We start from the raw sequence: 72,089 nt of genomic DNA, 5'->3' as shown, positions 1-72,089 counted from the left end.
GCGCTACTTAAACTAGCCCAAAAAGCAAACGGGCTGGAATCTAATTTAATTGGTTCGATCAAAAATAGCGAGTCAATTAAAGACTGGTTGTAATAGTTTCAGTTTCGCGGAGTTTCTTGATGACTTTCTAACGTTACAAAAATCGTTGTTCGTTCGTGTTTCTAAGTTTAACTTAGGTTTACAAAATTTAAGAACAAAGGAAAATTAAAGAAAAGTAATGCGACGCAAAAAGAGAAGGTGAAAGAAGTTTGAAGATAGAGGGAAAACCGTTTTGCCTTGGGTGTCACTGGTTTAAATACCTCTGGGGCAGTGGTCAGTGCAGGGCGGAGAAATGACTTCAGCCAGTGGTGAAGAGTTCCACCTCTTTTAGATCAGGAATCAAACTATTTGATTTGGATCGCTCCTAAATCTGGGATAACTAAGCTCTTCTCTTTTCATCAAGCTCAAAGTTCCATCACACCATAACACAAAAAACATGTAATGATCACTTTGACACTCAAATAAGCAGAGAAGTCAGAATGGTTAAACAGCAATATTAAATGCATAGAATATTAAGGTCTATATGTGGTCCCTTACAAATGCTGTAACAAATTAAATGTTATTCATGATGCCTGGTCTTGTCTTATGCAACACCCAGTAAACACTAAAACATACACGAATAATAAATGCAAGCAAAATCAAATTATAAATGACCTAATCTGGACATTACTAATTAAACAATTGTAACACTTAAAAATGTGATACAATAATGAGGATACCGAATTGTAGCTGGTGGAAATAGTCCATGTGTATGTTTCACAGATTAAAAGAAGTAAAGAAGGTGAGTCTCTCTATTTCAACTTTGTGCCTACACACAAAGGAGAGCATGGTGATGAGTTGAAGTCCCTTTGTACTTTAAGAATTTCCTGGCAAATCTGTAGATCAGGCATTTAACATCACACAGAAACCAATCTAATATAAAATGAAAACATTTTGTCCACAGAATACAATGACATCAGTTTCATGGAAGTTGAAAGTTCTGGTGCATCTGAACCAGAACCTGTGTCCAAATGAAGTCTCTCGTTCTCTTTGATGAGCACATTCCACATTTTATGGCTGGTGGTCCCAGTTCTGGGAGAGGCAGCTTCTTGGTGATAAATGTGGCAGCCTCTCCTTCTGGCATGATAAGCAGAGGTAGAATCCTGAGGGATTTACAGGTAGATCAACAAAGTGGACTCATGGTTCTTTGATATGGACCTTTGAGATGTTGGCGTCAATTGGTGCCTGTGGTGATAGAAGCCAGTCTCCTGTTGTGGAGAAAGATTCAGGGTCCCTTATCTCTGGGGACTGAAAGGGACGTAGGGGCTCTTCAAAGGAGGGAGTTAAGTTCACATGTAGGTCAGGTTACCTCAGTCCAGACGTGGATTGCTACATATTCCCCCACTTAGCTCACGCTGGTCGAATGAAGATGGAGATCATCGTGAGGTACTTCCAGGCATCCACGGATGGCAGACAGGAACCTGTGGAACATTCTAATCCCATGAGTAGACTGGTGCTTCTCTACTTTTTTTTTGTATCCCCTTATAAAATCGAAGGGGAAAACCTGTCCTATGACTATGGGATGTCAAAGGAACTATCGTGAAAGAGTGGGACTCAGTACTAATAACATTCTAACCAATGGTGGTTACATAGCAACATTTCAGTTAACTAGTAGTAAAGAAACTTCTAATTAAAAAGGAAAAATATCTGGCGAAAGAGGGCCAACAAATAAGCCTAGTAAAGAAAAAAATAATAACATTAGGTCTAGTAAAACAAACAAATCTGCCATTACATGCTATAATCAATTAGTCAGGTTCCTACTGACTAAGGTGGGTTCCTTTGTTACCTATATGTATGTGTGTATACAGGTGGGAGGAGAGAAGTTTAAGAAAGAAAAGGAGGAGAAGGGAAAGAAACTTTCTTTTAGGTCTCTAGAGTTCTAACTCTATAAGCTCGGAGGGTTCTGGTTCTGTGTCATCGTCACCTTCCTGGGTTCTTTTCTTCTTCACCATATTACTTAAGCGAGTGGTGCATTGAGCAACGTCTTCTTTGAGCTTTCGGGTGTGACGAAGGTAGAGATAGGCTATTCCTAACGTCAGCAGGTAACCTAAGCTTACAGCAACAACTAGAACAGTATCGGCAGTAGACCAGGCGTGGGTCAGGGGCCTAATTGGAGTTGCTTCCTGGGAGGCAATCTCTTTCAGTACATTGTCAATGGGAACTACATCAATGGTCTGAGCGCCTTCGTATTCAATTCTAGTAAGAGTACTTTCATCCAGCTCCAGCACGTGTTTACTGAGGAAGTCAGAAATTTCAACATTGTTCATATTGTTCAGATCAAAGATGGTAGCATGTCATATCATTATCATCCTTTAATCAACTTTGATGGATTGTCTGCGTGTCCCCCACTTAGTGAATAGTTCACAAAATCAAACAACAAAACAACACAATGACCGCTAATGAATTATTTTGGGTCCTTTAGTGGGCTCGTCCCCCACTCGGGAACTTTTGGTGGGAAGTTTTCTGGTTATAATCTGTTAGATCGTTCTTCCTATGTGGCCTGTATGCCACTTGTTGAAGAGTGTTGCGTGTAGTTTTGATTCATCTGTGTTTTGCGCGTGAAGGGTCATGGGCCTACGTCATCCTTACCCCCCTGTGGCTATGAGGCACCACGACCAAAAGAGAGTGAGGGCGTCGGAGCCATTCGATAGTAGGCACATGATAAAGCATAATGACTTGCAAATGCCGTAAAATTGTTCCAACCAGTTCTAGATCGAGTGTACAGCCAGGCCCAGAATGGCGCCTTGTTTGGTCAATGGATCAGCCCGATTAGTGGGGTCTGGGGGCGCCACAATGGTAAGGGTGCAGCATTGGACCTCTGTGGGCTGGTTGTGCGGGAGGGGCACAGGGTCACGGACTTGTGCCCAGATTCTGGAATGCTTGAGGTCTATTACAAAAGAGAGTGAGGGCGTCAGAGCCATTCGATAGTAGGCACATGATAAAGCATAATGACTTGCAAATGCCGTAAAATTGTTCCAACCAGTTCTAGATCGAGTGTACTCCAAGCGGTTGAGTAGGTCTTGGCCTATCAATAGAGGAACTGTTTCCAGGGATGACACATATACTATGTGAACAAACTTCATTGGACCAATAGACACATGGATCAAAGCCATGGCTGTAAGGATGGTCCTTGTAGGGGCATAAGGTTGAATCTTCAGGGAGCATGGATGCAGTGTAAGCTGTTTGCCTGTCTGCTGCATCACTGAAGTCAGTTTGTTGAGCAGTGCAGTAGATATTAAAGTGATGTCGGAAGCTGTGTCAAGAAGAGCCTCCTGTTTGAAGGTGTTTTCCAGAGTGACTGCTAAGTGAGGTTTTCGTGCAACCCCCTTTTTAGTGAGGTTCCCAAGAAATTGTAAGGAGGGCGGGTCACCTGGAATGAGTGAATCATCATCCTTGGGTGACTCATTAGAGTCCAGCTGAACTACCAAGACTGCACTGGGAGACTCTGGTGTCTCAGCCACACATGTGGGGTTTAGGCTGGGCTTGGCCAAAACATCGGCTGTTTTATTCTTTTTCTCTCTGAGGTCTTGGGCAACTTGTTCAAGTGTCTCCAAGTCCTTTTCGTTGAGGCCCAAGGCATTAAACTGTGGCTCACGTGGGGTATTTCTGTTCTCCACATAACCATTTCTATTCTCCTTCTTAAAGGATTTGCGCCAAGAAGGACCATGAGATGTGTAATCTCGACGGTAACCGTTCTGTGCGTGTGGTCGTTCACCTATGTCCCCCCTTTGCATTCGGAAGTCACTTCTGTGCTGAGGGTTAGGTTGATCTTTAAAGGAAGCAGAGGAAGGATGTTCCCTTTCATACCTCATAGAATTTGGCCTTTTGTCAGACCAAGATGACTTGGAATGACTATGCCATGGGTTAGTTTTCTGAAACCTGTATGGTTCATGACTATCTTGAGGTCAATAGGATCTCCAGGGAGTTCTTTCGGTGTCCTTTGAGCCACCATCATAGGCTCCTTCTAATCTCAGAGGCAAATGTTTGGTGTCAATGTTGAACACAGTACTCGGCTCAGGATTCTTTGGATGAATCTCTTTGTGTTTTGCAAACCCCAACGATGGCAGTTCACGTAGGTGTTGGCTGGTGGAGTTGCGTGGATTTGCTGAAATGCCAAGATGACTGCTAGTAGCAGGATGGAGGTTTTTGATAAAAAGTGTTTTGAAGTTTAAATCTTCCTCCATTCCTGGTTCATTTCTAGAGCCAAAGTAGGCTCGAAGAAGGCGTCGGTATTACGCCTGAGGATCTTCCTGTCGGGCTTGCTTAATAGCAATAGCTGCATTGAGTCCAGATTGGGAGACAGTATCACTGTATTCCCGCTCTAGAGCATCGCATAGCAGGTCATAATCATCTCTGATTATGCTGGGTTGTCGTTCAATGAAATTGCTAACATCACGACTCGAGGTTAATTTGATAAGATATAACTTATCATGAGTTGTAGACTGTGGATACCTTTGCAGGTAAAAGCTGATGTCCTTTAAGTAGCTGGTGGTATCATGAGAACCACCAGGACTAGGATCAAAGCGCGTGATGTTACGTGCTATTTTATCCAAATCTCTCATAGAAGGTCTTTGTGATGCGTTTTGACTTAGAGGGGAAGAAGGCAATGCGTTTGCAACCACTGGTGATGAGCTTCTGCGCGAATATTGTGCTCTCAGTGGTTCGGGTGGTAGATATGAATGGAGCACGGCAAGTGGCGGCTCCTCCTCCTTGGGAGAGATTGCTTCCCTTCTTGTTTGCTGGTAAAAGGCATCATGGGAAGTGTGTGTCTTCCCTATTTCAAAAGAATAATCAAGATCTCTTTTAACCTTGGCTAATTCTTTCTCATGTTTTTCTTGGAGGCGTTTAATTTTGCATGTTTTGTTTTCAGCAACAATCAATTGACGCCGCAAGTGTTGGTTCACTTGTTGTTCCTTCTTTAGATGTCTCTCAAGAATTTTGTTTTTGGATTTTAGGTCATCATTCTCCTCCGTAGTTTGGGAGAGCAAAGTTTGTGTTTTGTTTTGATCTACTCGTGCTTCTTCAAGCTGTTGTTGAGCAGTAGTGAGCTCTGGCTCACATTGCAGGAGGGATTGTTTTAATTCATGATTTTCATTTTCTAAATCCTCCTTTTCTGTTTGAAAATCATCGGCTAATTCACTGGATTTGGCTACTGATTCTGCTTGATCCCGTTTTGACATTTCCGGGAGGTGTTCAAGAAGGTTATTTTTTTCATGTAGTTGGGTGTTTTGTTGTTTGCGGGTATCTAATTTTTTATTGGCTCTCTCTAGTAGTTGGTGTGTTTGTTTTAATTGGATGGACATTATTATGGCCATTCGTCCCAGCATTTTCATCTTATCCTTTTCCTTCAAGGACTGGGTTAGGGCGTCAGCAGTGAAGTCTGTTAACAGATTGTCAAGTTCCTTCATCGTGGATCCCTGGATTTCTGTCATGTATCCAGGAATAAAAGCTTGGGTCAGCTCATTTAATGCTTCTTCAGTCGCGACCCGGATATCTATGCTAGGGTCAGTGGACATGCTGGTATTCGGGTTTTTCAACTCACTGGTTGGCTCCATATTACCAGTGTTTTGGTTACTGAGGTTGGTCAGCGGTTCCCTAGAATTGAGTGGTTCTCAATTAATCACAAAAAGTTTACTTCTTCCTTATTGTATCTTTATACAGGTGAGGAGGCACCTAATCAATTATTTAAATTCAAACGCTTCTTTAACTAGAGTAGATCAAATAAATTAAATTTAAATTAAAGTTGTTGTTTTTTTCTAAAAGAAAAGTTCTAGACCCAATATGGCAATCAAAGATAACAGGTAAAAATCAATCAAATAGAATACGCTAAAAGAATAAAAAATTGCAAAGGTAATTTAGCCCACTCAAAAAAAAATTCAATAATAGTTTGCAATATCAAAGTATTTGCAGTCTATATTCAAAGATCAGCAGTTACCTATGCATTAATTTTAACTTTAAAAAAAAAATAATTAAAGTCATACAATGGATGATTCAATCCAAAGTGAGTAAATAGGATTAATTGTGACTAGTCATAAGCAAAACAACGTTTGTTAACAATTAAGGCTATTTAAATCCAACTATGAGATGCACTGGGCCTGCTCTGCTGGAATGCCTGCTTTCTGACTCAGTTAACCAAATCGGCCACTGGGTGGAGGCAGAGAGTATCACTCGGATTTTAATTCCGTTTAAGGACGACAGGCGCTCTCGATTGGGAGGCGCTGTAAGACGGTGACGTCAGCACCGACAACTTTTGGGCACGCCCCTTGAAAGGCGCTCGCTGCAGGTAACGTTTTAGGTCAGTTGCGCTCTGGCTGCAGGTCAGAGCACTTAATTCATACACTTAAATTAGCACGGCGGCTACACGCTTTGGGCTCCAAGGCCTAGCGACAGTTCAACGTTTGAACTCAACAGTATCAAGTCTTAACAACTTCGGATCATTTATTTCCCACTTGGCATTGCACAGTGGGCAACTTCAATGTTTTCACTATTTAACCGGTTTTCTTCAATAACAATAAGGAGTCCGTATGACTCACCAAGATAATGCGCAATAAACGTCACTCTTCCCCTGTCAAACGGTTTATTTGAACAGTTTATAGGGAGCTGGGTAGCTAATCCAGCTGCTCTAAAGGGAAGGTCTGGATCAGAGGTGAATTAACTGGAACACGCAGAGAATCGACTTAATCCAGGGCGCAGCCCGTAGTTCTGGAACACGCAGCAACCAAGGAACTCGCCAACAAGGCCTTTAATTTCACACAAGCGTACGGCGACGCTCATTTATAACAATGTTTGCAAACACGCTTCAATCAAAAAAATATTCTTCTTCTACGTATTTCTGACTTCGTCAGCAACGCTTAGTTATCTGCGCGCCCCTCTCGGCTGGAGGACTTGCGTGGCGCGGACTTAAACAACAACACTCCACAGCGCACGGCCGTGTCCACTCGTTTTATTGTAAACCAACTAAGCTTCAGATCAAGCTTTTTCGAAAGTCAAACAAGAATTGCACCAACAACTGATTCTATTCAACCGAACTATGGTTCGCAACGTTCTCAGACAAGCAAAGGTATGAAATAGCGCCTCACACGGGGCACCAATAATATGTAGCGGATTCAAATTATTAATAGTTTGATATTAATGCAAAACATTATTATACCTCGAAGTTGGGGATCCAGGTTTGTTTTAAAGCTGAAACCACGCTTGTATTAATCTAGTCAAAGCCAGATATCAATTCAATGAGTTACCACTCATGAACAACAATAACCACTTTCTTGTGATAAAACCAAATCAGTCTCTTATGCCGTGAATTCTTGTCGCGGTTCAGTGACCTCTGTTTAAATCTGAAGAACAATGCACACAAAACCAGATTCCTTTTAACGTTTTATTAATCTAACACTACTGGATATATGAATAACATAATATGGAAATATTCAAATAAACAGAATAGAAAATGAGAGAACGATCAGAATGAGATGATGAGCAGTGAATGAATCAATGAGTGAAGACCTAAAGAATGGTCAAGACCTGAGTGTGTGATGGCTTTGATCAAGAGAAAAGAGTATTTGTCTCTAACTAATTCAAATCTAAGGATAACTAATCAATTTGGAATGTTCAATTTTAGCGCTTTGAGAAACAACAGAATTCTCAGAGGATTAGAGATGTTCGTCTTGCCTTAGTTTGGAGCTGTAGCCGCTGTGCAGCGTCTCCCGTTACCGGTTGGTTGAGCAGGCGTGCCCTCTCTGGTCCAGGTGCCACGGCCTCTGGGCCAGGAATCGTCGCCTGCGATTGATGAGGACGGCTCGGGTTCAGCAGAGTAACAGTCAGCCAGGCTGGACTTTCAAGGTGTTGCAAAGCGTCAGCGCTACTTAAACTAGCCCAAAAAGCAAACGGGCTGGAATCTAATTTAATTGGTTCGATCAAAAATAGCGAGTCAATTAAGGACTGGTTGTAATAGTTTCAGTTTCGCAGAGTTTCTTGATGACTTTCTAACGTTACAAAAATCGTTGTTCGTTCGTGTTTCTAAGTTTAACTTAGGTTTACAAAATTTAAGAACAAAGGAAAATTAAAGAAAAGTAATGCGACGCAAAAAGAGAAGGTGAAAGAAGTTTGAAGATAGAGGGAAATCCGTTTTGCCTTGGGTGTCACTGGTTTAAATACCTCTGGGGCAGTGGTCACTGCAGGGCGGAGAAATGACTTCAGCCAGTGGTGAAGAGTTCCACCTCTTTTAGATCAGGAATCAAACTATTTGATTTGGATCGCTCCTAAATCTGGGATAACTAAGCTCTTCTCTTTTCATCAAGCTCAAAGTTCCATCACACCATAACACAATAAACATGTAATGATCACTTTGACACTCAAATAAGCAGAGAAGTCAGAATGGTTAAACAGCAAAATAAATGCATAGAATATTAAGGTCTTATATGTGGTCCCTTACAAATGCTGTAACAAATTACATGTTATTCATGATGCCTGGTCTTGTCTTATGCAACACCCAGTAAACACTAAAACATACACGAATAATAAATGCAAGCAAAATCAAATTATAAATGACCTAATCTGGACATTACTAATTAAACAATTGTAACACTTAAAAATGTGATACAATAATGAGGATACCGAATTGTAGCTGGTGGAAATAGTCCATGTGTATGTTGCACAGATTAAAAGAAGTAAAGAAGGTGAGTCTCTCTATTTCAACTTTGTGCCTACACACAAAGGAGAGCATGGTGATGAGTTGAAGTCCCTTTGTACTTTAAGAGTTTCCTGGCAAATCTGTAGATCAGGCATTGAACATCACACAGAAACCAATCTAATATAAAATGAAAACATTTTGTCCACAGAATACAATGACATCAGTTTCATGGAAGTTGAAAGTTCTGGTGCATCTGAACCAGAACCTGTGTCCAAATGAAGTCTCTCGTTCTCTTTGATGAGCACATTCCACATGTTATGGCTGGTGGTCCCAGTTCTGGGAGAGGCAGCTTCTTGGTGATAAATGTGACAGCCTCTCCTTCTGGCATGATAAGCAGAGGTAGAATCCTGAGGGATTTACAGGTAGATCAACAAAGTGGACTCATGGTATTTTGATATGGACCTTTGAGATGTTGGCGTCAATTGGTGCCTGTGGTGATAGAAGCCAGTCTCCTGTTGTGGAGAAAGATTCAGGGTCCCTTATCTCTGTGGACTGAAAGGGACGTAGGGGCTCTTCAAAGGAGGGAGTTAAGTTCACATGTAGGTCAGGTTACCTCAGTCCAGACGTGGATTGCAACACATTACAACTCATAATGGTCATGCTGTGGTTTAAACTAGTGTTCCTATGACCCAAAAAACTCCAAAACTATGTGTTAGTGTTTCTGCATTGGTTTCTTACATTATGGCTTATAATGGTCATGTTCTGATGCCAAGCTACTGTAAGACAGCTCAATACACCCTAAAAGCACAGTTGCAAGTGCTGTGCTTTAAACTTTCGTTCTTATGGCCTCAAAAGGTTCAATACAATGTTTTAGTGTTTCTGCATGGGTTTCTAACATTACAGCTTATAATGGTCATGCAGTGGTTTAACCTAGTCTTCTGATGGCCCAGTGAGCTCCAAAACGATGTTTTAGTGTTTCTGCATTGGTTTCTTACATTACGGCTAATAATGGTCATGTTCTGATGCCAAGCTACTGTAAGACAGCTCATACCCCCTGAAAGAACAGTTGCAAGTGCCGTGGTTTGAACTAGTGTTCTTATGACCTAAAAAGCTCCAAAACTATGTTTTAGTGTTTCTGCATTGGTTTCTTACATTACGGCTTAAAATAGTCATGTTCTGATACCAAGCTACTTTAAGGCAGTTAAATACTCCCTTAAAGCACAGTTGCAAGTGTTGGGGCTCAAACTAGTTTTCTTATAGCCCGAATCGCTCCAAAACGATGTTTTAATGTTTTTGCTTTGGTGTCTTACATTACGGCTAATAATAGTCATGTTCTGATGCCAAGCTACTGTAAGGCAGCTCAATACATCCTAAAAGCACAGTTGCATGTGCCGTGGTTTAAACTAGTCTTCTTATGGCCTGAAAAGCTCCAAAACGATGTTTTAGTGTTTCTGCATTGGTTTCTTACCAATCGGCCTATAATGGTCATGTTCTGATGCCAAGCTACTGTAAGACAGCTCAATACTCCCTTAAAGCACAGTTGCAAGTGCCGTAGTTTAAACTTTTGTTCATATAGCCTGAAAAGGTCTAAAACAATGTTTTAGTGTTTCTGAATTGGTTTCTAACATTACAGCTTATAACAGCCATGTTCTGATGCCAAGCTACTGCAAGAAAGCTCAATACACCCTAAAAGCACAGTTGCAAGTGCCGTGGTTTAAACTAGTCTTCTTATGGCCTCAAAAGCTCCAAAACAATGTTTTAGTGTTTCTGCATTGGTTTCTTACATTACGGCTAATAATGGTCATGTTTTGATGCCAAGCTACTGTAAGACAGCTCAATACTCCCTTAAAGCACTCCATCCTATCTGACTCCCCACCAGACCCAAGGCTGTTAAAGCCAATGCATCTTGTCTTGGAAGCTCGGTGTTCCTTCCTTTGGATGACAAGACATGACGATGCAGAAATGAGAAAGGAAACATTCTCACTCACAGCGAGATAAGGTGGCGCAAACAATTCCATTGCTGTAGAGAGACATTCCACCAGAGCCAGAGAAAGGGGCTAAAAGGCAGAAGCAACTTGAGGATCGTGGGCTCTTTGCATCACACCTTCGTGGTGTGTGCACTGATCTCCCCAGCTGGTTTTTGGTTTGTTGATGTGCACGATCAACATCCAGGCTTTTTATTTGCTTTCCCCATTATTTTTATTTTCTTTATTATTTCAATAAATCGCACAAAAGGACAACTCTCTCATCTGCTTCTTTATGGAAAATTTCCATCACAGAAATTGGCGTCTACGAACAGGATCCGCTGCAGGTCGTCTGGACGGTGTGACCAAAACGGGTTTGAAATTGGTTTCAGCTATTCGGGGTTTACTTGGCTCTGATCATTTGGTTTAGGGAAAGTAAAGCGAATAACAATTAATTCTAAAGCATCCCCTACTAGACTAAAACATAAAAGTAAACATAATTAGGACTAGAGATGATAATATTTCCAAAACGACTATTTGGCTGAAAACATCTAAAATATAATATTAGTAAAACAAATTATAATTTTAAAATTTAATATTTGGGTAAAACTAATTAGGTCAAAGTCTGCCGTGGTGGCCGAGACGGTGGTTGCTAAGGGTTGGCTCGTGGAACTGAGCTTGTTTTTGTCTGTACTGAGGATACAGACCAGTGTGCAGATCTGACCGCAGTCCAAAGGGTGTGGACAAGAAATAAAAGACGGCTTCTGAAATACGGAGCGCGGTTGCAGGGGGAAGTGGTTTTGACATACGAGGGACCCGGGTCTTAGAGGGGCCTGACGGTGAGGGACCACTTCCGAGAACCCTGTCGCTGATCTGAGCGGTTCCCTTTCTACGGAGACGTCCGTGGAAGAGAAATTTCGAAAAAAGGTTCCGGCCGGAACATAAAAAAGTCTAAGGCAGGAAACCTTGAGGATCGTGGGCTCTTTGCATCACACCTTTGTGGTGTGTGCACTGATCTCCCCAGCTGGTTTTTGGTTTGTTGATGTGCACGATCAACATCCATGCTTTTTATTTGCTTTCCCCATTATTTTTATTTTCTTTATTATTTCAATAAATCGCACAAAAGGACAACTCTCTCATCTGCTTCTTTATGGAAAATTTCCACCACAGAAATTGGCGTTGTCGGCAGGATCCGCGGCAGGTCGTCTGGACGGTGTGACCAGGGACGATAGTCCTGAGGACTAGGGTCGCTCAGCCTCCAAACCTCTACAGACATTCAGAGCTGGGAGGACTGCTCACCCTCACCTGTCTGGATCGCCTCTGACGAGATCCACGAAATCAGATTCAAATTCATTCATTCATCTTAACTTGGCTCGGCCCGGTGAGAGAGATTTTTTTGATTTGAAAAAACAGAAAGATTGGAACTTTTATCTTTAATTTAGCGGAAACATTTCAGTTGGTTGAAAAAAAAAAAGAGAAAAGAAATTTTCTATTTGCTTGAAACACTAAATTTGATTACTGTAGGAAAGTTAATTAGATCGGGAAAAAAAAAATAATAATCCCAATAATTCATGTTCTTAATTAGGTGAAAGTCTGCTCTGGGTGGTGAGACGTCGGTTGCTAAGGGTTGGCTCGTGGAACCGAGCTTCCGTCTGTACTGAGGATACAGACATGTTTTTTTTGATCTGTGCCTGGTCCACATGTGGGGGATTGAGTATAAAAGACGGCTTCTGAAAGATGGAGCGCGTTCACAGAGTGAAGTATTTTCAAGATACGAGGGACCCGGGCCTAGAGGGGCCTAACGTTGAGGAAATACTTCGGGAAAGGCTCTGTCGCCAGATCAGGTTGGTTCCCTTTTTACGGAGACGTCCGATAAAAAGGCATTTTGGGAAGGTTCCAGTCGGAACACACAAAAAAATCTAAGGCAGAAAACCGCTGGACTCTGAAAGATGGGTTGGGGGCGATCTAAGTCTCCACCACCAGACTGCAGCATTACAAAAGTAAAAGTAATTAAAAGTAAAAAGTAAATATGGTTATTATTGCGTATCATGTTTCCACGAGTGGGAAACTGGTTATGGGTTCAAAAGGAGAATCGCTTAGTGTAAAAGGACATACGCACCTTAAAAGAAAAATTAGAGATAAAAGAAGAAAAAAAAGATTTTAAAAAGCACTATTGAAACAAAGTACTAAAGACTTTTGAAACTAAACCCCTGAAAGAAACAAGAGAGATGAGAGTAACAGAAAAAAAGGAGATGACAATTCTGGGGAAGAATTGTTTGCACTCTGCCACACACACACATACCACACACACACATATCATGTCAAGAGCGAATGCTCCCATTGTTTCTGCTCTCTATTCTAATGCAGAACTGAGCGTGATGAGGGTAAATCCAGATCTGGACTCCTTTCCCACCATCAGCAGAAGAACCAAAGGAGAAGAAGCGCCTGACCAACAACCAGAACAGGGTGGAAGCTCTGATACCACAGCAGCTGGAGGACACAGACCACAGCATGGAGGCCTCAACGACTCCCACAACGTCTGTAGCTATCACATTCTGGGCTCATCAGATGAACCAGCTACTACAAGCCCTGCACCAGCATGAAAGAACTGTGTCTGAAGCTTCAGAGGCCGTGAAACTGTTATACAAGCGTGTGTGTCTGACACAGACACCTGCTTATGACAATCAGCAAAGGAAAACAAGGACAGAGCAACAGCAGAGTGAGAAGAAGTGCTCTGACACAGACACTGGTTGAAACAACAGGAGAGGCTTCAGACGTGATCGGCCCAAAAGAGCTGCATCCGAGGATCCAGGAAAGGTCTGTCATTGAGGAACAACTGTCCCATTGAAAGGCTTCACCCACTGGCGCTCACATCAGACTGATGGTTGGGGAAGGAGGAAGGTGATGGTTCCTTTTCACGTGACGTACAAGACGGTACCGCACAAACACACACACACACATTCACACATGCAATGAAGAAACACGCTTACAGCTGATACACGCTCAAGTTCATGTTCATGCTTATCTGCTTATTGCAATGAAGAATTGCTTTCTGCTCAGAACATCCCACAGAGTGATTTTAAAATGATGACAAACAGCTAAATGACAACTGCTGCATGACTTTACAGTCTGATGGGTTTAAACTATTTTAACTTGCAACAAATTCAGTAATAAAATCCTCCCATGTTTCTAAAAAGATTTGTGCACACTATAGGTTTGTCTGGCCAGACTGTAGGAAAACAAAACAGACTATAGGAAGACTGAAACCGACTGAAACTGACTGAAACAGACTATCAATGACTTTTAAAGGGAAGACGACTATTAGAGAGAAGTAATAATAATTACTGTACGTACCAGACTATTAAAGAAAAACTTATTCTTTCACTGTCTTGTGCAACATCTGACAGCAAGACACCTTGAGATTTATTGTTGCTTTCAAACTTGTGCCCAGTTAAATTTTTAGGAAGAGATCTCATGTGTAAATTACGTATTTGATTGATTTCCACTCCAGACGGAGTGCAGGTTACATCTACAGACATTCTAAATAATCCCTCTTTTGTTGGTGTTAACTTCAGCTCAGCTGTACTTTTATCATTGGCTGCTGAGGGGGGGCTGTAACTGAGGCCCTCACACAGGCTGCATCACAGCTTGTTTCCCCATGTGATACGACCTCCCAGAGACGCATCTGACCTGTCCTGTACAGCACATGTGTCTTCTGGTCCTGATGAAAGGTTTAAAGAGTTATGATTTCACACACACACACTGACAAACTGACCTCAACTTCCCTCTTTTGGGATGAACACAGGTCTGCGCTCGCGATTTCTTTTACTAACGAACAAAAAGATTTTGGGTTTTATTCTACACGTCCCTGAAAACATGATGGAGACAGATGACAGGACGTGGGTCCTTTCGTGAACAGATGTCAACGGGGTGGAGACTGGTGAACGACTTCCAACCCCATGTGACGTATTTACCTACTTTGCATACTTTATAATTTTTTTTATTCTGCCCGTCATGTGCAGCAAACAGTGAACTTGATACCCCCACATTCTAATGACACACACTACATGCTTTTGTTTTTATTTTCATTTCAGAGGACGCTCTGACCCAACACTCAGCCCTACAGGAAGCCCCTGCTTCCCTGTGGCTCACACACAGACATGATGTAGGTTTAATGAGAGGATGTGAACCAGTGGTCATCACACCTAAATCTGACCACAGACGATTTAAACAACATCACCCTCTGAAAGAAGCCATAGATGGCTTTACTGCAGACACCACTAAGCTACTGAAACATTGGATGCTACGGGCCACAAAGAGAGTCTGTCTAAATTACAGTTTATTCAGACAAAGGTTATTTTCTGGGTCATTGTAATTACAGCTGATGGCAAATCCATCTCACCCAACAGAGTTAAAGCAATTTGAAACCTGCCTAAACCGTGCACGTATAAACAGCTTATCTTTTCTAGGTTTTTGTTCTTATTGTAGGAACTTCATTCCTAACTTTACTGTCTTTGAGGCAGTAAAGGGTTCTGCATCAGGGTTCTGATGCAGACTTCTTGTCTCACGTGGACGTCTGAGACTGAACAACGGTCACTGATCTCAAGCTTGCTCTTCAGTCGACTCCTACTTTGAATCTCCCTGATCTGACCCTATGCGACCTTTCACTCAAACAGTGGATGAGAAATCAGGTTGTACGACTTCTGTTCTTTTGTCCTCATGCTGTGACTTTGATTCTTTAGGAACAGAAAACATCCCATTTTTCTACAGCCTGATGGCTTAGATGCAAAACCATCTTGCTCCGTCTCAAAGTCTGGCGCTTTGCTAAGACACTACTCTGCTCAGGCTGCAGAGTTGACCGTGTTGACTGAACCTAGTAAACTAGCAGAAGGAAAGTCTGTTACCATCTACACAGACTCCAAAGATGCTTGTGACACTTTGGTGCTCTGTGGAAGCATAGGAAGCTTTTTAAGTCTGATTGCAAACCTATCTCACATCATGATTAGGTGCTGCTTTGCTGGACGCTGTCCTGCCGCCTACAGCTAGTGCTGTTTGTAACTGTCCCACTCACACCCTTAGTGATGACTTTGTTTCTGCCGACATGCAGCTGCAGACGCTGCTGCGAAGGTCGCTGCCCAACAACCCCTCCCTCTCCTGATCCTCGTTTCCTCTCCTGATCCTTGTTCCCTCTCTCCAACTCTCTCTATCCTTTCCTTCCTCTCTCCCTGTGCTTTAAACATTTTCTACCTCACAGGAACGCAGACTCTGGCAGACGAATGGTTCCACCTGTAGCCATGGAGTCTGGTTTGGGCCTGATGGCAGCCGTGCCGCCCAAACACTTTTTCCCCACAATTCAGATTTTCCAACAGGTGAAAACAGGTGACAGGACCACTGCACCATCCAACCAGGGCACTGGGCGATCGTTAAGGAGTTCAGGAGCAAGCACTGGGACTCCAAACGGTGGCGAGGCCCCTTCCAGGTCCTTCTGACGACCCACACGACTGTAACGATTGCAGAGAGAGCGATTTGGATCCACTCCATCCAGGAAGGTCCCGGATCCAACAGACGACCCTCCATCTACATCTCACGGAGAAAACCACCACTAAAGAAAAGAATTGAGAAGGGCGACCCTCGCTGTGCTCACACACGCACTGAGGTGAGGCAGCTTACAGCTTAGAATAGTCATGTTCTGATGCCAAGCTATTGTAAGACAGCTTAATACTCCCTTAAAGCACAGTTGCAAGTGCCGTGGTTTAAACTAGTCTTCTTATGGCCTCAAAAGCTCCAAAACGATGTTTTAGTGTTTATGCATTGGTTTTTTTACCTATCGGCCTATAATGGTCATTTTCTGATGCCAAGCTACTGTAAGACAGCTCAATACACCCTAAAAACACAGTTGGAAATGCTGTGGTTTAAACGTTTGTTCTCATGACCTGAAAAGCTCCAAAACGATCTTTTAGTGTTTTTGCATTTGCATTACAGCTCATAATGGTCATGCCGTGGTTTAAACTAGTGTTCTTATGGCCTAAAAAGCTCCAAAACTACGTTTTAGTGTTTCTGCATTGGTTTCTTACATTACAGCTTATAATGTTCATGTTCTGATGCCAAGCTACTGTAAGACAGCTTAATACTCCCTTAAAGCACAGTTGCAAGTGTTGTGGCTTAAACTAGTCTTCTTATAGCCTGAATCGTTCTAAAATGATGTTTTAGTGTTTATACATTTGTTTCTAACATTACAGCTTATAATAGTCATGTTTTGATGCCAAGCTACTGTAAGACAGCTCAATACTCCCTTGAAGCACAGTTGCAAGTGCCGTGGTTTAAACTAGTCTTCTTATGGCCTGAAAAGGTCTAAAACAATGTTTTAGTGTTTCTGCATTGGTTTCTAACATTACAGCTTATAATAGTCATGTTCTGATGCCAAGCTACTGTAAGGCAGCTCAATACACCCTAAAAGCACAGTTGCGAATGCTTTGCTTTAAACTTTTGTTCTTATGGCCTCAAAAGGTTCAATACAATGTTTTAGTGTTTCTGCATGGGTTTCGAACAGTACAGCTTATAATGGTCATTCCGTGGTTTAACCTAGTCTTCTTATGGCCTGAAAAGCTCCAAAACGATGTTTTAGTGTTTCTGAATTGGTGTCTTACATTACGGCTAATAATGGTCATGTTCTGATGCCAAGCTACTGTAAGACAGCTCAATACACCCTAAAAGCACAGTTGCAAGTGCAGTAGTTTAAACTTTTGTTCTTATATTCTGAAAAGGTTGAAAACAATGTTTTAGTGTTTCTGCATTGGTTTCTAACATTACAGCTTATAATAGTCATGTTCTGATGCCAAGCTACTGTAAGACAGCTTAATACACTCTTAATGCACAGTTGCAAGTGCTGTGGTTTAAACTAGTCTTCTTATGGCCTCAAAAGCTCTAAAACGATGCTTTAGTGTTTCTGCATTGGTTTCTTACATTACAGCTGATAATGGTCATGTTCTGATGCCAAGCTACTGTAAGACAGGTCAATACACCCTAAAAGCACAGTTGGAAATGCTGTGGTTTAAACGTTAGTTCTCATGGCCTGAAAAGCTCAAACTATGTTTTAGTGTTTCTGCATTGGTTTCTTACATTACAGGTTATAATGTTCATGTTCTGATGCCAAGCTACTGTAAGACAGCTCAATACTCCCTTAAAGCACAGTTGCAAGTGTCGTGGCTTAAACTAGTCTTATTATAGCCTGAATCGCTTCAAAACCATGTTTTAGTGTTTCTGCATTTGCTTCTAACATTACAGCTTATAATAGTCATGTTCTGATGCCAAGCTACTGTAAGGCAGCTCAATATACCCTTAAAGCACAGTTGCATGTGCCGTGGTTTAAACTAGTGTTCTTATGGCCTGAAAAGGTCCAAAACGGTGTTTCAGTGTTTCTGCACTGGTTTCTAACATTACAGCTTATAATAGTCAAGTTCTGATGCCAAGCTACTGTAAGACAGCTCAATACACCCTAAAAGCACAGTGTCAAGTGCCGTGGTTTAAACTAGTGTTCCTCTGGCCTTAAAAAGGTCCAAAAACTGTGTTATAGTGTTTCTGCATTGGCTTCTAACTTTACAGCTCATAATGGTCATGCCATGGTTTAAACTAGTGTTCTTATGGCCTCAAAAGCGCCAAAACTATGTTCTAGCGTTTCTGCATTGGTTTCTTACACTACAGCTTATAATGGTCATGTTCTGATACCAAGCTACTGTAAGACAGCTCAATACACCCTAAAAGCACAATTGCAAATGCCGTGGTTTAAACATTTGTTCTTATGGCCTGAAAAGCTCCAAAACAATATTTTAGCATTTCTGCATTGGTTTCTAACATCACAGCTTATAATGGTTGTGCTGTGGTTTAAACTAGTGTTCTTATGGCCTAAAAAAGCTCGAAAAAAAGGTTTTAGTGTTTCTGCATTGGTTTCTTACATTGCGGCTTATAATGGTCATGTTCTGATGCCAAGCTACTGTAAGACAGCTCAATACACCCTAAAATCACAGTTGCAGGTGCCGTGGTTTAAACTTTTGTTCTAATGGCCTGAAAAGCTCCAAAACGATGTTTTAGTGTTTGTGCATTGGTTTCTAACATTACAGCTTACAATGGTCGTGCCTTGGTTAAAACTAGTGTTCTTATGGCCTAAAAAGCTCCAAAACGATGTTTTAGTGTTTCTGCATTGCTTTCTAACATTACAACTTTTAATGGTCATGTTCTGATGGCGAGCTACTGTAAGACAGCTCAATACACCCTAAAAGCACAGTTGCAGGTGCTGTGGTAAAACCTATTGCTCTTAAGGCCTGAAATGCTCCAAAACAATGTTTTAGTGTTTCTGCATTGGTTTCTAAATTTACAGCTTATATTGGTTGTGTCCTGTGGTTTACCTAGTCTTCTTATGGCCTGAAACACTCCAAAACGATGTTTTAGTGTTAATGATATCTAACATTGCAGCCTATAATAGTCATCTTCTGATGCTAGGCTATTGTAAGACAGCTAAATACACCCTAAAAGCACAGTTGAAAGTGCCGTGGTTTAAACTAGTGTTCTTATGGGCTGAAAAGCTCCAAAAAAATGTTTTAGTGTTTCTGCATTGGTATCTAACATTACAACTACTAATGGTCTTGCCATGGTTTAAACTAGTGTTAATATGGCCTGAAAAGCTCCAAATGTATGTTTTAGTGTTTCTGCATTGGTTTCTAACATTACAGCTTATAATACTCATGTTCTAATGCCAAGCTACTGTAAGACAGCTCAATACTGTTACAACGCTGTGCAGAACTGGTACCCAATTGCAGAAAAGCAGGCAGACTAATGAATATATCCACAGTCTTTAATAAAACAAGGGCGCGTAACAAAAAACGGCTTGCAATGGCAAGGTACTTAACAAATTGTGCTTAACAAAAAGAGCGTGCCAAGGCATGGAAAAAAACAAGCAGTTGGAACTACACTAGTACCGGTTCCTCTTAAACTAGTAGTCTAAGAACAACAAAAAAGAACAAAAGGCACATGAAGCATGGCAGCAGGTTCAAAAAGGCAACTTACAAACGTACAGGACAACATACTTGCTCCTCATAGACGCAAATGCAGCGATAAGGCTTCCGCCCATGGAGTAACACACCAGCGACTGGAGCGCGCCTACGTCGTGGCTTAAATGCCAGACCCCTGATTACCCACATAAGGAACACCTGCTACACATTAGCACCTCCCAGCAATGGGTGGTGACACCAGGTGTCACAGAGCCCCCCCCTCTACGTCGCCTCCAGGCGACCTAGGAAGGATCCTCCGGATGAGCGCGGTGAAAGTCCCGGATGAGCGACTTGTCCAGGATCAGCCGGGACGCCACCCAGCTGCGATCCTCCGGTCCGTACCCCTCCCAGTCCACTAGGTAAGATAGACCCCTGCCCCGACGTTGGGAGCGCAGGATGCGACGGACCGTGTAGGCCGGGGCGCCGTCGATGATGCGGGGAGGAGGTGGACCGTCAGATGAATCTTCATCGGCCCCCAGCGCCGGCTTCAGCTGAGAGACGTGGAACACGGGGTGAACCTTCATGGAGACAGGTAAGGTGAGCCGCACCGCTACAGGGTTAATTATTCGGTTGACCTCGAAAGGACCAACAAAACGGGGTAACATCTTCCTGTTAACGTCTTTTAGCTTCAAATTGGCTGTGGACAACCAAACCTTATCTCCCACCTTATACCTCGGAGCTACAGACCTCTTACGGTTGGCATACCGCGATGCGCGCTCCTGCCCCCGCAGCAGGGAAGCGCGCACGCGTCGCCAAGTACTGCGACATCTGGCAACCAACCCCCGTATAGACGAGACGGAAGCTTTCTCTCGTTGCTCCTGGAACAGCGGCGGTTGGTACCGATAGGCGGCCTCGAGCATCCCAGAGCGAAAGAGGGCAGGGAGTTATGGGCATACTCCACCCAGGGCAGCTGCTGAGCCCAAGTGGAAGGATCCGCCGACACCATACAGCGTAGCATGGACTCGACCTCCTGATTCATGCGCTCCGTTTGACCATTTGTCTGTGGGTGGAACCCTGAAGAGAGAGACACAGAGCACCCGAAAGCAGCACAAAACTCTGCCCATACTGCCGACACAAACTGAGGACCCCGATCAGAGAGAACGTCCTCGGGGAACCCGTGCAGTCTAAATACATGGTCCACTAATAGCAAAGCTGTCTCCTTTGCAGTAGGCAACTTAGCGAGGGGAATCACATGAATCATTTTAGAAAAACGGTCAACAATAGTCATAATGGTTGTCATGCCCTTAGACACCGGTAGTCCTGTTATAAAGTCCAGGGCTATGTGCGACCATGGCCGCGAAGGCACGGGTAGAGAGCGCAGCAGGCCGGCCGGTGGCCTGTGAGGGGTCTTGCTCCGTGCACTAATCCTGCAGGCCTTGACATACCTCTCGACGTCCCCCCGCATAGAAGGCCACCAGTACCGTTGCGTGATGAACGCCAGAGTCCGAGAAATGCCAGGGTGACACGCCAGACGAGAGTCGTGTCCCCACTGTAGCACCTGCCGACGGAGACACACTGGCACAAAAAGACACCGTTCCGGCACGCCAGTAGGTACCGGATGGGAGTGGCGATACGTCCGTACACGCTCTTCTAGATCCCACCGCACAGCTCCGACCACCATCCGAGGTAAAATGGTGTCATCAGCGGGAACCAGACCGGGTTCCGCTGGGTCGTCAAACTGCCAGGAAAGCGCGTCCGGCTTGCCGTTTTGGGCTCCAGGTCTGTAGGACAAAGTAAAGTTAAAACGGGCAAAAAACAAGGCCCAGCGGGACTGTCGAGCATTCAGTCTGCGAGCGGTCCTAACAAACTCCAAATTCCGGTGGTCCGTCCAAACTACAAAAGGCTGATGCGCCCCTTCCAACCAGTGACGCCATTCTTCAAGGGCCCACTTCACTGCTAACAGATCTCGGTTGCCCACATCATAATTTCTCTCTGCTGGCGAGAACCGCCGGAAAAAAAAAGGCGCAAGGGTGAATCTTCCCATCGCTGGCCTGCCGCTGAGACAAAACCGCACCCGCTCCCGCACTAGATGCGTCTACCTCCACGATAAACTGCCTTTGGGGGATCAGGCAGACACAGGATGGGGGCAGTGGTGAACAGTACTCTCAGTCTAGTGAAGGCTGACCGCGCCTCCTCCGTCCACTGGTACCGGGTCTTGGTGGATGTGAGTGCGTGTAGTGGCGCCGCCACCTTGCTGAAACCCCGAATGAACCTCCTGTAAAAATTTGCGAACCCCAAGAACCGTTGGAGCTGCTTGCGGTCCTCAGGTTCGGGCCATTCGGCCACCGCTGCCACCTTGGCTGGGTCCATAGCGAGGCGTCCTGGCTGCAACAGGAACCCTAGGAATGAGGTCTTAACGGTGTGAAACTCGCATTTCTCAACCTTGACAAACAGTCTGTTTTCCAGAAGTCGTTGTAGCACAGCACGGACGTGGCTAACATGCTCCCAAGTGGTATGCATTCCTGAGGTCCAGCCTGGTGAAGATGGTCGCCCCCTGCAACAGCTCAAAAGCAGAGGACATTAGTGGCAAAGGGTATTTATTGCGAATGGTAACGCTGTTGAGCCCTCTGTAATCAATACACGGCCTAAGGCCTCCGTCTTTCTTGGCCACAAAAAAAAACCCAGCCCCCGCAGGGGACGAGGACGGTCGAATGATACCCGCCTGGAGGGATTCTGCGATGTATCTCTCCATCACTTCCCTCTCCGGCTGGGATAAGGAGAAGATCCGCCCATTAGGTGGGGCTGCCCCGGAGATGAGGTCGATGGCGCAATCATAAGGGCGGTGTGGAGGTAATGCAGTAGCCTTTGCCTTACTGAAGACTTCGCGAAGGTCATGGTATGTGGTTGGCACCTTGCCCAGCTCTGCGTCGTCCACCTGCCTCTCCGTCTCGCCGACCAATTCACCTCCTGCGCTCCGCAGACAGTTCTGTAGGCAGTACGGACTCCACTCCAGAACCTTCATCTCCGCCCAGCTTAGCCGTGGGTCGTGCAAGCGAAGCCATGGCAAACCCAATAACACCGGCACATCAGGACAGTCATAAACATTAAACACAAGTGACTCCCTATGATTACCTGACACTAGCAGGTCCACAGTTCCTGTGCGCTGGGTAATTTGATGGAGCACCTGATTGTCCAGTGCCTGAACAGTAACAGGGTCCTCAAGCCTATGAAGGTCCAATCCTAACCCCTGTGCAAACCCTATGTCCATAAAGTTCCCCTGCGACCCAGAATCAATGAAAGCCAATACCGGCCGCACAGCTCCAGGCACCACTACCGTTGCTTCAAGGACAGGCTGGTTCAGAGAGAGATAGTGGCCCTTCTGCTCGGCTGCGTCCCTCCTCCCGCCGCCGAGCCCTTAGGTTTAACGGACAGTTCCTTACGCGATGGTCCTTCCGGTCGCAATAGATACAGAGCCCCCCACGCCAACGTCGTTGTCTCTCCTCCTGGCTGATACGTTGCTGCCCCAGTTCCATGGGTTCAACAAAACTCTGGGTTGGGGCAAGCTCCGGGACTGGCCCCGTCCGCTGAAACCCTGACGCTGCTGCTAGAGTACGAGGTCCCTCCGGAGTCCCGCTGTGCGCAACGCGCTGTGGTGACCCTGAAACCTGGCCTTCCCTGGGTCCAAAACCCCACCGCGGGAAAGAGGGTCTATGAGACGAGCATTCCGATGCCCGTACTCTAAGTCTCTGGCCAAGTCCTGAAGCCAGCTCCATTAACTCGCGGAGTCTAGAGGGGAGCTTCTGGCCAACCAGTGCGTCCTTGATGTGCTCAGAGAGTCCTTCATAAAACTTATCGCACTGGACACCCTCCGCATAGTTCAATCTGGCAGCCAGAGTACGAAACTCCAGGATGTAATCGGAAACCGCCCTGGAGCCTTGGGACAAGCGGAACCATCTAGCTGCTACTATCCGGCGTAAAGCAGCCGGGTTAAACATTAACACAAGCTCCTCCGAAAACTTCTCAAATGTGGAGCAACAGTCAGCCTGACTCTTGAACTCTGCCATGCCCCACACAAAAGCATCCCCTCCCATACACGACAAACAAAAAGAAACTTTATACCTTTCTGTTAAGAACCTAGTTGGCTCAGTTTCAAATATGAGACTGATGTGGTTTAAGAAGCCGTCAAGGCGATCAGCTTCACCAAAAAACCTCTCCGGAGCCGCTAACCTCACGGACGGATGGGTGGACGCTAAACGGTGAGCTTCTTGAGCTAACGTGTTAACAGCAAGCAGAGACCTTGACGTTTCATCAAGCTGCTGCATGGCTCGCCCAAGGGTAGCTCCTTGTGTACGAACAGCCGAAACTAAATTACCCTGCTCTGCTGGGTCCATAGTGGCTGGTGTGTTCTGTTACAACGCTGTGCAGAACTGGTACCCAATTGCAGAAAAGCAGGCAGACTAATGAATATATCCACAGTCTTTAATAAAACAAGGGCGCGTAACAAAAAACGGCTTGCAATGGCAAGGTACTTAACAAATTGTGCTTAACAAAAAGAGCGTGCCAAGGCACGGAAAAAACCAAGCAGTTGGAACTACACTAGTACCGGTTCCTCTTAAACTAGTAGTCTAAGAACAACAAAAAAGAACAAAAGGCACATGAAGCATGGCAGCAGGTTCGAAAAGGCAACTTACAAACGTACAGGACAACATACTTGCTCCTCATAGACGCAAATGCAGCGATAAGGCTTCCGCTCATGGAGTAACACACCAGCGACTGGAGCACACCTCCGTCGTGGCTTAAATGCCAGACCCCTGATTACCCACATAAGGAACACCTGCTACACATTAGCACCTCCCAGCAATGGGTGGTGACACCAGGTGTCACAAATACACCCTAAAAGCACAGTTGCGAGTGCCGTGGTTTAAACTAGTGTTCTTATGGCCTGAAAAGCTCCAAAAAGATGTTTTAGTGTTTGTGCAGTGGTTTTTAACATTAAAACTTATAATGGTCATGTTCTGATGCTAAGCTACTGTAAGAGAGCTTAATACACCCTAAAAGCACAGTTGCAGGTGCTGTGGTTTAAACCAGTGTTCTTATGGCCTAAAAAAGCTCGAAAAAAAGGTTTTAGTGTTTCTGCATTGGTTTCTTACATTGCGGCCTATAATGGTCATGTTCTGATGCCAAGCTACTGTAAAACAGCTCAATACACACTAAAAACAGTTGTAAATACAGGAAACACAAGACAGGAAACAAGGACACAAAACCAAAAGGGTGAAACCAGGCTGCCCCTGGTGGCGTGGAAGCCGAGTCACAACAGTGTTTCAGTGTTTCTGCATTGGTTTCTAACATTACAGCCTATAATGGTTGGGCCGTGGTTCAAACGAGTGTTGTTATGGCCGGAAAAGCTCCAAAACAATGTTTTAGTGTTTCTGCATTGGTTTCTAACATTACAGTTAATAATGACCATGATCTGATGCCAAGCTACTGTAAAACAGCTCAATACACACTAAAAGCACAGTTGTAAATGCCGTGTTTAAACTAGTGTTCTTATGGCCTGAAAAGCTCCAAAACGACGTTTAAGTGTTTCTGCATTGGTATCTAACATTACAACTACTAATTGTCTTGCCATGGTTTAAACTAGTGTTGAAATGCCCTAAGAAGCTCCAAAATGATGTTTTAGTGTTTCTGCATTGGTTTCTAACATTACAGCTTATAATGGTCGTGCTGTGGTTTAAATCAGTAGTCTTATGTCCTGAAAAGCTCCAGAACAATGTTTTCTGCATTGATTTCTATCTTTACAGCTTATAATGGTCATATTCCGATACCAAACTACTGTAAAACAGCAAATACACACTTTTTTTAGTGTTCGTATGGCCTGAAAAGCTCCAAACCGATGTTTTAGTGTGTCTGCATTGGGTTTTAAAATTACAACTTATAATAGTCATGTCCTGATGCCAACCTGCTGTAAAACAGCTCAATACACCCTAAAAGCACAGTTGCATGATCCGTGGTTTAAACTAGTGTTCTTATGGCCTGAAAAGCTCCAAAACGATGTTTTAGTGTTTCTGCAGTGGTGTCTAACATTACAGCTTATAATGGTCATGTTCTGATGCCAACCTGCTGTAAAACAGCTCAATACACCCGTAAAGCACAGTTGCAATTGCCGTGGTTTAGACTAGTGTTCTTATGTCTTGAAAAGCTCCAAAACAATGTTTTAGTGTTTCTGCATTGGTTTCCATCAGAACAGCTTATAATGGTCATGTTCTGTTGCCAGGATACTGTCAAACAGCTCAATACACCCTAAAAGCACAGTTGCATTTGCCGTGGTTTAGACTAGTGTTTTTATGGTCTTAAAAGCTCGAACGATGTTTTAGTGTTTCTGCATTGGTTTCTAACATTACAGCTTATAATGGTTGTACCGTGGTTTCAACCAATATTCTTATGACTTGAAAAGGTCCAAAACGATGTTTTAGTGTTTCTGCATTGGTTTCTAAAATTACAGCTGATAATAGTCATGTTCTTATGCCAAGCTACTGTAAGACAGCTGAATACACCCTAAAACCACAGTTGCAATTGCCGTGGTTTAAACTAGTGTTCATTTAGCCTGAAACGCTCCAAAATGATGTTTTGGTGTTTCTGCATTGGTTTCTAACATTACAGCTCATAATGGTCATGCCGTAGTTTAAACTAGTTTTCTTATGGCCTGAAAACGATGTTTTAGTGTTTCTGCATTGGTGTCTAACATTACATCTTATAATGGTCATGTTCTGTTGCCAGGATACTGTCAAACAGCTGAATACACCCTAAAAGAACAGTTGCAATTGCCGTGGTTTAAACAAGTGTTCTTATGGCCTGATAAGCTCCAAAACGATTTTTTTGGGTTTTTACATTGGATTCCATCAGAACAGCTTATAATGGTCATGTTCTGATACCAGTCTACTGTAAAACAGCTCAGTACACCCTAAAGGCACAGTTGCAATTGCTTTGGTTTCAACTAGTGTTCCTATGGCCTGAAAAGCTCCAAAAAACAATGTTTTAGTGTTTCTGCATTGGTTTCTAACATTACAGCTTATAATGGTCATGTTCTGATGCCAGGATACTGTCAAACAGCTCAATACACCCTAATACCACAGTGTCAAGTGCCCTGGTTTAAACTAGTGTTCTTATGGCCCGAAAAGCTCCAAAACCATGTTTTAGTGTTTGTGCATAGGTTTCCAACAGTATAGCGTATACAATACAATTGCAGTGGTTTAAACAAGTGTTCTAATGGCCTGAAAAGCTCCAAAACAATGTTTTAGTGTTTTTGCATTGGTTGCCAACAGTACAGATTATAACGGTCATGTTCTGATTCCAGACTTATGTAAAACAACTCAATACGCTCTTAAAACACATTCGCAAATGCTGTGGTTTAAACAAGTTAAACCCGGTGTGGTGCCAGGGGATGAGGTCGGGCCGATGGGGTAGGCCCCACTTGTGTAGAGGAGGCCCCGCTCTGCTCGTGTAGGGGTGGTGGACTGAGTGTTTGCCCCTGGTTCTCATGGGGCGGACAGCGTTGACCCACGGTGGCCCACTCTGACCTTGTGTGCTGTCTTTGTGGCTGCTGCAGCTTTGCCTGGGGGGCTCTGTGTGGGTGGCTTGGGTCGCAACACCTGCCCTCCTGGAACTGAAGGTGCGTGGGTTCACTGGCTGCTAGGATATTCTTTCCTCTGCTTGTTGGATGGGCGTAGTGGCCGAGCTCCACACATCACCCTGGCTTCCACAATTGGCATTCTTCATGCACCAACGTCTGCCTCACTCTTTGGGTGAACAATGTTATGCTACAGCTTTACTAACCTTGTAGTGGGACACTCAACACCTGAGCTGCTAAACACGCTTTCCAAACCCAACTGTAAGTATTACTGATACTTATCACTACCAATATCAATAATGTGTGAATATGGAAATTATGGTGTTGTATGTCATGACTATTATTAAGTAGTATGGGATATGTATAACAATGCATATGTGTATGTATACGATATGTTTGTATGAGTATGTGCACGTACCTTAACAATATTATTGGTATTAGTATTAACCTCCAAGGTAAACCACAGTACAACAGCTGTTTAGTTATGAATGTGTTAGCCTAAGGTACATCTCTGCTTATTAATTTTGCACCGATTGTTTACTTAACAGATTTGCTTGGTTTCAGCAGCTGGTTGCTACTAATGTGCTAATGTGTTGCTACTACTCCATCAGCAGGTGAGAAATACTTCAGCTCCGGGACAAACCTCCGTGGGAGCCTGGGTTAGCATCGGGCGGCGTGATCAGCTGCAGGTCTAAGACTCATTAATGCAGCAAGTAGTTTGTGCTACATATGTTTACTCTGCAAGATTAAACGTATGTATTGATCGTAGCTTTCTGGTCTAATTTATTTTTAGCACTTTAACATTCGTTTAATATATGCAGTGCATTTTAAATTCAAAAAATACTATTATTATTATTTATTATCTTTATTGTAAACACAGTATTAATTGCACAATTTGGACTGGCGATGATCTGCACTTCTTCCATAATAATCATGGATCATCAAGGAAGAAACTGCAGTTAATAGATGTTATTCAAGCACAGTTTGATAAAGATGCAGTGTGTTTTTCAACTGAACTGTCAGCCAAGGTAAGTGCATTATCAAATGAATGCGCCTGTCAGCGGGGAAGACATCAACTCTATTCAGTCGCTCTCCAGTCCCTGCTGCTGTCTCCTCCCCAGTTCACACACCTAAAGTGTCCGAACCAATGAAAGCGTTTCCAGATTGACTGCAGATTGACTGGTGATGCCGCACAGGTTGCTCTCAGTTACAGCAGCTGTTTTAAGCAGGGAAAAGCAAGTTAGCTGTCCTTCTTGATGCCTTGACAATGTTTTATCGTCTGTAAACGATCTGAACAGTATTTTATAGTTTTACAAAGCGTAATATAATGCTTACGTGTGATCGTTGCTCGTTTTTCATAAAAAAGAGAATGAGGACGGAATAGGTATGCTGTTAATTGCTACGATCTTCTGTCAATAAAATATAAAATGTTAAACCTCTGAGCCCTGACTTTTATGTCTTCTTTGGATTAAAAAACAAATGTTGAATGTTCTCAAATAATACAATATTGCCGCCCCCGCGGCTCCCAGTGTTTTTTCATTGAAAACGTGAGTGTTACCGGTGGCCGACCCCTGGTCTACATGTAGATCATCCCTATTCACTTTTTTAAATTGTAGTAGTATAACCTTAGTTAGTATTCCTTTTTTTATTTTATGTTTGGTAAACGTGGCATTCCAGCTACTGTGATTTTATTTGTAATTACCATTAGTCAGCAACCAAGGCGCTGACGATGCGCATTCGGAAGCAAAGCACAATGGGGATAGACACTTTTAACGGCTGCCACTGTACGTCACTGTCGTCACCCTAGATGAGGTTGGCGGTGAGGACGCACCGCTGCTGTTGCTGCATCATCATCTTCATCTTCATCATCATCTTCATTATATTCTTCATCATCAACATCTTGTCCTTTATCTCTTTCTTGTCTTTCTGTATCTGCTTCTGCTTCTTCTGCTTCTCCTTCGCTGTGTAAAATCCATGTAAAATCCAAAGGATATCCAAAGGATTTTACATGTTGGATGAAGCAGGGACAGATCCCGCCTTCCCAAGATTGGAGGATTTTTCCAAGTTGGAGCAATCCCTAGGTTGGAGGATCCTCCTCATGCGTATGTGAGTGTGTGTGTGGGGGGGGGGTACAGATCTGAGGTCTCTGGTGAGACGATGAGGATAGTCTTCTGTTACATGGGCAACCTCGACCCGGGATACCTGTTGGATTATTACGGACAAGTAAACTCACAGCGCTGGGGTTTGTTCGACCCTGTGTGGTTATGCCCTTGCATGCAGAAAAAAACTGGGCTCGTCTCGGATCCCAGGGAGAACTCAAGTCGAACTGTATGGCTGCTGGAGTCATGTCAGAACCCAGGAGGACGCAGGACGGAAGGCTACGGCTGCTGGGGTCTTGTCGGACCCCAGGGAAGCCACTAGTTGACACTGTCCAGGCGCTGGAGTCATGTCAGACCCCGGGGAAGACTGTGACCAAGATGAAGGGAGGGTTGAACCGAACCGCTGTGGGTCCTGCAGCACAGAGGTGCCTTGTGGCCAAAAGTTTCATAATTCTTTCTTGTGGGGTCAGTCTGTTCCATCTCGAAGGCTGTGTGAGCGTTAACAAATGAATTCAACATTGCAGCATTCAGCAATATATGCAAATTTATAGCACATTCGGCATTGTGGGTAATGCACCATAACAGAAACTAGTGCAATGATTGGTGAATGATTTTTGCAGTAGACTCTTCACATTCAGAATTGCACCTTAAAATAATTTGTAAATGTCAGCTTTTTGTTAAATAACATAATATAATAAATAGTATTTTAAGTATAAGTTATTAAGCGTTTACATAAATTATTTTTTTAACCAGAGAAAGCGCTTTGTCCTGATACAGTGATTGACGCATGATTTTGTTTCAAAATTTTCACATTTGCCTTAGGTTTACACCTTCAAGTCTTCGTACCCACCAGAAGGTAAGTTACACAGGCTTTTAATGTTCACAGCAGAATCCAACAGCTACAGTTCTGGTGCAGACTTACAGTGCATGGCAAAGTCAAAAGGAGCAGGCAGAATCATCGGTCAAGGCAAGCAGGGTCAACAACAAGATAAGCTCGGCTACGGTACAAGAGGACCGTTTCAAGACGGAGGTTTTGTTCAAACTCTGAGTTGGTTAACCCCAAAATGAGGAAAGGTTTTCGGTTTCAGAAAGCGAGGTAACTTAAACCCGTAAAGCGGGGTAAGTTTAAACCCATTTCAAGAAGCGAGGTAATAGAAACTCAGAGTCAGTTACTATGGCAACTTACTCTGTGAACCTAACCTGGTCGGGAGCAGGTTCTATTTGGGAAACCCAGAGTTTCCTTCGGTCACCACCCCTTTTTAAAGTGAACACTATTTAAATACCTCGTTTAATCTTTCAGTACATTCATAGATTCCACCTGTTTCGTCGCGCAGAGACCAAAATGGCATGTCAGTTTCTAGACAATCCTGTAGATGAGGAGGACACAGGATTTTGACGTCACAAGTTAATTTTCTGTCATATCGCCATGCATATTTTTTGAGCGGTACAGTTTTTCTCTAGACTCCATAACGTATATTAACAATCTTATCCACCCATACTGTACATCAGACACATCACCCATCGTGGTCGTGCTCGTACATCCGAGCAGATTCTTTGTGTTGCGTTACGTTTCTTTGCAAACGGTAGTTTTCTTTATAAAATTGCAGATGCTGAACACATTAGTAAAGCCACTGTATGTATAAAAGTTCGACCTCAAGCGCTTTCCTTGCCACAAACTCCTCAGAGCCATCAAAGAGGAGTTTCACAGGATTGCAGGTATGTGGTATTTGTTTCCGTAAGGCTAATCTGAAAAATGATGATCAGTTAAAAACATCTTGCTGTGACCTGAAATAAACTAATAAATGTGCAGGTACACTCATTACTCTTTGTAATGTTCAAAGACTACATCACCATACTGTAACTGACGTATCATAGTTTACACCACCAAGATCATATGTGATGCTGCACATATTATCACAAACATGGAAGCCAAGTGGCCTCTGTTCATGACTCATGAATATATCGTGAGTCAACTCTAAGTAACAGGCTGAACTGTGGTAAGTACATGTATGTCCTATACACTTATTTCAATGCATGCACTACACACTCACAGGAGCACTTCTATGCAGCACTAAAGTAATATGAACTTTCTTCTAAGAGAGATTGAAGGCTTTCTGCTGGGAGATAGGGGTCACGCCAGCCCACTCTACTGACCCCTCACCCAGAACCTGAAGCAGGCCCCCAGCAGCGCTTTAATGTGGCACACTGGAGAACAAGAGCCAGGGTGGAAATGACATAGGCCTGTTGATCCAGAGTCAGATTTGGGCAGAGCTAAGCGTACTGTTTGAGGCATTTGAGTCTGCGTCACTGACCTAGGATCATAGGGGGTGGAGTCTACTTAAATATTCAGTTCTACACCTGGTGATCATTTAACATTTACATTTAACATTTCACATTTAAATTTAACATTTACATTTAACATTTACATTTATATTTAACATTTACATTTAGACTTTGGCACATTTAACTAAATGTTGTGTCATTTATTTAAATGTGAGAAAACTAGTTATAGGTGCTCCTTTTACATTCGGCACCCCATACAGATACTCTCCCTCATAGCTTGGCATTATTATAAGGATTAACTGCAGTTAGCTACTTTAGTTTATCTTAGCTCTCGCTCCCTACCGTGACAAGATTAGCAAGGCCGTTACAATATAAAGTGTGTTTGTAAATTAATACTTTCGAACATTATATCAACATGTTGATTTTGTGGTACTGTATACTCTGCCATAATCATAAAATATAATAATAATAATAATAATAATAATAATAATAATAATAATAATAATAATAATAATAATAATAATGTCACGTTTCAGTCACCAGGTAAACATTTTAGAAAACTTATTGCTATTTTGGTCATTTAAAAGTCTCACTAATTGTCAAAATAAGTTTTACAAAAAGTTTCACTTTTCTACCAGCCTAGCATAAATGGCAGCTTGGGCTGCACGGTTTAGTTCATTGTTCTCATTTATTGTTCACAGCTCAGTTGTTGTGAGCACCAAGCACTACAGTTCTTTTGTGATTTGTTCATACATCCTTACAGATTGTTCATTCATTTCTCGTGTGACTGCTACCAAGTGACAGTCAAACAACAATGGCAGGGAAGATGCAGGACATGGGAGGACGCTGCCTGCTTTAAATGAACGAAATGAACAAATGACTCGAAATGATTCGTTCCTTTTACTGATCGAGAGTTAAAGATCCGAGTCAGTTAAAAGAATTGAATTCCCCATCGCTGCAGTCGCATTACTTGGCGACACCTCTCGCGCGCATTGATTTTAAACGTACTCTAGACGCTACTCTACGACACTTCCGCTTCTAAAGATCGACGGTGCGCCGACCGTTACCGCTCGAGTTGGACATCTCTACATTAGACAAATGTAAATAAAGTATGCAAGTTTAAGACGTTTTTAAGACGTTTTTAGTGATTTGGTGGTGGGGGCACGGGGATAAGGTTTTAATGCATTGTCACGGCATATACAAACCACCACTGGGTTAGCTAGCAGGAGTTGAACCGGAATGGAATACGATAGATGGCGGTAACGCGCCTAAGGATGCCAAGCTGCCGTAAAATAACACAAAAGAAGAAGCCGACTCACATCCGCAAGTGCTAGTCGTAGCAAGTTTGGTGACGTTGGTTTATTTTGATATTTTCACATTGAGAACATCCCTCTCTCCACCAGTATGTCGTGTAGGAACCCGGGAACACAGTTCTGTAAGCAAAAACTTTTTCCTCCGTTACACTGTAACATTAGTAATAACAGTATCCCTTCCGTTAGGAACACGTGTAGGTCTTGTGACACGTATTTATATTTCGAACATGTCGGTGGCTTAACATTTGATTATTTACTCTTCCACGTTGGATTGTGACTCTTAAATACCATTGAAGATGCTATAACTAACATATCAGTACTACTATAAAATACGTCAACAATGCAGATTGTGTAACTTTTTCTTTTGTGGTCAATAGACCAGGAGCACATATCCAAAGTCCGTGTAAATGCAGAAGCTGTCCTGGAGAGAGCTAAGCAGATCCAAGGACAGATGAACCTCAAAAAGCACTGGCAGGTACAGCTTTTCATCTCGACTACATTAAGTGTGTTCACATAACGAGTAAGCCTACAAGCCTATTACTACATACAATTCAGTACCTCCAAGTTGCAAGAGAAAGTTTGCAGATTTTTTTAATGCAATAGAGTTTTCTATGGAGTTTGTTTTAAAAAGAAAACGAATTTCTCAAAAGAAAAAAAAGATTCGTCTTATTTGCATTTTATTGCCTTGTTTTATACACACACACACACACACATACATATATATATATATATATATATATATATATACACACAGGGTGACACAAAAACAGTAACCTTTGGCAAACAAATAAAAATACAATACATGCAGCTGATGACAATGCAGCTGCCCCCCTTCTGTAGTGCTGCCAACTGTACATGGCTGCCACTGCGCACCGTAAAAGTTCCTGTCACCCTATATGTAGTCCGATTATTCATGCTTTGAATAATTACCTTTATTCAGCCAGGCTTATCAGGCTTCTCTCAAAAGATAAAATAATTAAGGGGTAAATAACATCACATCAATTTGAAAAAAAAGATTACTCATCTTTTATTTAGGAGATGATATATGTATATAACTTTTTTATGTATTGTTTAAAGGTTTACCAAAAAGTATTTACATTGAAGTTGAATGCTATTTCTGTATTTTTGTCCTGCCCTGCAGACCGCCTGGCTACTAAAGGCTATAACATGTATTGACCTCACAACACTGGCTGGAGATGATACAACATCTAATGTACGTCGACTGTGTTTAAAAGCCATCCAACCTGTCCGATACGATCTACTCAAGAAGATAGACATGCATGACAAAGGTGTGTTTCTCTCCTTTTCTACTATTATGATTGAATGCGGGTGGCGTCCACTTTTAAAATACTGTTTACATTTTATAACTTGTTAGGTTTTAATTTATTAAATTAATTTATTTATTTAAATTATATGTGTTGGGTGAAAGTGACTAAGAATGTGTGTAGAATGAAGATAAGATAAAGAAAACATTATTGATTTCATAGTGGTGAATTTCAACATTAAAGCAGCCTCAAAGACTAAAAACACACAACGTGCGATTTGTGTGCGTAAGCCAAAACCCTCAATAGATCCACAATTTTTACAAACACTATACACAATGTGTCTAAAAAGAATGAAAAAGAGCAGATCAGACTACGACATAAAAGAAAATTAAACCTCTATATACAGAGTTTGAGCAGGTTAGGCTGTTGAGTTGTACAGTCTAACAGTGGTGGGTAAAAAGCAGGGGTGCCTAAACTAGCTAAATCATGGAGTGTCAGGGTGGCACATTTGTGATAAAAGTGAAGAGCGTAGACACAGCAGAATTGCAAGGGTGGGAATAAAAAAAAAAATAGGGTACTTAAAAAGGACAAATGTTTGAGGTGCACTGCGCAGAATCATTGGATTTCTTTCTTAATTAATACAAACATGAAAAATACATACATCGGTAACCTTGCAACACTACAAAGTTATGTCATGCAGCAATGTGTTTACAACGTTTTCTTGTGTACTATACTTTTACCTGTATTATACTACTATTTTATGTTAGAAAGCAAAGCAATTATTTTTTTGTTTGTTTGTTCACTATAATTTTTGTCAGGGATAACTACAGCAGCGGTTTGCGTGTATCCTTCTCGAGTAGCTGATGCTGTTGTTTTACTGAAAAGTGCCACTAACAGCCTACCCGTTGCTTCGGGTAAGTCACTAAAAAAATAAACAAAAAAGCAATGAAATTACTTGTATATTAATTTTACTGATAGTAGTTTTGTCTCTTTCCCAGTGGCCACAGGATTCCCAGCAGGACAAACACCAATGGAGGCACGCCTTCAGGAAGTTCGTATGGCAGTGGCTGATGGTGCTACAGAGATTGATGTCGTCATTAACAGAACACTTGCCCTAACTGGAAAGTGGGAAGGTTTGTTGTAACTATCACCAAGGGACACAGAAAAACAGATTACAAAAGCTGGAAATGGCCCTGGATTTTGTTAAACCATTAATAATTAATGGAACCCTTAATCAAAGTATGATTTCCCCACGAAGTTCTGCATATTTGTTTCAGTAGTTACAGCTTACCTACTGAAATAAATAATAGACTAAGTATAGGATAACACTTTATAAACTAAATGTAGTAGCCTAAAATCTCGGAACTGAATGTACAACAAAGAATAGAATCTAAAATACATAAATTGCATTAAAATTAGTTTCATCAAACATTGATATAATATGTAGATGAGGTTTGAGAGTAAGTAAGTAAGCTTACTAGGTGTCAGCAGTGCCTAGTTTACTTACCATCCTTACAAGTTTGAAACTGTCGACTTCATCATTTAGGCATATTATGTTTTGGTCTGCAATCAGTACATATTTCAAGTCTTGGAATCAGGTCATGATTAGTAAACTAGCTTTTGTCACATGTTAATTATTAGAAAGTACATAACAGTTGGAAGAAAAGCCAATAACAAGCAACAGAATCAACACACGAAAAGAGGAGCTGCTAGACAACAGGCGTACTTTTTAAACTCAAACCTTAATAATACTATAATAAATCTAAATCAAAGCTTTATTGCCAGGTCCTGTAGAACGCACTTTACAGAATGAGAAATTTGACTTGGTGTTGGCAGGTGGTGCATCTCAGCATAAAACAAATACATAAAAAATATAATAAAAATAGTACAAATAGTAAATGGTCTGAACTTATATAGCGCATTTATACCCTTCTGGGATCCAAAGTGCCTTACACTACTTCTCATTCACACGCTGATGCCAGCAGCTGCCATGCACCAGCGCTTGCTCGAATCACCAGGAGCAACTTGGGGTTCAGTGCCCAAGGACACTTTGACATATCTACAACAGCGAGGGTTCGAACTGCCAAACTTGCGGTTAGAGGACGACCTCCCTACCAAATGCGGTTCAGTGGGCTGACTGCAGTAGCTGTTTTTGTGGCGTACCAGAGCCTGGCCGAATCCTGGCTCGGGTCCTGGAGATGTGCAGCTCCTCGAGAGACGGGAGGTGGCCGCCGTTCACCTTCTCAGCTGAGTGAATGACGTGCTGCAGCTGTGGCTGCAGCGAACCAGACTGTGGTTGGAGGATGGGTTCAATGATGCCAGTGAAGAAGTTCACCAACACCTTTGCAGGGAGGTGGAACTTCTTTAGCTGCCTCAGGAAGTACATCCTCTGCTGAGCTTTTTTGGTGATGGAGCTGATGTTTTGCTTCCACTTGAGCTCCTGAATGATGAGGGTGCCCAGGAAGTAGAAGAACTCTACAGAGGTTACTAGGGTGTCACAGAGGATGACGGGGAAGGAGGCTGGGTCTTTCATGAAGTCCACTGTCATCTCCACTGTCTTTATAGCTTTGAGCTCCAGTTTGTTAGCGCTGCACCATGATAGATTGCTATAGCTTTTTTCAATTTTATGGCAGCAGTAAAATTAAGCTATTGGCTTTTCATATAAAAAGCACTGATACCTGAGAAAAAATAAAATGAATTTAATATTGTTAATTGATCCTGCACTTGTGTAGCTGTTTTCTACCTAGTGGTACTCAAAGTGCTAAAAAAGAAGATAGAAGAATAAAAAACTCATTTCAGCTTTTTGTCATCAGGGGTCACCACAGTGAATGATTCGCATGGTTGATTTGGCAAGTTTTTACATCGGATGCCCTTCCTCAGCAACCCCTCACCAAGGAGATGAACCTGCAACCTGGGCTTCAGGAGCATGACTCGCTAACCCTAATACTGTTAAACTATATCTAATAAGTACTCCCTGTCTCCATCTACAGCTATGTATGATGAACTTCGTCAGTTTCGGGAGGCTTGTGGTGAGGCCCACATGAAGACTATTCTTGCTGTTGGAGAGCTGGGAACCTTCACGAATGTCTACAAGGCCAGCATGGTTGCCATGATGGCTGGTCAGTTTAATCCCATCCTGCTCTGACATGTTTACTATTATAGTTATTTCATATTCTGTCTTAATGGTAAATTTGTGCAATAGAGATTTAGCATGTTTTTTTTTTGAGCAAGCTTCATAGACATTTTGGTACAGTACACAATAAGTTACTTTTAGGAGTGTGTACTTTTTTGTGACAAGCTCAGCTGTAATATGACTTAAACCCTAATTATATTTTTATCCGAACTCTAAAACAAACCTTTAGTATTTTAACATTATGATTCTAAAAAGAAAATAAGTCTAGTAATAAGTAAGTAAATATAGAAAAACAACACAATACTTGTAACAACAACAATTGTAAGATGATGACACACAAAAATTATTTTTAATTGTTCTGACAGCATCTAGAGATACCCACAACTGGAAGGGTTCAATCTCCCATATGCTACACTGGTAGCAGTTATGTAGACTGAAACTGTGGTGTGGATTTGTGCACTGTAGCATGTCTGCTATTATAACCTGTATTTCAATGGCCTCTTTCATAATGGGTCATGATTTAATTAATGGCTATTAAATATTTTTCAGTTTTCCAAAACTTACCTAATTTGGCATGCTGTTTAACATTCAGAGGTCAATAGGTCATTTTATAATAACAATAACTCCTGCAGTATCCCCCACCAAGAGTTTCTTCACACCAAAAAGCAAAGCACACTATTTTGTGGTATTTTGTGGTCACTCTGTAATGTCATCTGTATCCAGAAATCAGCCAATAGAAATGTTGTCTCCAACCTGGCATCCTCTTTTCTGAGTAATGCAACAAATCTGTTCTCAGATTGAGATGACCCAACTTAAAAGGACAATAGACGGTATAGTTTCAGAGTGGCAACTTTCAGGCAGGAGTTTGTTTCACTTTCTTGCTCGGTAGAGGTGATGTTGCAGACAATCTGATATGTTCGTGTACCTAAATCAAAATGTAGCCAGATTGCATGTCTCTCTCTCAGATGCTACCACATCAAAACACCTATGTTCCTTCATCTCTGTACAGACATCTTCACAAATCTCAACAATGTACATGTAATTATAATTACTACCTAGCTCTATATAAATATAGTTAGTTAGTTATAGTTAGTTGCCACTATGTAGGAGTGGTTGCTTGTTATTGTCTGTTTTAGTACAGGAAAAAATACCTAGTGAGGGTGCAGGTACAGCACCATATAAATGTACTAAAATGAACAAAAACTCAATTTAGCTTAGCACAGTCTATTTATCTTTTATATGTTTTTTGATAATACAATAATAGGTGTTGCATTCTAAAGGTGGTTGCTGACTTTTAAAGTGACTTTTCTGTTTTCTGTACTGACCTCTCCCTCTCAATAACCCATCAAGCAATAAGGCAATTACAGGACCAAAAAAAGATCTTTTGAAGCATGGCATTAAAAAGCATTGCTTTTGTTACCACCTTTCTCCATAGTCCTCCCTTGTTCCTTTAAATTCTACATGAGATTTCTGAAATGATAAATGATCTGAATGATAGTTTTCCTATCAATCTAGGTTGCAACCCATTTTACGTTGCTCCCCTACTTGTATAGCGCTTACACCACCAACATTTTATAATCATTACCCTTATATTGTAATTAAGAGTCATTGATAATGAATTCTAAGGATTAGGTTAGTTTGAGTAAAAGGTGAGAGAGGATAAAAAGACCTCACTGGAAAAGCTACAATACATAGAACACGTCTTTAAATGAGTAAAAAATATTCATCTTTCACTCTTTAGTATTGAACATACTTACTATAGAACATGGAGGCAAGTGAGTGATTTATTTTTTTCTATGCTATAATGCTATAATTTGTGTGTAATCTAACTATCTTTCTCTTTTTATCATGACAGCTGATAAAATAAACTGAAGAAAGAAATGTAAACAGGAAGAAATGTACAGATTTTATTGATGAATGCCCTCTGATAGCCAGTGTGTTTATGTGTTTGTCAGATGTTTGTCAGAAGATGGAGAGCCAATATATTGTGCTGATCCTGCATAGTTTGTTTTGCTGCTCTGAATTTTGAAAATGAAGTGACACAAGTCATTACTGTTTGGGGTAATAATGGTCAACTTTTCAACATTACAGGTTCAGACTTTATCAAAACATCCACAGGAAAGGAGGCTGTTAATGCTACTTACGCTGTTGCCATAGTGATGGCAAGAGCTATCCGTAACTACTACATGTGTACAGGACACAAGGTATTGTTCTTATCTTCTGTTTTTATGAATATTCAGTTAAGATGGTGAGACGTGCAAGAGAGTTTGACCAAGTGTTCAGGCAGTGTAGTGTAGTAGTAGTAGTACTACAGCTGCAACTGCAACACTACACTAAACTTGCAAACTTGTTTTCATTAAAATGTGTGTATACTTAATAGATGTGTTGCTTTTTTCTTCAGGTGGGCTTTAAGCCAGCAGGGGGAATTCGAACAGCTCAGGAGTCTCTGATATGGCTTAGTCTGATTAAAGAGGAACTTGGCAATGACTGGCTCAGTCCTCACCTCTTCCGCCTTGGAGCAAGCAGCCTATTGAGTGACATTGAGAGGCAGGTAAGGTGGTGAGGCAAGCAGATGCAAACTCATTATAAATACAATATATTTTACACACCTTGCTAAAACTAATGTTTTTTTTCCTTTTTTACATTTGCTTTGTGTACAGGTCTACCATAATGTCACTGGACAGTATGCAGCCTATAATGAGCTTCCAATGGCCTAAAGTTACTTTTGTGGACTTTAAACAGTGGTCATTCTAACTGTATTTTCTTGCATGCATGCAATAAAGACTGGGACCAATGGGTGCAACAAATAAAAAGGATTATTTTGCAGAATTTAGGTCCCAAATAAATAATAAACTATTAAACAATTGACCTGAAATGTTTTACTGAACAGCTTAACGTTAAATGAGATACTACCACTACTTTTTTGATTCACAAAAATCAGGAAGGAAATAATTAACTATAAATTAACTTATGAACTTATAATACTGACTGACACTTTGGCATAAAAAAACGCAGTCATTTTAAATGTAAGATCAATACTGCATAGTAATTTTACATTGTAATAAAAAAAACACAGCAGTAGCTCTATTTTTAATAAAGTGAAAGATTGACCAAAGAATACATTTTTTACAAACATTTTGCTGCCAAAGTGGCCAACCTTAGCAGCTAATTTAAAGTAGGTGAGATTAGTATTTTACCAGGCATTAAAACTGTATTTTTACCAAGTAAGAATACCTATGGGCAAGCATCCAAACTGGACTGGATTTACATCCTTATCGGCTAATTTAAAGTAGGTGAGATTAGTACTTTACCAGGCATTAAAACAGTATTTTTACTAAGTAAGAATACCTATGGGCAAGCATCCAAGCTGGACTGCATTTACACTGATGCCCTGTTTAAGAGACTGAGGTTCCGGACTGAGGTGTGTGAGTTGTAACTATTACTAAGTTACATGTCCTTTTCTAATTCTGCACAAAATGTTTTGCACATTTTCTGCAATTAAGGTCAATACTCGGGAAGATGTGCATAATTTTATATGTAAGTATAGTAAAGAACTTAGACCAGGAGCCTTGATCGCCCACCTGATGAAGACCATGGAGAGGCTTGTCCGCAGCCACCTTCGCTGTTGTGGAGACAGTGATGGACCCACGGCAGTTTGCCTACAGACCAAACATCGGGGTGGATAATGCTGTCATCTACCAACTGCACTGGGAGCTGTCTCACCTGGAAGCTGCAGGAACTACTGTGAGGGTCATGTTTAATTTCTCCAGTGCCTTCAACACCATATAGCTGGCACTTCTGTATATCCCATATATAGCCCATCATGACTGTAGATCAGTCATGATGGGCTTTGTGGACTGGTGTAAGTACCTGGGTATTCACATAAACCACAAACTGGACTGGATTTACAACACTAATGCCCTGTTTAAGAGAGGTTCTTTAGACTATGGTATACTGTATATGTGTGAGTTGTAGCTGTATTACATTTTATTCTATGTCCTTTTTTTTTATTCTGCACAAAATTATTACTGTTTGTGAATCTTGGTATTTTAGTTTATGAATGACCTGCTCCTCTGAGGGTCAGCTGTTCCTGGTCCTGCAGTGAGGCGCGCATCTGTGGGTCAGCTGGAAGCTGTCTTAGTTTGTTAGGCTTTGTCCTGGTTTAGCAGCTGGTTTTCTTTGGCCTGTTATCTTGTTCCTGTCTTTGTCACTTGGCTTTGTGCTATCTGTAGATGGTCCTTTTTATTGTGTCGTCAATCTTTCCTGGTTTTATTTTGTCCTAATCTGTGTCTGAGTGTGGTATTCTATTTGAGCAGGAAAATTATAAAATTATAGTTAGAAAAACTGGAAAGCCACCGAGCCACCAAATATGCTTGTGCCATCATCTTCTACAAGACACATGAGTCATATAGAAACAGACTTCTGGAGGAGTAGCAAGTGGATCGTGGAATAGATCCCTTTTCTGTGATAAAATCTCACCATTTAATGAATCCTCATTCTCAAAGCAGTTGGAGATGACATAAAAAACCCAGTGTTGTCAGAACCAAACACAGGTATGAGTAGATCGATATGGGCAGGGCATTGGTTTCCTCTGATGTGTCGGTGTTCACATCAATCAAAACAACCAAAATTTTCGTATACTTAGCCTATGATATTGCATATCTGTTTGGCCCCAAAACTATTGTATACTGTGAATATACTGTAGAGTATATACTGTAATTAAGAGTATATCTTTCAACACTGCATGGGTGCAAAGATTACTGTATATTGTTAGCTTAGCCAAAGAGAGGCTGAAAAAAAACAACACCATACTCGCTGTCTACTCAATTTAAGTGTATTACATCTGTGTTTAAATTGAACAGTTACAGTAAGTACAAGTGTGGTCCAAAAAATAAAATTCTCATGCTGGATTTAAAAAAAGAAATCCTTTTTACAACTGCAAATAGAAAGAACATTTTACATGCTAATAATCAGAGAATGCTTTTCCATTTCTACCTAAAAATGTGAGTGCTGTTACACACTACAAAGAGCAAAGATTTGTTTTTTAAAAGAATGTTACTTCTGCAGAAAAGAATGCAAGGAACATTCATTGTGAATAAGAAAAGCCTGTGCTAGGATGTTTGTGGAGCGTAGTTAAATAAATAATAGCTGTATTAATAATTACAGAGCTATTCTAAATACATGTATAATCCAAATACAACTGGATTAGATTCAAGTATTTTGGACAAGAGGTTCAATTAATGCTTCTCAAATAAATAGTGTACAAAAAGTAACCAAAGTGTCAACAACAATTCAAAGTTTTGGGAGACAAACCCAGATTTTCTCTCGTTCAATGCCACACACACGCACAGTTTTTATCCCCTTTATTTTTACAGTACATTCACTGTTAAAATCTGACATACAATAAAAAAGTCTTCACCTTAAAAGATTCTTATCAGATCTTAAGAAATGGCCAAACAGTTTCTTTCATACTTGCTGTAGATTTCCAGGACTTTTCCCAGCCACATCAATCGTCTCTATGGCTATACTGTACAGCAGTGTGTTTTCCTGCAAAGCGAGGCTTGCTTAGTTATGTACAGGAGGGCAACAGGAGCTGGACAGAAGTTTGTTGTCGTATGAATACAAGCGATCCTTCAGTCTCTTTCTTTCTCTCGATCCCCTTCCTCATATTCATTCTCTTACATTAATCTGAGGTTCAGCGGACGTGGGTAGCATAGCTTTCCTTCATTAGTCCCTCCTCGTAGTCTGTCTGGCACAAGATCATGTTGTTCTTCAGGAAAAATTTGTCTCCCACACAAAACCTGCATAACACAAAGACACACAAAGGTGGGTGTTTAAACAAATATCAAGAAAGAGTCTCATCATAAGTGCCAAGCTATAGGCTGCCAGACCCAACAAGCTACAATTATGTAGGCTTATTTTCTGAGTGCTGTTATGCACAATACCTTAATATAAAAACAGAGTGTAGTTAAGTGAGTAAATTAATAGAAGTATTAAAAATTACACAGCCATTTGTCACTACTAAATAGCCTTATACTGAAAAGCTAAACATTCAATCTTGCTTCTTCACATTGTTTTTTTCACAATTTTTTCATTGTAAATGATGGTATTTTTATTTGTATTTTTTAATATGTGTAAAAGATATCGGAATGGCCTAATCAAGCTTTGTTCCCTTAATAATAAGCATGAAAATACAAGCTCACTCTGCCACTACTCTGCTCCATGGCATGTGCATTTATGTACAACTATGCTCTTACTTTTACCTAATTAGATTTAAATTAAGGTTTAAATGGTTAAAAGAAGGGGCGGCACGGCCTCACAGCAAGAAGGTTCTGGGTTCGATTCCCGGAGGCTGCCCTGGTGCCTTTCTGTGTGGAGTTTGCATGTTCTCCCCGTGTTTGCGTGGGTTCTCTCCGGATTCCCCGGCATCCTCCCAGAGTCCAAAGACGTGCATTAGGTTGAATGGACTCTCTCCATTGCCCGTAGGTGTGAGTGTGTGTGTCTATGTGTTGCCCTGCGATGGACTGGCGACCCCTCCAGGGTGTACCCTGCCTCTCGCCCATAGTCAGCTGGGTTAGGCTCCAGCACCCCCGTGAGAGCATTAGGGAATAAGCGGTTTAGAAAATGGATGGATGGATGGTTAAAAGAAGCACATTTCCTCTTTCATCTAGAATGTTAGCTGTCAATACCTACTGTACATATCCTAACTGACCCTGCTGTTACTGATGTTAGGCTTTGTGGAGCTGATTGCATGCTAAAAATGTAGATAAAGTAAGAATGTGTCTCAGCAAATTAGATTTCAGTATGTAGACCTCCACCTCCTACCTTTTTAGCTGTGACCTACACCTGCAGCATTTCTGCTCTTCTCTGGTGACCTTTTGTCAGGCCTTTTTCAAACCTCCATGGATTTGGTCCATGAACTCAATAAAGGCAAATTCAATGGCTCGAACATGAGGCTGGACGAAAGCCCAATTGATTTCCTGTCACCTAAGGCTAATCTGTGGCTTGCTAGATGGAGATTTTTTTTTTACTAGATGGAGACTTATATCAAATCCTTTTCCCCATCACTCAGACACTTCTCACAAATTTAGTATAACTTATTTCTCTCAATCTCAGATTTTCAGCAGGTAGAAAAATATATCTAAGGAAATGCACATTAAAATGCATGTGCAGTTTAACCTAGTAAGGCTGAAGACACATATTTTGCTCAATGATAGACCAGAGACAGTAGTTTTGCTTTCCCTTCATGATTTGATATCTTGTGGTAAACCATTTATCCTATGTGGAATACGTTTTCTCAAGGTTTCCTTTTTGTTCAACAATTTCATGAGGCTCAACAAAAACAACGAACTACGAACAACTACGAAAGTGTCAGAATCCTGGGCTGGCTCTCCCAGCCATCCTGTTGTTGTTTTTGCCCTGGACCACGCCTTCTCCCTCGCCATGCCACGCCTCGGCTTTGGACCATGCTCACTCCCTCTCTTTCCCTCGGTAGACTCCTGGCAATCAGCCCAACTCGCCACACCTGTGCTTCCACTCTGTCTCCCATTAAAGACTCCTGCAGCCCAGCACTGGGTGCTGGGTCATTGTCACATTATCGCCTCGTCGCGCTACGCTGGTCATGTTAGGTCGGTTACTGCTTTGAACTATTGAGGCGCTCTGTTGCCGGTTGGTCACGCGTTGCTTGGCATTTAAGACGTGCAAAGGCACCTATCTTGTGTTTCACGTTTTGCAGTAGCCTTTGTTGTTTATGCCATGCTTTAGTTTTGTTGTGCAAGCCATGCCATACCATAGTCTCATGTTCATGCCATGCATTAGTCTCGTGTTCATGCCGTGCCTTTGCCACATTCTGCTCGTTTTTTTTTTTGTTCAGGCCAGGTTTTAGCCACGTTAAGTTTTGCGTCCTGTTGTATTCGGTTTTGTTTTAAAGGAGTGTTTTGTGGTTGACTTTTACTTAAAATAAACTGTTACAATGGACTCATGGCCCACACTTTGCTCTGACTTTGTCCGAACTGACTTTCACAGTCCCGATCCGCCATCTTGAGCCTGGGCAGCATCGGGCAGCATGATCAGCTGTAGGTCTAAGACTCATTAATGCAGCAGGTAGTTTGTTCTACATATGTTTACTCTGCAAGAGTAAACGTATGTATCGTAGCTTTCTGGTCTAATTTATTTGTAGCACTTCAACATTTGTTTAAAATCTGCAGTGCATTTTAAATTGAAAATACTATTATTATTTATTACCTTCATTGTAAACACAGTATTAATTGCACAATTTGGACTGGCGATGATTTGCGCTTCTTCCATAATAATCATGGATAATCAAGGAAGAAACTACAGTTCATAGATGTTATTCAAGGACGGTTTGATAAAGATTCAGCGTGTTTTTCAACTGAACTGTCAGCCAAGGTAAGTGCATTATCAAATGAATGCGCCTGTCAGCGGGGAAGAGATCAACTCTATTCAGTCGCTCTTCAGTCCCTGCTGCTGTCTCCTCCCCAGTTCACACCTAAAGTGTCCAAACCAATGAATGCGTTTCCAGATTGACTGGTAATGCCGTACGGGTTGCTCTCAGTTACAGCAGCAGGGAAAAGAAAGTTAGCTGTCCTTGTCGATGCCTTGACAATGTTTTATCGTCTGTAACAATCTGAACAGTTTTTATAGTTTTACAAGGCGTAATATGACGCTTACGTTTGATCATTGCTCGTATTCCATATAAAAGAGAACAAGGACTGAATAGGTATGCTGTTAATTGCTACGATCTTCTGTCAATAAAATATAAAATGTTAAACCTCTGAGCCCTGACTTTTATGTCTTCTTTGGATTAAAAAACAAATGTTGAATGTTCTAAAATAATAATAATAATAATAATAATAATAATAATAATATTAATTAACAATAATATTGCCGCCCTTTGCGGCTCCCAGTGTTCATTTTTTCATTGAAAACGTGGGTGTTTCGGGTGGCCGACCCCCCGTCTAGATCATCCTTATTCACTTTTTTAAATTTAGTATTGTAGTAGTAGTATTGTAACCTTAGTTAGTATTCCTTTTTATTTATTTTTTTTTATTTTATGTTTGGGAAACGTGGGATTTCAGCTACTGTGATTTTATTTGTAATTAACATTAGTTCCTACCTGCCCTTGTTGATGGGGGACAGGAAAAAGGTGACACGCGTTGGGTAAGAGTGGCGTAAAGAAAAAAGTGTACATGTGCTGTACTGTCTTGCCGTGTGGTGCATTAAAGAAGAATACCACGTAAAGAAAATTGTAGCCCAATTATTACATACAGCCAGAGGAGACGGAGAACGGTACCAATAGCGAGAAATCAGGGTTACAATAGCTTGTCTGCCACAAATCGAACGCTGCACGCGTGCACCACAAGTGACCAGCGGTTCGTAGTCTTGGGGATCCATGCACTAAATATTACAACAATGTTATCTCGTTGGTCAAATGATAATGATGAGACGCTGTTTTTCCAATAATTAGAATTAAAAGAGTGCTCCCACTGAGACGAAACCTGCGACGAAAAACTTTACAGCCACGCTTCTTAACCACTAGGCCAGCTAAGACTTGCAAAGTGGCTGTTCTACAACAGGCTATATGACACATTTAACCACGATGTTTTAGGACCAAAAGTGGGAGTCAATCGCCCTCTACAGGCCAAAAGGACGTAACACACTCTCTATCGCAGTGCAAACAGGGTGCTGACGCGGCGGACACGAAAGCAAACCACGGTGGGGGCTGTGACTTTTAACTGCTGCCACTGTATTTGTTTATTTATACATAACCTCTGTAGGGTGTACCCTTATTCAGAAAAACAGGAACTGACTCCAGCTCACCTGTCAGTAGGAAAATTGATTAGGATCAGGATGGATTAATGAAGCTGGAATTAATTGTGTTTTTCTCTTGTCAGAAGCAATCTCCTAGAATCTCTGACCCCATTCTCTCTGGGAAATCCAAGTGAATGCCAAGGAATGCCAATAAAAATTACATTAGGACCAAGGTCTGAACAGCATGAACGTGTAGTTTGGTCACTCACCTCTGATTGCAAAGTTGACATGCGAAGCAGTCCAGGTGGTAGACATTCTCCTTTGCCCTCATGACCATCTCAAAGGCTGGAATTAGCTTGCTGCAAGCTGCGCAGTTGCCAGTTACACCAAACAACCTAGTACAAATACAATAAAAATACAGACACACATAAATAATAAATGTATGTACTACTACAAGAAATTGTTTTAGACATTATATTTCAAATATATACCGAGAGTGAGGCTTTAGTACAATTTTCATATGGCCAGTGACAGATTATATGAATGTCGCAGCCTAGAAATGCCGCCTGACTGATGCGTTATTTAAACATGGTCAAGCACAGCCTCAGTAAGTGGCCTGTGTGACCTACCCTCATGCTGACATAGTTAATGCACAGCTGCCTTGTTAACTTACTGATAAATTTAAATATGACAATGTGGCAGGACGCAGAACACACAGAGGATGGTAAACGCAAAAATGTAAAACTACTACACCATGTGGTCCCATTGTTTAATGGTGAGCTAAGCAGTGGTAAGTCTGGGTTCAAATTCTAGTTTGGGCACTTTTTTTAAAGTAGTTTTACTGCATTTCTTTACAAGAAATGGCTAATTTCAATCCCAACAGTGTTTATAATAATGTTTCAGTGCAAAACAAAACAAACAAAAAGAATTGTAATATTATATAATTGTAATATCTAATATCAATTTTTGAGAAGACAGTTGCCGCCTTTCATATAAGCTTCATCAGTGACTAATAATACATCGTATTAAGGACTCAGGTGTGTATAAAAAGAATCCCAGTACACTAGACCTGTGGCATTCAGCCTTCGCGCCGCTAGGGGTGCTCTTGTGTTTTATGTGGGTTATCTCCTGAGTTTGTTTCCTGCCTGTGTTGTAATGAGTTGATGATGCCCACCTGCTTTAGGGTGTATTTAATTAAGTAATGCCTTTTCGTTCACCCATTGCTGGTGTGTTAAGCCGTAAACACAGTCGTAAGCCCAAAAGCTACGCCAAGTTATGTTACCTGTGTAAGAGAGGAGTTTTGAAGAAGTGAAGTTTTAGTTTCTTTTTATGTCCTGTCCTTTTGGTCATCTGTGAAGATTGGTCTTGTTTTACATATTTAGGATTTTGCCTGTTAGGAACGGAGCGTATTTCAGTTTTGATCTGTTGGATTGTTTAGTTGTCTCGAGTGAATGTCTTGTGTTTCATGTTTAGGTTTGTGTGCCCGTTGGTGAACGGAGCGTTTACATTTGTTATAGTAGTTACTTTTCCTGCATAGCAGTGATTTTTAGTTCACACGTTTTGTTGATGTTTGTAATTAATAAATCATTTTTATGTTTATTTTCTGTTTTGGGTCGTGCATTTGGGGTCTTCCCTGTTCCCCTGCAACCTGGTCAGTGGATGCGGCCACTGACCAGGTTGCAGGGGAACATCAATTCCAAGCAAGTCAGAATCTGAGTCACAGCCTTACTTGAACATTAATCTAAGGTCAAACTGCTATGTTAAATATATCACATACAGAATACTCAAAAAATATATCTAAAACAAATATATAATATAATATATATGTTTTTTACACAATGCCTGCCAATATGATGAAGTCAAAATTGATGTCAGATATCTGTTGCTGGCTGTAATGACATTTTTTTTTTCATTTAGAGTGGCCATATTATGCCCCCTTTCCACATATTTAAAAAGGCCTTGCGGATCTCCTGAATGCATGGCAACGGTCAAATCTGGTTGTCAGATCTCAATGAATCCAAATACCTCAAATGCCTAATCTTAGTGTCCGTGGAGAATTGTCTCACAGAAGAAACAAAAAGACAGGAGTCCAAAACTCGAGCACATATTATACTAAAAAGGCACCTTTTATAATTGGATGACGGGTAACTTTGTGTCTCTTTTCTTTCATAGATGTTCTTCTCCCTTTTTGTCTTCTTTCTGTACGTTTGTACCAAAGGTGCAGTGGCTGACCCAACTGTCCTGTCTGTGTTCCATTTGCTCTATATTTTTTTGTTTTGATAAATTATCCCAGTAAACACAGCACGGTATATGTTTTGTTGGCATAATTGGCATAATTTGTAGGCTTCATTAAAACCTTTACAATTAAGCTACAAAGCTCCTACATACTGCAGCCTTTCCGTGGCATGCAGCTTGTACAGAAGCTTGTACAGAAGCCTGAAATACATTGCAGAAAATTTCCTGCCCTTCCCCTCAATCTAACTGGTTCAGTCAGATGTCTGCCCACCCTGACCTCATTAGTATGCGAGAAGTTTCTGTGGTTTAAAAGAGGTTTTCCTCTCCAAAGTTGGCTATTGTTTGCTCAAGTCTGACATGCTGAAATTTCTATTTGATTCTATATATTATTCTATATATAATTCTATGTGTTTTTTGTGTTTATGCTTGAGATGGTTTTAACACTAAATAAATAAATTGAATTCAATTGATTTGAAGTATCTTGGTATTTTCAAACTATCCAATTGGGCAAGACATTGAACACCAAGCTGTCGACAGTGTGTCAGCCTAATTGTGTTTGTGTGTGATTGGGTGAATGCAAATCCAGTGTTAAAGATTCCTCTATGCTATAGAATTGCAAAACCATAAAAGGGCCGAACCATAAAGAGGTCACAACAAGTACAAAGGAAGTACAAACTTGAGAAACATTCTTGTTGCATTTGGGAGTTAGTGCAGATGTTCAAACCCAGAAAGGCTCGGAGATAAGAATGACAATGTATCACATATAACGAGTGCTACGTTATCAATAATCAAATTAATTTTTATTTACTTTAATAGAAACAATTTTGCTGGATTTCTTATTAGTGTAACGTGGACTCTAGTGTGTTAACTCTATAATCCTCTAGACACCCATGTACATATTGTAACTATACTATGAAAGTGATAATTACTATAAAATTATTCATTAAAAAATTACCATACTGTAAGCACATCAGCTGTCTTTCTTACCTTAGATAGTCTCTCCGACACAGGATGAGATTGGCTTTGGTGTAGAGCGTCGAGCCTACCTCACCTAGTCTGCAGTCACAGCAGGCACACTTAAGGCAGTCCTCATGCCAGTACTTATCAAGGGCCTTTAGCAGGTAGCGGTCCTTGATCTTCCGGTTGCAGCCAGCACAGCCTTTTGGCTTAGTGTCCGGCTGGACGGAGAGCATTTGTATACCTGGGGAAAAAAGAGAGATACTTTAAACATTTAATTTGAATGTAATGACTTTTGTTAGGTTAGTGTTATGAACATGCAATATTTCATCACTAAATCTTTAGCAGTGTTAGTATCAATTGATATGCAGGTATTTAACATTGATTTAAAATAGTGCTTAAAAAAAGTAAAAACGATCAAACTCATATTTAAAAGTAATAATGAATAAAATGTCATTCATGAGATGAGATTGACATTAATGCAACACAGATTAGGTGGGCTCTATAATTTCAATTGCTGTCACAATCAAGATCGAAAAAAATATTATTGATGATTATAGGCCATGTTGTGATGAGAAATAATACCAGGCATTGGCATATTGTAAAATAGAAAAATAAAAATTCTAAAAATGGCCAAAATAAGCCTAGATTATTAAGATTTTAGTCACTGTTTAGTTAGCAAAGTTTGAAGCATACTTTAAAATAATTATGTCCAGAAATGAAGTAACAGGTGCACTACAGTATTTTAGTATTATACTGTACATTAAGTTGTATGTAAAGATCACTACAGGCTAGAATGCCTGTATTTGCACAATACTTACATTCATCTCAGCTGTACATTGTAAACCCTAATTACAATGCAGTTACTTTGTAGGATTTTGCATGTGGCACATTTTTCACAGAGTAGATATTTGGTGGAAAGAAGAGGAGAACACTATTCGTTCACTACTTGTGCTACTCTTTGTATGCCAAAAACTGATATTTTGACTTATTTTTACTTTTTTTTTTTAATTGACCTTTTTTATTTTAAGAAAAGAAAGAAAAATATCTTATGGTTATCATTTAAAATATAGACAAGCAGACAAGTTGAGATTTTCCATGTTTTGAGCACAAAGCACCCAAAGCATTGCTGTTTAAGTGTTGTGACAAGCAGCTCACAAAAATAATAAGCCACAGTTTCAGATGTCCTGAACACTTTTTTAACGCCGTACTCTCTGTGCTTAAGGGGGCGTGGCAACAGGCCAGGAGCTTTGCAGTGGTCTTATTGTTTGACCTAGACTCACTGTGAATATCCTTTTGTTGGCCCACTGGGAGCAAGGAGGGGCATTGAATGTAGAATCGCACCAGGCTGGAATTAGTATTCTCACTATTCTCTTGGAAAAGGCACACCCCGAGTCTCTTTTGTCCTCCACTTAATGCATGCACGTACGTACGCACGCACACACATGCGCACACACGCACACTAGCCTATATTTTACTTAAGTCATTTGAAAACACCCTTTACTGACTTGCTTCCTTTAAACCTTAGCTACTATACTTCAATTATTGCTGCCCTTTACTTGCCCTTCAGTTATTCTTACTTGTGGACTTTTCTTCTTGTGGATAATGTTTAAAATGCAATCCAAACTTAACATCTGCACATCCACATACAGTACTACACAACAGTAAAACCTAAACAATACACTCTGTCAGGTTTATCAATGAACTGAATAAACCTTTCTTTAAGCTAAGTTAAACAGGAAAACGTTCTTTTAAAGCTTCAGTGTTGGAAAGAAAATACTGAAAATTATTTGAAAAACGCAAATGTGGTTCTTAAATTAGAAATGAAACTACGAAAAATATTTTTCTAACATTTATATACTTTTAGTTAAGAGGTTTTTTTTTTAAAAGCAGTATCAAACAGATTGCAAAGCAACAGGACAGCGTATTTGTTCTAGTGTATTGTTGAAGCTCCTTAAATGTTAACTGTTCATTAACTGTATTTAGTTTTGTGCATGCGTGTGTGGGTGGAGAGGGAGGGGGTAACTGATGACAAAAATGTTCTATAAAATAAGTACTAAATTCCACTCCTTTCTCCATTTCCTTGTATCACTGATGTCTTGCAGGTATTGCTGACACTGTTTCTGTGGCCACATGGGCTATGATCATTTAAAATGAAAGCGAAAGAAAATGGAGGAATTTAGTCGAGAACAGTATATTTCAGTCCCAGCTGTTCGCAAATAAGATGTTGACATTTTACCCTATCGATTTAATTACCGTTGCCATGGCAGCCAAACGACTGTAAAGGCCAGTAACAGATTTCGCGCGCGCGCACACACCTTCTCTCTCTCTCTCACTCTCTCTCTCACACACACACACACACACACACACACACACACACACACACTCACTCTCTCTCTCTCTCTCTCCCTCTTACTAGATTCCACAGGCACACGCAGCAGCATATTAACGTTATGATCAGCAACAGAACACCAAACAAAGGATTGTGAGTAGAATAACACAGGTAGTAGATATGGTTGATCAGCCGCATCTTAGACGTGGGTTTGCAGTCGTCGACACAGAAAGATGTTGTAACTTGTGCAGTAATATACCAAACACTCATAAAGCATAAAAGCAGTCGCTCAAACAAAGCGTCTTACCGAAACTTTTCTCTCTTTTCTGCATTTGTTGAGCCGCTGTAGCAGCAGTAGCACCAGAGACGCGGCAGTCTGTTTCGCAGAAAGCTGTCTGCAGGGACACTAGGATCGAGCTTTGTTAGAAAACGAACAATCCAACAAGAGAAGAACGAAAAGATTGGGGCAACAAATCGCACGACGATGACCCTAAAGCTAGCTGCTCATCGCTTCCCGGCGCCCACTCTGCGAGATATCCCACTTATCATCATCCAGAGCTGTATGTTTAGTGAGACGCAGCCAACGAATGACAGGACGACAAAGAGATGTTTTCCTCCGCCGCGCAGCGACCACCTAATCATAGCAGCTCCCGCTTCCAGCTGCCTCACTAATCAGCGCTTTGGCGTGTACCCTGGCAGGGGGTTCACAAAACTACCAAACGGTTCGCTCGCTCTTCGGCGTTACAGTATTTTAAGAACATTTTATCCGACTATCCAAAGCTATTCACAGGCATTTAAATATAAAAATAGCCTGTTTTAAATACGACACAATATGCTCTAAATAGCCTTTAAATTAAGGCATTTTTGATGAAAATATACTCAATCACTTACCTTTTTTAAAAAAATATATATATACATAAACCTGAAGCAAGATCTAGCCTAACCCATCACGAGCCAAGTCTGACAAAACTGTAGGCCTACAGGCTTTCTAGGAATAAAATAATGAAATCCATATAGATCACACAAAGCAGTAGTGTAGACAGCCTACACAGGTGCAGGTGTTCCCCCGCCCGCCGTAGAGCCATACGGGGAGTGTGCGGGGCCCGGGGTGACGTGCCCAGTCAACTGTTAAGATAGGGGCAAGCCATATTATTTTCTAAATCAGTCACTCGCCGGCGGAGCATTGTACTACGATAATAATGTCATTGACCCTTTACAAGCATCTTCAAGGAATAGCACGAATCGCTCTCGTCATCCTTTAAACATCAAAGGCCACGAGCACAAAAGCAAGGCGGGGCAACATTATAAACAAAGTTTATTCAGGATAGAGCAGACTGAAGTAGTCAGAATTTAATTAATTTTGAAGTTTCCTTTTTGATACCAGATTCAAATTTATCATTTGCAAATTTAGTCATATGCAGTACAGTGCATTGGTGGCCAAAATTGTATAAGGCACTTTTACAGTTTTCGGTAACATGGGTCAGTATTAAAAAATAAAAACAACTCGCTGACCAAGATAAACAGGTGTGGCAACAATGTGAGACCATTCCTGATAGCTTTTGTGGCTGTATCCCCACTCAATACAAAGTGTTAGAATGCAATGTCTGCTACACAGTCATTGTAGTCAATATCATAGGGTTCTTTAAAGAGAGAATTAAGAGTGCAGTGTTAGTCAACCATGTGAGAATGATGTTTTGTTGACCTCTTATGTTTTACTATTTACCTAAGGCATTGCTGCACCAGTCTTTATTTTAACAACTCTTCAACTTCAACTTCTTTGCCATGGTATTGTGTCTGGATAAAATTCTAAAATTATGCACTGAGATGGCCAGTAAAAACCATGAAAGATGGAAATCACCAACATTGCAAATTACCTTTTTTCTGGACATTGTAATCATGCTTTTTCTTGCAGAATGTATAGTGTAAGCAAAGCTGCCACCTCACTTCTTACACTTTCCCTTTATTTACTATCACATAAAACAACAAAACACAGAGGGGGACGTCACATGGCTTAGATCAAGTAACTTCAAATAGGCCATGCAAAAACAATAAATGCCTTTATCTTATAAGGCAAATTCTGCATTCTGGACTTCATCCTACCTTCCTGTTCCCTGTTCTTTTTAACTTGTCTGATTACCAAAGGAGAAGGAAGGCATATTTTGATGGCTCGTGGGGAACACAGCTGCACACAGCCCTCCCTCTGTCATAAAATAAGCACCAACACAGAGGGCTTAACACATACCTTGAAGGCAGGGACGTCCGAAACAAACCCAACACTGGTGTATATATATCCGTGCTGTCTTGATTTTAAATATCCTCAAGGCAACCTTGTCAGAGCAGCGCTGATTGCCTGAAGAAAATTTGGCAACAGGGGTTAGAGAACATTTACTTTTATGCTGGAGTTGTTGGGATTGGCTGATTATCCCAAAAATGCACCCCACATCTGAAAGCACATCTTTCTTCCTTGCTGCTTCCTCACCTTGTCGCTCTCCTCTGTCTGTGTGTCTCTCTGGTTCCCTGGCAAGGAAAAGCAGTGAAGCTTTTTTTTAAGCCCATTCAATAGGTCCCAAGTTAGCAGCACACGAGCTCTGCCAAGGAAAGCAGTGCATGTTGTTCTAATGGAGCTCATTAAGCTCTACTTACAGATGTTCTTTTAACATAATTGATCTGCAGCAAGTTGAGAGGACGGCAACCTATTCCCCAGCCCCCAATTATGGTCCAGTAATTAGATCCCCAACCCACCTACTCCACATTTACCCTTCTAAAATTCCGAAATATCAAAGTCTTTTTTTCTAAACTAACCCCCCCACACGCAAAACTATATTGACAGTCAGATCTGTTAACCTTTGTACTGTAGCCAGAGTTAGCAGTGCAGTCACTCCAACAGACATACGTCACTTACTTTTCAATTCCGAATTTTCTGTTTTGTCTTTTTTTAGTGACGCAGATAAAAAAATAGTGAAACAATATGACGTGTTTTAATTATAATATATGTAAAGAGAGAATTATCATTCTAAAGTGTCATTTATTATTATGAAATAAACCATCTGATGGCAACTCTGAACCAATATGGTGGGAGCTGAGGATACTAATAGGCAAGGATTGATATTGTACTGCATATGTCAATAGGTGCCATATTATCATTAATCTTAGTGCTATAATATGAAGCACCTGAGAATATAGTAATGTCCTACACTACCTGTTACAGTAAAGATATGGAAAAGAGGAAAAAGAAGACAGGCAATAGAGTAGCAAAACCAACAACGGCACCAAAAAAAACGTGAGGAGCTAAGTGTGCCTTTCATTGTACACTTTTAGGTATTTGAAGCTAACCTACAATTTGGTTTTCTGCCTTATTGCACATATATTTCAGACTTTTCCCATTCTCTTGGATTTTTGGTAAGACAAGCAGGAGACCAACACTCAAACTATGACAATTTTCTTTTTGAGAGGCATGTCAGACAAAATAGACCTGATCAATGACAATGTCTGTGGAACACTCCACATGTCCACAACTCTGCCTGTACGTCAAAATTGCACTGGTGTCTACTGTAGCAGGATTCTGGGAGGCCAGCAGCCAAAGTCTAGTTCCAGCTGCTGGTTGGTCCATTCTGTTTGGCCGTTGGTTGGCGGATAGTATCCTGAGGACAGGCTGGACTGGGCTCCGATCAATAAGCGGAACTCCTTCCAACTTTGCCATGGGGACGAAATGGACCATCTGGGAGAACCTGTCGATGACAGTCATAACCACCGTGTTACCTGATGAAGGGGGCAATTCAGTGACAAAATCCAGGGCAATGTGCCACCAAGGCCGGTGGGGGTCTGGGAGGGGACGAAGAAACCTGGATGGCTTTTGGTGTGACGATTTGTTGGCGGCACATGTGCGACAGGCTTCCATGTACTCCCCGGTGTCCTGCTTAGACCAGGGCCACCAGAACCGTCAGCTGACCGCGAACGCCATTTGATCAACTCCAGGATGCCGACTGAAGGGAGAAGCGTGGGCCCAGTGGATAAACTCTCCTCTGAGTTCTGGTGGCACAAACAAACGATTAGGTGGCCCCCCCGGAAAAGCCGAAAGGATTCTGATTGCCTCTTCCACTGAACGCTTGATTAAATGTGTTGCTGTCTTGAGCTACTACTTGAGGTTTTTGTGGTCCATATAAACTATGAAGGTCTGTTTAAATTCACGTCAGGCCCACTGGTTGCTGTTTTTTGGGCAATTTAACTTTCACCTTTCATATCGTACCAGAGTCCAGCAATGGCAAGCCAGACGCTCTGTCTAGGATCCATGATGCCGAGGTCGAGCCAGAGGAACCCGCGATCATCCTGCCTGCCGGTTGTGTGGTCAGGCATTAAAGTGGGCGATCGAGGCTTGAGCATCCACCTCCACCACGAACTGTCGGGTCGGGTCAGGTAGCTGTAGGATGGGTGCTGAGGTGAAACTCCTCTTCTGATGTTGAAACACCTGCTCCGCCTCAGGTTTCCACCGAAACTGGACCTTGGATGACATGAGAGCGTGAAGTAGAGCCGCTAGCAAACTGAACCTCCAGATAAACCAACCGTATAAGTTGGTGAAGCCCAGGAACCTTTGAACCCCTTGCCTGTCCTGCAGCGTCGGCAATTCCTCCACTGCCTGGGTCTTTGCTGGGTTCATCAACACCTATTCCTGAGAGAGGACAAATCCTAGAAATTACACAGTGGATGCATGAAACTCACATTTCTCTGCCTTAACAAAGAGATGGAACTCACGGAGGCGCTTTAGAACCCTGCAAACATGGAGCCGGGGTTCCTCCTTGTGCCTGGAGAAGATCAAGATGTCGTCTTGGTAGACAAAGACAAAATAATACTGCCCAGAACGTCATTGATCAGGCCCTGGAAAACGACAGGGGCATTGGTCAGCCCAAATGCTATCACTAAGTATTTTTAATGGCCATTGGGTGTGTTGAATGAAGGTGGTTTTCGATACATCTCCTTCTCGGATCCTAACTTGGTGGTAGGCATTGTGGAGCTATAATTTAGTAAATATTAGCTTCAGACAGTAACTCGAAGGCTGGGACAGCAGGGGAAGAGAGTAGGAGTCCCGAACGGTCACCTCGTTGAGACCCCGATGATCGATGCATGAACAGAGCGACCCGTCCTTCTTTCCGACGAAAATAACCCTGCTCCGTGATGATGACGGATGGATGAGGTCGGCCGCCAAAGCGTCATCCAATTAAATATTCATGGCCTCGCGTTCCTTGGGAGAGAGCTGAAACAACCTGCCCTTGGGTGGTGTGGTGCTGGGTCTTGCAGTCATGTGACCGTCGACATGGGAGTGACGTCGCTCTCTGTTTACTAAATACGGGCCATAGGTTGTGATAGCACTAGGGTACCTGATTGCGGCCTAGCTAGTTGGCGAAGCGGGAATCTCGGTCGGTTGACTCTCTCCAGAGGTTTCTGTGTTCCTGGGGTGGGCAAGCTGAGTGAGAGCTGATCTGCTGCCGCAACGATGCCAAACGCTAATTAAGTTCCTGATGTCAAAAAGTTGACTACGTCCAAAAGTTGACTACGGCAAAACGTTGAAAACGAGAAAACAAGAAAACGTTGACAAAAATTAAAACGATGACAAAAGATGGCGATTAAAAAGACGATTATGAAAAAGATGACCATGGTCATACTAAGACAAGATTAAAAATATGACAATGATTCAAACGTTCACCAAGGTAAAAAGATGTCAAAGATTAAAAAGTTGACCAAGGTGCATTGTTGACAATCATAAATAAGCTGACTAGCTTTTTGATTTGTGAGTGATGTGAGTGATTACTAAACTATAAAATAGTCATTAGATAGTCATAGTTTATCATTCAATAGCAAGAATAGCCCTATTAAAGCAAAAGATTTAGATTAAGCCCTTTCAGAATAAAAGCACCCTAATAAGTGTGAGTGGTTATTTACTGAACTCTAAAGTAGTCTCATTAACGATTGGTAATTATTCAGAACCAGAAATTTTCTAATCAGTCTTGCCATTAAAGGTAATAAATTGTAATTGGTGCTTTTATTTTGAAAGGAAATGTGTGGGGGTAATAGCGTAACTGTCAATTAGTCTTTAAATAATCATAATTAACCATTCAAAGGCAAAAACAGTGCAGTTAAAGCTAATAAATGGCATTGGTGCTTTTATTTTGAAAGGATGTGGAGGCCGCATGTGTGGGTAATTATTAAATTGTTAATCTATCTTTAAATAGTCATAATTACCCATCTAAAAGCAGAAATATTGCTATTAAAGCTAATTATTTGGCTTGGTGCTTTTATTTTGAAAGGATTAAGAGGAAGTGTGTGCTTAATTACTACACAATCCAATATTGTAGTTGAGTAATCAGTAGTAAGCATGGAACTGCTCTGTACACAGAGCATCAGCAGCAAATCTGCAGCTGCGCCGTCGCCATGGAGACGAAAGGCGGGAAAATTAGGCTCACTCTGCTCTGTAAAAGCGAGTTTCACCCTGTATGAACAGGCTTGTTCCAGCTAAACCATAATAGTTATCACAAAAACCTTTTCATTGTATGAGTCCCAAGGCTTCAATGAGCAAATGGTGTGAATTTTATGTTTGAGGACAAAGGTTTGTAGCCACAGTCGCAATTTCAAAATACGTCTACTCTTGTTTTTCTCGCCAGACGTCTGCCGAAAATTATCATTAGGGTCTATGGGAGAATTTCGGGATCTCTCTGTGCTTTGAGGTTGATAGCGACTAAAGTATAGGTCTGAGGGTATATCCAGACACATCATTAGAAAGAAGACAAGTATGACTACGATTTCGTGAAATAATTACGTTGATAGAGTAAAAATTGTAGTGACGAGTTAAAGACAGAAGTTCTGTCTTTAAAAAGCGCACCCGCTCACTCTAGCTGTGACATCACGCACTCTAACTGAAAATGTAACAAAAAACACACTAAATTTAAACGCTCACAAGTTGAAAAGTATAGAAGATACGAGGACGCAGATTGACACTGATAAAGTTGAAATAGATAGACGCTTTTGAAGTTGAAATGACGTTTCTACGCCAAAGTATGACGATGATAGACGCTGATAAAAAGAGGGAAGTTGACAAAAAGTTGAACGATGACTCCCTTAGACGACCATTATAAAAAAACAACGGAAAAAGTTGAATAACGTTAAAAGTTGAAAAGCTGAAAACGTGAAAAGTAATAGCCCCCATCTCCTAAAGATGACACACGTTTAGAAAGTTGAACGACGATTCTACGATGAAGCGTTGAGACGATGAAAGCAACCGAAAAACGGGTGAAATAAGAATGTTGGGGGACCTCTTCTGTATAATCTGTTATTAACAGAATTATTATTAAGGTCCCACATGCTCAGACAAAGGAAATACTCCGGCCTGCATGTAAAGTCCTCATCCTGATAGTAGTGAGTGAGAACAAAGAGATTTCAAATCTCAGCGCCAAAACCAGGCGCAAGGCTGGGGACCCATACCTGGCTCCCCCGCTGACATCCAACTCCCGCTGACACAAGCGACAAACGGAGGAGAAACTTGGACGTCAGCCGGAAGAACTTGGACGTCAGCCGTCCTGATTGGATCAAACAATAGGACGGGCGTGACCAAAAACACGGTTATAAAAGTCGCCGTGACCGAAGACTCGTCCCTTGTTCTTTCCGACCCTGTCCCGTTTTCCCCTGCTCTTTCCGACCCTGTCCCGTTTCCCCTTGTTCTCTGCGATCTTTCCTCCCTTTCTTCTCTCCGACTTCGTCCCGGACCCTTCTCTCCTCGCACACGAGACCACTGCAGACCTTTCTTTTCTCCGCACGCCTGGAGCCTCTACCGCAGCCAGCAGCTGAACTAACGGAGACGTCGTCAAAGAGAACGGGCCTGATCACCCATCTACTTCCAGCCACATGGCAGGAAACCGCCAGCTTAGCCGCCTCACTCGCCGCCGCATCAGCTGATCACGACGCGATCACCGCGACGCACACCTGGACCGGACTGGACCGCAACAGCGCAAGCACGCACGCACGCACGCAACGCCGGAGCTTCTCACCAGGATTGAGCAGTAAGGCAGAGGCATTCTTAGGTCTGAGCAGAGTAGAACTTTTAGGGGATCAGTAATTGTTTTGTTGTTGTTTTCTTTTCCTGAACACGCGATCTGATCACTGTGTATTTCCGCGATCACGTGACTGTAACGCTGTTACCGATCTACGTGAATCTAAGAGGTGCACATTGAAGCGTTGTAACCTGTGATTTCGCTAGCTTAAGTGCTTTATTGTGTTACTGTTGCGGTGCTCTGTCTCTTCTGCGACCACGCCAAGCGCACGTTTCAACCACCGCACGCTTCCGCAATCACGTGACTATATCGCAGAATATAGCCCCACGTGTTTGTGTGACCACAAGCCTTATCCACGCTAGTCCCACTTCACACTCCTTTACACGCTTCTTTCCCTGTGAGCGCCAGACACGCGCGCTCCATTCAAAGGGCTCACCGGCACACGCGCACAGCTGTGCCACCTCACCACGCCTCTAAAGGGGGGCGCTCCTCCTTCCTCCTCCTCTTTCTCTCTCTCTCACACACACACACACACACACACACACACACACACACCCCTCCTATCCCAGGTAACGCGCATACACATACAGTACTTCCAGACGAACACACCATAAGATTAAGTTGTGATTTGCTGAGTTATTCAAGATAGTGTTGACACTAGAGTTAATATTAACTGTTTAATAAAGCGTTCATAATTTAATTGGTCGTTGTTTGTGATTATTTGTATATGGTTTTGCAGCACTAGTGAATTGAGTCGGCTATGGTACGGAGTTCACCCTTCAACTAACTTAAATACAAATGAGACTGTATTGGCTATTCCAAATCGGTTATTGGTCCCTGGTAACAGGGTGGTGCCCCGTAAAACTAAGTAATTATTAATTCAATTAATAATTATTAAATCAATAATAGTAAGTGCTTCACTTACCAAACTATAGACATTCGTCATATAGTTATATATATTTAAGCTAATAACCAAGATTTGTGACTCTAAATTATAAACATAATTGGTATCTCCAATCAGGAGCTATAAATCCAATTATTATAATTTGTGCTCCTCGCATATCCCCAACAAGAATAATAAAGAGCGAAGATACCAATAGTGTGAGAGCTGTTCAGCTCTCCCACTAATTAAATATTAAGTGTGATAGTGATAAATTGAATTGGCTGAACTAATTTCACTACTTTACACCCATTACAGAGACCCTAACCTTTACTATATACTATATTTTACTACAGCACAAACACAAGTTGCTGTTATTTTTTCCATCAGCCTTAGCAGCTCAAGGCGGTAATAACCTCCCGTCTTGAGCCGCTACAGTATTAAGGAGGTCTCCCAGCAGTATAAACCTATAGCAGCTTCAGAGCAACCCGAGACATCTCTAACTACTAGATTTTGTCACAATCCGGGTTCTGTATGGCTATTTCCTGTTTTATTTTGTAGTCATTTCCGGTTTCTGTTTCACCATATTTCTTTCTCACTTTATTTCCGGTCACAGTACTTGTTCAGCTGTTGTCATTTTGTCATCATAGATCTGTATTTAACCACCAGTACTTAGTTTTCAGCCAGATCGTCGCTTTTCTGTACCTCGTTTCAGCGTTATCTTGTTTTGTTATTCTCCGTTGCCAGAACCATATTTTGCATAGCCCTTGTCTGTACTGTAGCCTTACCTGCCTGTTCCATTGACTGACCACCTGCATTTGTGACTTCGTCATTGCCTGCTTCCTCTGTACTGTCGTCATTCTGCCTACATGTATTGACTTCTGCCTGTACCCGACTTCGAGTTTGGATTAAACCCTTCTTACTTACCTGTCTGCCTCCTGTACTGTGCGTTTGAGTCCATAAGCCTAGAAACACGTCCGTGACAGCTTTAACAAAAATAATGGTTTGAAGCCTTCTAAAAACGTGTCTACTTCTCAAACCTGAGGTGGGAGATGGTTCCACAGGAGAGGAGTTTGGTGAATTAATTAAGGCTCTGCCTTTTATTCTGCCAGCCTCTTTCTCCCCCTGTGTCACTTACTGACCACGCCCCCATCTGACCACTCCGCCTGTCTGACTACTCTTACTTCCTGTCTCCAATTATTATTTAATCTAACTCACCTGTGATTTTCTCGATTCCGCTTTATATGTACTGTATCTCATGCTTTCCGACTCTGCTAGTCCATCTACTTCCTCATGTTGCCAGGCTTCGGCAGATGTTGACCCACATGCACAGTGCACTCGAGGGCTTGATGAGAAAACAGTGTTCATTGTATCGGCGTAGTCAGGCAGTCCAGGTCATACACAGAGTCTCAATTCTTCAAGTACAAAAGGCGCAGGCAAGATCAAATCCGGTAAACAGGCAGAGGTTCGATTCACAGTTTAACTCGGCAGAGGTACAGGCTAGGGCTAGGCAAAACTCAATGGTCAGACGGTCAGGAAATTTACCACAAGATCCAAGGCGAAGGTACAGACGAGGGTCAGGCAGGAATCAGAGGTCAATGACGGACGTGATCAGAAAACTAGATGGCTATACAAGAACGCTGGAATGTGGCACTAGGACTCGACAATCTGGCAGCTAGAGTGTGTGAGAGGTGGAGGCTATATGCTGGTGTGTAGACAGGTGTGGATAATGGGAACCGTTAATGACAGAGAAACAGCTGAGATGAGGTATGAACAGGAAGTCCTTTTAGAATAAAACAGGAACTAGCACAGATCGTGACACAAAAGCGATCAATATGTCCAAATACCACTTACCTATACCAATCGAAACATACAGTATGTGAAGGTGTTCATTCTTGTCCACCCTTTCCAAATCTGTACAGGCCACTAGGGGGGCGGGTGTCTGTGCAGCCATATCTCTGCCTAGCAACAACTGACTGTGGAAAGTGAGACGACGATCTATACTGGCAAGGGCCATTACCGTGACATTGAAGAGCAGGGTCATACGGTAATTTATGGTTTCAACTCTTAGCATGATTTTTCCTACCCCCAACCATGGAAATAGGGATAGTGCCACTTTCTGGCCTGTAGTCCAGAGCTTCTTGTCCATGGGGACCTCTGATCCCCAGATCCGATCACTTTCCTTCAGGTCAATCACTCGCTTCCGTAGCCGTCCCTTGGAAGTCGTCTGCTGTGGTGTTATCACGTAGGAGCCATCTGAAACATAAACAGGGGCACAGCGTCCTACCCAATTGGGTGGAAGATGCACATAGATTGTGTGTCCACAAACATAATTGATATCAGACTGTGGGAGAGTCCCCATGAAATCAGGACCATCATAATAAGGGACACACTGAACCCCCTTTGGTGCCTCAGAAGTGTTGAAATGGGTGGCACTGCGAGTGCAAGGCATCTTCACAGTCTGGCAGTGTTTCAGAGGAACTTCCCCTACTGAGATGGCTAAATCCTTATTCTTTAAAAGAGAAAAGCTGCTGCTCTGGAAACAGTGTCCCTTGAACTGAGGAGGAAAAGGAACATGATCAAATAAGATGTCTGTGGAGAAGTTGGCACTCAAAAACCGTGTATAATTACGACCCTGGTATGGTGGAGGACGTTGAACTAGTCCTTTCGTTTGACCTCGGAAAGAGGCAAGGAAAGCATCAGGTGACACCAGTGAACGTAAAGTGTCTGGATATAACTGCTCTTGCTGTGGGTCTACAGGCTGAATTTGTACATCAGGGTTTGCGACAGACTTTGGCATGTTTCCACACACATAACAGCCACTTCATGTAACGATACCACGAGTTAGTGTGATACTACTCAGGAGGTCTCTCCTCATCCTCAATGAGGTCAGGGAGTGGCCTAGCATCAATCAACAGTACAAGGGCAGTTAGTCAACTCCCGTGGCTGGACAGTGTCCCCTCATAGTATCTCCTTATGAGAATGCCCCCCTAAGTGAGAGAAGGTCCCGCTGGTTTCTTCACTGCCGTTGAGACGACCAGTGCTCTAAATGCTGCTGACCCCCTTTGTAGGCAGACGTTTCCCCTCACTCGGTTGGGTTTTTTCTCACGGACAATACTACTCGGTTGCCTGTACCTGTTGTCTTTTGCAGTTTGTGTTGTGTATCCACCTAGAGAGGCCTTCAACTTTGCAGGCTGTAGGTGTAGCCAGCGTCACTCTGTACGGGCCTCCCATCGAGGTGAGGTCCAGTTCTTGCGCTTTATGACTTTGATGAAAACCCCGGTCACCAACCTGCAGTGGTCCCTCCTGTGGACAAGGCACATCTTGAAAAGCATTTTCAGAAAAACATTTCTTGTGATGTTTTAACACCTTTGACATAAGGAAGGCATTGGAAGGGTTGTTGAATTGGTTTGTCAAATATTTCCTTGAGGTTTATATTTAGCGCATGTGATGCATCAGGAACAATTTTTTTTAGAATAATTTGTAAATGCATAAGCAGTATAGTATTTGTTTTTTATCCACACCATCCCCCCCGTTGAGACATGGCAAGGCCCACGTCTCAATATTGCTGCTCCTTTATAGAGGGATGTTGGTAGGACAGGTTCCCCTCGTCAAACATAGTAATAACTTTTCTGCAGTTTGTCCTTTGAGTCCATTTTTCTTTTCACTTTTGAGAGTGCAGTGCATCAAATGGCTATTTTGCTGGTAGTTGTACCGCTTTTAACAAATTTGTCATTAAATCACCTGCATTGTAGTCTTTCCCGTTGATGTCATCATGCCTGTATTTTCCCATTGACTGGTAAATATATGAATAGTTCATTGTGCGTATCTGCTATCAATATAGATGGTAACTATCTGACCTGAGTTTGCATGCCTTAGTCAGTGCAATTATTCCTGCTGCTTGTGCTCTGTAGTGTGAGGGTAGCGGTTCTGCTTTCAAGGTCTCACTATCAGTCAGAACCACACAGCCACTCTGTGTTTTTCCAGTTTCAGACCAGTTTCCAGTTTTGTGCTTGGTCCATCCACAAAGAGAAATACAGAACCAGGTATTGGGTTGTCCTGTAAATCTGGTCTAGGTTCTCTACTTTTGAACACTCTATGTCAGGGATCGCTCGGAAGAGGACCCACATGCACAGCACAATACACGATTTTCTGGCGTTAAAGAGTGTAGTTTATTCCAGTTGCAGAGTGAAGTCCAGGCAGGGTCATACACAGGCGATCAGGCAGGTTACATGGGATTAGGCAGAGACGTAGTCAGGGGCAGGCACAGATCATAACCGGGAGGAGAGTACAATACCATACGTAAGACGGTGAAGCGTGGTCAGGCAGGCAAACAAGTTCGAGCATCAAAACCAGAGAACACGAAAACACGGCAGGAACAATGAACTGGGGAAAACAACGATGAACACACGAACAACGATCTGGCAAGGGACCTTGGCAACAGGTGGTGGCTAAATACAAAGTGACTTAATTACTGATAAAGTGCAGGTGTGGGTAATGACCAGGACAGCTGTGACAAGACGTAAACCGGGAGTGAAGCTAAAACAGGAACAGAAACCAGGAGACTACCAAAATAAAACAGGAAACAACTAGACCCAAGACCCAGATCGTGACACTCTATTTGGATAAATGTTTGTCCACTTGCTGATATGATCTGTTCTAAATATTTTACTTTCTTCTTCAACAGCTGCAGTTTGTTTTTACTGACCTTGTGACTGTTCTCTGGCCGAAATGAAAGAAGTGCTACAGTATCTTTCCTGCATTCTTCTTTAGTCTGTGACGCCACCAGAATATCATCTACGTACAGTAATATCTGACTACTGTGTGGTGGTGTAAATTTAGCAAGATTCGCTGACATACACTGTGAGAAAATAGTCGGGCTTTCACAATAACCTTATTGAAGCCTGGTGTATGTGCATTGCTCACCTTTGAAAGTAGACGCAAACCAAAATTGTGAATGTGGCGGAACTGGGATGCTACAAAAGGCATTACTAATAATGCGTTGCAAGCGTTCTTCATTGCAGTTAGCTGTGAGCATTTCTGAGTCTGAGCATAGCAAGCATTCTTCATTGCTGTTAGCTGTGACATCATCAGTGTGTGTGTGTGTGTGTGTGTGTGTGTGTGTGTGTGTGTGTGTGTGTGTGTGTGTGTGTGTGTGTGTGTGTGTGTGTGTGTGTGTGCGCATTCACCTCCCTCTTCAGTGTTATCTACACTGGTACTAGAACCCCATCGGCCTCTCGCCCATCACTTTGCCTCATCAGAATCATTCTGTGGACAGTCAGCTGGTCTGTGGCCTCAGCCACGCAGTATGGGCTGTGTCGCTCTGCCAAACTTAAAGCACACTGTTGCTGATTGTTGATTTCCTCTAAGGTGGGCTGTGGGCACAGTCTGGGTTGTCCAGTTTAGAGCTATTCTCTTCCACACTGTCATTGAGCTGTATTCACACTTTTGTTTTGGATTCCAATCATACACTCTGTTAACAACCTCATGTGCAGGTTTTCCTTTTTGATAAATATGTTTAGGGTAACTTGTGGGTAATTATGCAGTCTTTCACATAAGTACACTTTTACTTGAGGTTCTTCCTCATCAACATCACTCTCACTTTTCTCACCCTAAATGGTCGTCCACCATGTCCTCTAAACCTTTTACTGTCACGTCCTCTCTGTCCACTGTTATCTTGCTAATAGCATTCTTCACTGTCTACAACAAACATTGTTGCTTTTGCTTCTTTCAATGATTTGTATTCAATATCTAAACATAGACTATTAGTTTCATACATCACATAAAGTATTTTAACAATAAGTAATTATAACAGAATGTTATTATTCGTGTACCACTTCCACATCCATCTAATTAATCAATAAGCTTGTTCTTTCCTATATTTTAATTGACGCATGCCTTTATATTTATATTTAAGCACATATAGTAATATATATTATTATTGTTCTATTATAGGTTATTTTTTTATATTAATATAAAACAATTATTCAATTATGTCTATTATATAGTTTCTATTATATTTCTATCATTTCATTAATATTTTTTATGTCTTCACTTAATTTATTCCATAGTTTTACACCACTTTAGTGTTTATTTTTAATTCAAATCTTGTTGTGCATATAGCATGAATTTTTAACTGGTCCCTTGAATTATATTCTCCATCTCTTTCTTTAAACAGTTTCAGTTATCACAGTTATTTTATCCATCAATTTTTTTACACAATTCTACTTTTTTAAATTTCCATCACATCCAAATTTCTTTTTCCACTGTTGTAAGTTATATATATATATACACACTCTATTCTCACCCTCCGCGGGCGGTCTCATCCACTTTCCAAGCTCGGGTCCTCTACCAGAGGCCAGGGAGCTTGAGGGTTCTGCGCAGTATCCTTGCTGTTCCTAGGACTGCACTTTTCTGGACTGAGATTTCGGATGTTTTTCCAGGGATCTGTCGTAGCCACTCCTCCAGTTTGGGGGTCACAGCCCCTAGTGCTCCGATCACCACAGGCACCACTGTGGCCTTCACCTTCCAAGCCTTCTCCAGTTCTTCTCTGAGCCCTTGGTATTTCTCTAGTTTCTCATGTTCCTTTTTCCTGATGTTGCCATCGCTTGGTATTGCCACATCCACCACTACAGCTTTCCTCTGCTCTTTGTCCACCACCACAATGTCTGGTTGGTTCGCCATTACCATTCTGTCAGTCTGGATCTGGAAGTCCCACAGGATCTTGGCTCGCTCGTTCTCTACCACCTTGGGAGGTGTTTCCCACTTTGACCTTGGGGTTTCCAGTCCATACTCTGCGCAGATGTTCCTGTATACTATGCCAGCCACTTGGTTATGGCGTTCCATGTATGCTTTGCCTGCCAGCATCTTACACCCTGCAGTTATGTGCTGGACCGTCTCTCTGGGGCCTCTTTGCACAGTCTACACCTTGGGTCTTGTCTGGTGTGGTAGATCTGGGCCTCTATGGCTCTGGTGCTCAGGGCCTGCTCCTGTGCAGCCAGAATGAGTGCCTCTGTGCTGTCCTTCAGCCCAGCCCTTTCAAGCCATTGGTAGGATTTGTTGAGATCAGCCACTTCAGTTATGTTCCGGTGGTACATCCCGTGCAAGGGCTTGTCCTCCCATGATGGTCCCTCTTCCAGCATCTCATCCTCTGTTCTCCACTGCCTGAGACATTCACTCAGCACGTCATCTGTCGGGGCCTTATCCTTGATGTACTTATGGATCTTGGATGTTTCATCCCGGATAGTGGCTCTCACGCTCACTAGTCCTCGGCCTCCTTCCCTTGCGGCTAGCGTACAGTCTCAGGGTGCTGGATTTGGGGTGGAACCCTCCATGCATGGTGAGGAGCTTTCGTGTCTTAACATCTGTGGTCTGTATCTCTTCCTTTGGCCACCTTATTATTCCCGCAGGGTATCTGATCACTGGCAGAGCGTAGCTGTTTATTGCCCGGGATTTGTTCTTGCCATTGAGCTGGCTTCTTAGGACCTGCCTTACTCGTTGGAGGTATTTGGCTGTTGCCGCATTCCTTGTTGCCTGTTCAAGGTTGCCGTTTGCCTGTGGTATTCCAAGGTACTTGTAATTGTCCTCAATGTCTGCTATTGTTCCTTCTGGGAGTGAGACCCCTTCTGTGTGGATTACCTTGCCTCTCTTTGTCACCATCCTCCCACATTTCTCGAGTCCGAATGACATCCCGATGTCCGAGCTGTAGATCCTGGTGGTGTGGATCAGCGAGTCGATGTCTCGCTCACTCTTGGCGTACAGCTTGATGTCATCCATGTAGAGGAGGTGACTTATGGTGGCCCCGTTCCGGAGTCGGTATCCATAGCCAGTCTTGTTTATTATTTGGCTGAGGGGGTTCAGACCTATGCAGAACAGCAGTGGGGACAGTGCATCTCCTTGGTATATGCCACATTTGATGGATACTTGGGCAAGTGGCTTCCCATTGGCTTCAAGGGTGGTTCTCCACAACCTCATCGAGTTTGCAATGAAGGCCCTTAGAGTTCTGTTGATGTTGTACAGCTCCAAGCATTCAGTGATCCATGTGTGTGGCATTGAGTCATAGGCTTTCTTGTAGTCGATCCAGGCTGTGCACAGGTTGTTGTGTCACATTCTGCAGTCTTGGGCGACTGTTCTGTCTACCAGGAGTTGGTGTTTGGCTCCTCTGGTATCCTTACCAATGCCCTTCTGTGCTTCGCTCATGTATTGACTCATGTGCCCACTTATCTTAGCTGCGATGATGCCTGACATGAGCTTCCATGTTGTGGAGAGACAGGTTATTGGCCGGTAGTTGGATGGGACTGTACCCTTTGAGGGATCCTTCATTATCAGAATCGTTCGCCCTTCGGTCAGCCATTCAGGGTGAGTCCCATCCCTTAGCAGCTGGTTCATTTGTGCTGCCAGGCGCTCATGGATTGCAGTGAGCTTCTTTAGCCAGTAGGCGTGGATCATGTCAGGGCCAGGTGCTGTCCAGTTTTTCATACCTGAGACTCTATGTTGGATGTCTGCCACTGTGATAGTCACTGGATTCTGTTCAGGGAGGTTGCTGTGGTCCTCCCTCAGATCCACCAGCCACTGTGCATCACTGTTGTGTGATGCCTCCCTTTCCCATATGCCTTTCCAGTACTGTTCAGTTTCCAGCCTTGGTGGGTCTGCTCTGTTGTTATTACCCTGCCATTGAGAGTACAGCATAAACAGCCGGTTTATTCGTCTGGCTTCGTTATCTCTGGTGTATCTCTTTAGACGGCTGGCCAAGGCTTGTAGCCTTTGCTTGGCAGTTTCGAGTGCTTCAGGTATGGTCATCTGGCTGTACCTCTTAGGCATTGGTCTTTTCATTGCACCTCTCTGGGCCTCTGTCATTTGGCTCACTTCCCTCCGAGCTGCCTTGATTTTTGCCTCCAACCTTCGTTTCCATGGTGGGTATTGTTTCTCATGGCTCCCATGGTTGCTCTTATAGCCAAGCACCTCTAGGATCACTGATGCTGAAGCGTATATCAGCTCATTGGTTTCTGTGATTGTTGTGGTAGGGATCGCTCTCAATGCTGCATTCACATCTTCCATGAGACTTTCTGATGGTACTTCACTTAGCCGTTGTAGTGGGGTTCGGGGTTGCCTGTTCAATCTCGCCATGATCTTATCTTTCAGGTCAGTCGCTGCCTCGCTCAGCGTATCTGTGCTTATTGGGGCTTCGTACCCAATTTCCGGTTGGGGAGATGGTGAAACCTCCCCTCTGACCTGGCGTCCTGGCTCCCCCTTGCCGTAGCATTTGTGTTGTATCTCGTCAATCTCAAGTTGTGATAGCAGTTGCTGTTTGTGGATGTTGGAACACTGAGCTACTAGTTGCTTCGCCGTCAGCCTTGAATGTGGGTTTCTCCGTTTCCATTTACCGCACATTCTTTGCATGTAACCCCTCTGACTAGGGTTACTTGAGTAGTAGCATTCCAACAGTTCTCTGTTCTCGCATCTCAGCCATTTCTTTCTTGTTCCAGTAGCCCACTTCTCGCCAAGGTGCTCTGGTTCCCCAACACCTGACGCAGACCTTGTTAGACCGGGCGACGTCTGAGCCGGTATCTCATGTGGTTCATTGTCTCTCATGATATGAGGTAGGCGGTAGCTTGAAGGGTCTTGCCCAAGGACCCACACTGGATGCCTATGCGCCCTAACGGGGATTCGAACCGGGGTCCACCCGTATACAAGTCTTGCAACTTTAACGATTGAGCTATCCAGTGAGCTATATATATATATATATATATATATATATATATATATATATATATATATTTTTTTTTTTTTTTTTTTTTTTTTTTTTTTTTTTTCTCCGGCGCCGGTCGAGCTGGCTGCTGGTCACAACAGCTCCTGTCCTCTTACTTCTATTTATTACTTTCTTCACTTATTTAAGTTTACCTTTCTAGTGTGTTGTTAGTAACATTAGTGTACACAACCTGTACACAGCTTTTTTATAGTTTTTCTAAGTTTGGCGCAGTACAAACGCTGTTTTTAAAGCTACGATGTGCGTCTGGGTCAGAGCGCGCATTGTTTACACTGCGGAGCAGCTGATCGCGCTGCGCAGCGCCGTAGTTCTGCCCAGAGACAGACACGAGATCACCGCTGAGGTGCTGGTGAAGTCCCGACGTGGGCGCCGCGCTGGAAAACTACGACGGGAGAAAACGAGACGCTTCAGGCCCGCTGTCCCCTCCGTTATCATGGGGAACGTGAGATCTCTCGCCAACAAGATCGACGAGCTCGCGGCGCTCACACGGTACCAGCCGGAGTACAGAACGAGCAGCGTCCTGCTGTTCACGGAGACCTGGCTGACGTCACTCATCCCGGACTCGACTGTCGCACTGGACAATTTTCATCTGCTACGTGCGGACAGAACGGAGAACAGCGGTAAGAGGAAGGGAGGGGGTCTGGCTGTGTTTGTGAACATCAGGTGGTGTATGCCACGACATTGCACTGTCAAAATGAAGCTGTGTAACAGAGACATTGAGCTGTTGGCGGTGGGCATGA

General features: G+C 42.3%; 2 protein-coding genes across 4 annotated transcripts; one reads left to right on the top strand and one right to left on the bottom strand.

The window, feature by feature from the left end:
- The first annotated feature begins 32,637 nt into the window (after positions 1-32,637).
- On the top strand, positions 32,638-40,240 carry dera (deoxyribose-phosphate aldolase (putative)). 2 transcript variants are annotated; one of them, XM_029162402.3, is made up of 9 exons: positions 32,638-32,761; positions 33,352-33,449; positions 34,116-34,263; positions 35,058-35,153; positions 35,238-35,372; positions 37,230-37,358; positions 39,464-39,576; positions 39,774-39,923; positions 40,033-40,240. In XM_029162402.3, exons 2-9 carry the CDS (start codon positions 33,426-33,428, stop codon positions 40,087-40,089), a joined length of 852 nt encoding a protein of 283 aa, XP_029018235.1. In that variant the 5' UTR covers positions 32,638-32,761; positions 33,352-33,425; the 3' UTR covers positions 40,090-40,240. The 2 variants fall into 2 exon arrangements, with proteins under 2 accessions (XP_029018235.1, XP_029018234.1); XM_029162401.3 differs by lacking the exon at positions 32,638-32,761 and adding an exon at positions 32,794-33,096.
- A 1,950-nt stretch (positions 40,241-42,190) lies between these two features.
- Positions 42,191-55,171, bottom strand: lmo3 (LIM domain only 3). Of its 2 annotated transcripts, none has more exons than XM_029162404.3 (4): positions 54,910-55,171; positions 50,366-50,579; positions 47,413-47,538; positions 42,191-43,173 (listed from the first exon to the last, which is right to left on the bottom strand). In XM_029162404.3, the coding sequence occupies exons 2-4, from the start codon at positions 50,569-50,571 to the stop codon at positions 43,068-43,070; spliced, it is 438 nt and encodes a 145-aa protein (XP_029018237.1). In that variant the 5' UTR covers positions 50,572-50,579; positions 54,910-55,171; the 3' UTR covers positions 42,191-43,067. The 2 variants fall into 2 exon arrangements, with proteins under 2 accessions (XP_029018237.1, XP_029018236.1); XM_029162403.3 differs by lacking the exon at positions 54,910-55,171 and adding an exon at positions 52,975-54,877.
- Between the last annotated feature and the right edge of the window lie 16,918 nt (positions 55,172-72,089).

Source organism: Betta splendens, chromosome 9, assembly GCF_900634795.4.
Source record: "Betta splendens chromosome 9, fBetSpl5.4, whole genome shotgun sequence".
NCBI lineage: Eukaryota > Metazoa > Chordata > Actinopteri > Anabantiformes > Osphronemidae > Betta > Betta splendens.
This window is presented reverse-complemented; position numbering and strand designations above follow the sequence as displayed.

Excerpts from the sequence above, each read along its gene's own strand:
- lmo3 (XM_029162403.3), bottom strand. The coding sequence starts at position 52,999 with ATGCAGAAAAGAGAGAAAAGTTTCG. Across the intron at positions 50,580-52,974 it reads GAAAAGAGAGAAAAGTTTCG|GTATACAAATGCTCTCCGTC; the intron begins GTAAGACGCTTT and ends TTTTTTCCCCAG. Across the intron at positions 43,174-47,412 it reads TGTCAACTTTGCAATCAGAG|GTTTTGTGTGGGAGACAAAT; the intron begins GTGAGTGACCAA and ends TGTGTTATGCAG.
- dera (XM_029162401.3), top strand. The coding sequence starts at position 33,066 with ATGTCGTGTAGGAACCCGGGAACACAGTTCT. Across the intron at positions 39,577-39,773 it reads ACATGTGTACAGGACACAAG|GTGGGCTTTAAGCCAGCAGG; the intron begins GTATTGTTCTTA and ends TTTTTTCTTCAG. Across the intron at positions 39,924-40,032 it reads TGAGTGACATTGAGAGGCAG|GTCTACCATAATGTCACTGG; the intron begins GTAAGGTGGTGA and ends CTTTGTGTACAG.